This window comes from Triticum aestivum, chromosome 4D, assembly GCF_018294505.1.
Source record: "Triticum aestivum cultivar Chinese Spring chromosome 4D, IWGSC CS RefSeq v2.1, whole genome shotgun sequence".
Classification (NCBI taxonomy): domain Eukaryota; kingdom Viridiplantae; phylum Streptophyta; class Magnoliopsida; order Poales; family Poaceae; genus Triticum; species Triticum aestivum.
In genome coordinates, this window is record NC_057805.1 from 194,820,883 (window position 1) to 194,892,971 (window position 72,089).

The following is a 72,089-nucleotide window of genomic DNA, read 5'->3' on the forward strand; positions in this document are numbered from 1 at the left end:
TGGTGTCTCCCCGACGCCCGACTGCGGCATTATTTTTCCTGCAGTTTCCTCTCGAGGAGTCATTCAGACCCTCGTTTGGCACCAGTATTACTATTCCTGCAGTTTCCTCTCGAGGAGTCATTCAGACCCTCGTTTGGCACCAGTATTACTATTCTTGCAGTTTCCTCTCGAGGAGTCATTCAGACCCTCGTTTGGCACCCAGTATTTTTATTTTGGAATATTTTTAACCATATGTGTGCATCATGGTCTTTCGCATATTTCGTGACAGACGTGTGATCATCTAATTAACCCGGAGCATGTTTGATATATTGTACCCGTGTTCTTAATGTTTGCGAGTACATTCAAACGTACTCACTGGCTTGTCCCTGGCTATTGTCTTGGCTAGATTCCTTGCTTGGAGATAAGCATCGCGGTGACAACCTCGGAACCTACGTGTTGACTTTTGCAGCCTCGCGAAGATAGGAGTTATCCTGGTCAGCTGTTCTTGTGGGAAATGGAGTCCCATAGACGCAGATGTTTCCAACCGCTTCCGCCCTCAACCATTAGCAACCAAATGTTGTACTCCTAGGCCACAATGGTCTTGTACCACATATTTTTGTTCTTGCTTGGAATTCTTGTATCAAGTTGGTACCTCATTAGCTAACAGTAATCCTGGGGCTGGTGAGCACATAGGCCGTTTTTCTGGGAATTTATTATCCCAAAAATCCGGTCGTGACAGACTTGGTATCAGAGCCAGGCTGACCATTGGCTAATCCTATCTTAGCCAGGTCAATAAACCTAGGTTAACCCAAACCACCAGACCTTAGCCTAACCCCGGTCAAGCTTCCCGCGTAAGATAGCTCCACAGTGGCCCGACGCCGTTTCGGCGGACGGTGCCCAACCTATCAGCCTAGCCCGTCGATCACGCGCCAGTGACCGACACCCAACCCGTCTCTATCGCAAGCGTGCGGAGGAAGACTCCGTCCCCTTTCCCTATAAAAAGGGCACGCTAGCCTCAACACAGCACAGCACAGCCTCTTTTCCCCAAACCAAGCCACGATGCCTGGTCCCATTGTTCACAATGAGACCACAGCGACCAACCTTGGAGGTTTTGTGACCGTGCTCGCAAACCTCACCCGCCGTGCCTATGCATTAGAAGAGCCTCCTGAGTATGTTGTGTACCAAGGACCCATGTACGGTGAAAGCCGTCAGTACTGGGCCACTGTGCACATCTACGGTAGGGGTCTGTCGCCAGAACGCCCCTACAGGTTCACTGGAAGGACAACTTCCTTTGAGCCACAAGCCATCCAACTGGCAGCCCGCGAAGCTATAGTTCAACTCCGGCACTTGTCGCCCAGAGTTAACTGTCGCTCGTTCTACTACTACCCCAGTCGTGACGGGTATGGTAGGCCGCCCCAGGTTGCCAACGGAGACCACGAGACGGATCCAGCACTATTGCATCTGGTGCGCTATGTAAGCGCACTAGAGCAACTGTTCGATCAGGTCACCCTTGATCTGATCGCAGCTCGTGGAGAGCTGGTTCGCCGAGCCCCGGCGAGAAGAGAAGCGGAGCCCGACGCCGACAACCCAGTCGTGCTGTTCGGACACCCGATCGATCCTTGAGGTCTGCGCCAGCCCTCAACCAGAGTGCTTTGGTGACCCCAGAAGCGCTTCGTCGCCTTTTGGGAACCCATTCCAACGGGATTGTGGCCAACAACCCCCGCGATGGTCATCACCATTTCCCCGACCCTGCAGCCCTCAGCCTCAGCCAGCAAATCCCGACGGTGAGAACCGTGGAGAAGCATCGGCGTCCGCAAGGCCAGCCCACTTAGACATTAACGAAGTAGACTAAGTCGCTCGAGTTGTATCGAGCCTTAGTTTTCCTACGCTTTGTAATGATGTGGTCCTTGTATCGCTTTTATTGCATGCTGTCTGCTTGAGCGCCCTTATTTTGGAGTAGTAGCTATGCATGTGTACGTTAGCGTACAGTTGCATTTTTTAAATTTCGGGCGCAGCTACCAAGACCAACCCCGTCGGCACCCACAGTAATGCGTCACATTTATGTGATATGTATATCTGTGGCTTTGACCCGAGAACAGGATCGACAGCCAGTTACCCTTCACCCCGGTAGATAACCCAGCCCCGGTGCTATATAAAGGCCACCTCGTGACCTTGCCGAGCACCCCTCACCTTTGTGCGCAGCACTCACAGCCATTCCTTGCCATGTCGACCCCCAGTATTTATCTGAGAACCCCAGACGCAACCCCGGGCAGTTTTGTCAAATTATTGTGGGACTTTACCTGCAGTACTATGAGTGCCACCCGTCCACCCCAGTACGAATTGCTCAAATCGAGGATCACACCTTCCACCTCGAAATATTGGGCAGTGGTGCACATCCCTCCCGCCTACCCAAACCAAGACCCAACGGAAGTCTCCTTCGTGAGGAAATCCATGCCGACTCCGCATATGGCCATAGAAGCTGCTGCATACGAGGCGCTCACTCGTCTTCGATTCGCAGTAACCTATGCCAGCGAGCGAGGATACTATTATTTTCCGAGTCGTGCAGCACCCGGAGAAGTTGCATCTTTTCCCGGTGGGCGCATTGAGAGAGATCCAGTACTGTCCAACCTTGCCCAGTACGTTATTACCCAGGAGCGTTTAACTCAGCGAGTAATGGGCTACCTCCAGAGCCTCGCTGATTTAAATCCTCGGATCGCTATTGGCAGACCTCTGAGGCCTGACCAAGAAGGGCGCATTCATCGACTGGTCAACCCGCTTCCCCCGATAGAAGAGGAGTGTGCCCCAGTGCCAGAGGCATTTTCTCGGGACCCTGTCTTTTTGCCATTTTCCTTGTAAACGCCTCCGATGTATTTATTATCCCAGTACTTGTATTTATGTGTTGCAGCATGTTCGTAAAATTTTTGTGTGACGGATCCGACTTTCTTCAGTTCCTGTTATATGAGAAGTTTTACTGTTGTTAGTTTTGTTTTAATTATCCTTTTCTCTCGCAATATGTTTTGAGGAGATTTCTTTCCCCGAGTTATCGCTGCGTATATATATTTTCACGACATAGATTTTTATTCGCGCATCATCGTAACAGCTTTTAACAAATCTCGAGGACGAGATTTTTCTTAAGGGGGGTAGTGTTGTGACACCCAAAAATTTTGGCCTTGTTTTATTTATTAAAATGTTGCCAGGAAATAAAACTTTTCCATTTGTCAAGATTTACCCTTTTGTTATTGTGAATTTTTACTTCAGTGGAAAAAACTGTCCAAAATATTTTTGGACTTGTGTGCCCTCTTTGTAAAAACAATTCCTTTATCAGTGGATTTATTTGCATAATTATTTTTCATGAGCTTTATTCTTTTAAAATGAACTTTCATAAATTTGGAGCCCCTTTTTGCACTGCAACCATTTTGATAAATGCTTTTAAAAATTTCACCAAAATTTGGGGATGTCATGTGAGGTGTCCCCATCACTTTTATGCAAAAACATCTTTTGGTCATTAGAGATTTGGAGCTCCACATCAATTTTTCAAATCTGGTCCAGTAGGTATTTTGCACTACAACCTATTTAAATATTCTTCTAAAAATTCTTCCAAGTGTTTGGAGATGTCAGTGGATGCATACAATTCATCTTCATGCAAAAACCCAGTGTTGTTCTTTGAAAAATTTGAGTGAATCATCTTCATTTCCATTCTGGTCCAGTTTGGTGATTTGTACTGCAACCCCATTTTATTTTGCTCTAATACCTTTGAGCTTTTTCCTACCTATAGTCCTCCCTACCAAACTCTTAAGTCCAGGAGATTGGACCCATTGGCATATTTTTGGTGCATGCAATGATAGCCTTTAGTTTCTGCCCAAAACTGGTTTCCTCAAAAACTTGCACTATCAACTATCTGCTTTTGCCAAACTAATCTTACCACCATCTCCTGCATCTAAAGAGACACTGATCTGGAGATTTTGGCCACTCCAAGAGTTTCCTAAGTGCATCTGGCATTCTGTCGAACACCTGGTGTGCACAGTCGGTTTTGGCATGAGTTCTTTGTTTACACTGTGATTTTGTTCCACTAACCCAACAACCTTGTCCACTGAGCTCCTAGCCACCCCTACCCTTGTTCTGTTCTTTGCCAGCCTTGCCCAAGAGCTCTAGAGCACACTGGCATTGCGTCGAACACCTGCCGTGCGTGCTCTGGGCGTGCCCAGAGTGCACGTTTTGCACGCGCGCGCACTGAGCCGACACGCCGCTCTGCCGCCCTCGTTGCGTCCCATCTCTGGACCCTGCTCGCCTGCCGAACCACGCCAGGCACTCGCCCTCTCTCCAGTACCCTCCAAGCTCTCCCTGGCACCCTGCAGCGCTGCCTTGGCAGCACACCGGCGTCGGCAGCGGATTCCGCCGCGGACGGCGCCGCCCAAACCGCCAGCGCACGCCAGCTGCCCCAGAGCACAGGCCGTGCTTATCCTCCCGCTCGTCGGCACGCTTTCGTCGCCGCCACGATGCCCTGCAACTACAGAAAAGTGGTCGCCGGCGATCTTATCCTCGGCCACCACGGGAGCCTGCCTCGAGCGCCTATTTAAAGGGACCCCGAGCTCAACCGATCACTCAAGCAACCCCAGGTCACCCCCATAGCCCTCCCACAACCAGCAATCGACGGGAAAGTCCTTCCTTCCTCGTCTCCGGCCAGCTCGGTCGCCGTCGCAATCCCGTGCCATGCGTCGCAACCAAGCCTTCCCCCGCCAATCCAACGCCACCAAGAACTCCCCCGTAGTCGTGCGGAGCTGCCTAGCGCCTCAGCTTCGGCCAAGGATCACCGGAGCCCAGATGTCACTTCACCACCGTAGCCCCTCCGCCGCGGAGCTCGCCGCCGGTGACCTCCTCCGTCCCCACCTGCCTAACGCCCACCGAGAGGATCGCCTTGGTCTGGCCAACCCATCCCTGCCCTCAGATGCCCTCGAGGAGCCGCCGTTCGTCGCCGGCGATCGCCGGAGCCCCGCGCCGTTCGGGCAGAGAGAAGGGAGGGCGAGGGAAAACGGTCAAACCTGACCAGTGGGCCCTTGGACCCACTGTCAGTGACCCGCGCGGCCGTTCTCTCTGTTTAAGTGAAAGCGCAAAGCTCCGGAGTACGTCACCTCTTCTTTGAAAACGTATTCTTCCCCGCAGCGTTTTCCTTTTCTGATTTTATTAAAACAGAAGTTTGACTAATCTTTGACTGGCTATAACTTTTAAAATAGAACTCCAAATGAGTTGATTCTTTTTCCTACCTCTCTCAAATTTCATCTAGTTTATTTTAAGATTTATTTCAAAAATATTTGAGACAACTTTTGGTACTGTGTTTGAAATATTTGTTATTTGTGTATTTTGCAAAATAGGATTTTTGGAGAAAAGGAAAGCTTCCAATAAGTGCATCCTTTGCATACTCTTGAAGGCAAGCATTTCTGAACTCTGGCATAATATTTTGTTGTGGTGTTCTGGTGCGGTCACAACACCTTTTGACTTGGTATATGCGTTGGCTTTATGTATCGATATAGTCTCGTGCATGAGTGCACTTTGGAGTTGTGTTGTGGTCAGCAATGGATACATTAGTGATTTGGATCATCCTCGTGAGCTTCTCATGCATACCGGTAGGAAGCCGGGAAAGTCGTGGTCTTGGGTAGACACGAGCTTGTCCCTAGTCCCTCGTCGAGACGAGTATGTCCGGTATGGCATGGTGAGGCTCGAGGAGTGGTGATTTATTTCACTAGTGGTAATATTGTTGGAGGATTCTTGGACCACCTGAGTCGGTTGTAGATCGAGTCTTGATCAATAGCTTCCTTATTTGTTGGTACCACCACTTGTCCCTGCAGGGGACAGGGTATGGTTCAGTAAGTTGTCAACCCCTACCAAAGCACACACCGTACAGAGAGGCCATGGTGGAAGATACCGGAGGCCTCCGGTAGGCATGCCACTTGGTCAGGGGGCATGGGTGTTTCCGGTTGGAGCCGAGGGGGGTAGCTCCCCTAGTGTGCGCGCGTTATAAATTTTGTGATCCCATGTTACGTCGAGGTTGTAGCCTCCCCACTTAGAGTTTTGCTTGGCAGGTGTCGTGGGTGATTCCAGACACCGGTGAGTTAAGCTGGTGTGTGCAGGTCAGGCGTGTTTTCAATTAAAAGACCGTAGACGGAATTTGTCCCGATGGACTAAGTAAACCCGTTACTCATGGGAAAATGGTACTCCCTCTGCAGAGGATATATCCTGTTGGATAGCCACGTTCTTGAGTAAGAACCGCAGTCTGAGTTAAATCTAGTAATGGTATTCGGATGGAGAACGATTTAGCTGGATCGTAGTAACGGTATTCGGATGGAGAACGATTGAGCTGGATCTTAGTAATGGTATTCGGATGGAGAACGTTTTAACTGGATCATAGTAACGGTATTCGGATGGAGATACGGCTTATCGGTTTTCGGATGGAGAAACGACTGAGCTAAATATTGTTTATGATTATGGCACATATGAATTATTTCTGGACTAACCATTTATATTATGTATTCTTTCTGAGTATCCCTGGGATGGTTCTACCTCCTGGATACTCACTGTGATTATTCTCTTATAAGCCCTTTCTGTGGTGTCGCTCAGACGCCCGACTGCGGCATGCTTGTTGTTCATTTAACTCTTATAAGCCCTTTATGTGGTGTCGCCCCGACGCCCGACTGCGGCATTATTATTCCTGCAGTTTCCTCTCGAGGAGTCATTCAGACCCTCGTTTGGCACCAGTATTACTATTCCTGCAGTTTCCTCTCGAGGAGTCATTCAGACCCTCGTTTGGCACCAGTATTACTATTCTTGCAGTTTCCTCTCGAGGAGTCATTCAGACCCTCGTTTGGCACCCAGTATTTTATTTTGGTATATTTTTAACCATATGTGTGCATCATGGTCTTTCGTATATTTCGTGACAGACGTGTGATCATCTAATTAACCCGGAGCATGTTTGATATATTATACCCGTGTTCTTAATGTTTGCGAGTACATTCAAACGTACTCACTGGCTTGTCCCTGGCTATTGTCTTGGCCAGATTCCTTGCTTGGAGATAAGCATCGCGGTGACAACCTCGGAACCTACGTGTTGACTTTTGCAGCCTCGCGAAGATAGGAGTTATCCTGGTCAGCTGTTCTTGTGGGAAATGGAGTCCCATAGACGCAGATGTTTCCAACCGCTTCCGCCCTCAACCATCAGCAACCAAATGTTGTACTCCTAGGCCACAATGGTCTTGTACCACATATTTTTGTTCTTGCTTGGAATTCTTGTATCAAGTTGGTACCTCATCAGCTAACAGTAATCCTGGGGTGGTGAGCACACAGGCCGTTTTTCTGGGAATTTATTATCCCAAAAATCCGGTCGTGACAGATTGCCAGTGAATTCGAAATTAAGAAGTTGATCATTCGAGAAGATTCACAACTTGTGGTGAGACAAGTCAACAAGTATTACCAAAGTCCATTGATGGAGGCATACGTTGAGGAAGTAAGAAAACTAGAGGAGCACTTTGACGGATTGCAAACAGAGCCTGTACCCCATGTGGAAAACAACATTGCTGGTCATCTGTCTATGTGTGTTGCGCAGAAGCTTCCTGTGGAACCAGGAACTTTTGTTCTCCATCTTACTCAACCCTCCGTATCCCCAGCAACAATGGCCCGAAAGAGGAGGAAATTGGACTCCGGTAAGCCTCTCCCGGTAGAGCCTCTCGGGGCTCCTGGCAGGGACCCTGCCGGAAAGAACTCCCCTTCGACTGCCGGGCTGCACCCTCCTACCAGGCTATAGGTCCCCGCAGTCGAGGAACGCGCTGCCGTAGATGAGGAGGTGCCACTAGTCCTTGTTGTCGAGCCCAGGCTCCAACTTTGGCAAGGCACATTGTCCACTTCCTCCAAACCGGAGATCTTCTCGAAGAGCAAGAAGAAGCTGAAAGAGTAGCCCGGAGGGCCAGTATGTATCAGTTTGTTGATGACGCACTATACAAAAAGAGGCCCAACGGTGTGAAATTGAAGTGCATTTGCCGGAAAGAAGGAAAGGAACCGCTGGCAGAAATACACAACGACATGTGCGGCTCCCACATTGGATCAAGGGCATTAGTTGGGAAAGCATTCCGGCAAGGATTCTATTGGCCCTCGAAGATGCGGTCGAGCTAGTCACCAAATGTGAAGCATGCCAGTTCCATTCCAAGAACATCCATCTGCCTACCCAAGCTCTTCACACAATCCCTTCGCCATGGCTGTTTTCGGTCTGGGGCTCGATATCTTCGGCCTTTTCCCCCGAGCTGCTGGGGGCTTTGAATTCTTGTTCATTAGCATCGAGAAGTTTACAAAGTGGCAGGAAGTAGAAGCCGTGAGAAAGGTAACTACTCAGTCAGCTATCAAGTTCTTGAAAGGATTGGTGTGTCGCTTCGGGGTCCCTGCCCGGATCATCATCGACAACGGCACCCAGTTCACGAGCCGCGCCTTCATGCAATATGGTCATGCCCTCAGAAGAAAGGTCTCATTTTCCTCTGTTGCACATCCTAGAAGCAATGGACAAGCTGAGAGGGCGAACGCTGAAGTGTTGTGAGGTCTCAAGACAAGAACATTTGATAAGCTGCAGAAGCACGGCAGGCAATGGATCACGAGCTGCCGGTGGTTCTTTGGTCCCTCAGAACGACACCAAATCGAGCTATCGGGCAGACTCCCTTCTCCCTAGTCTATGGGGCAGAAGCAGTTATCCCCACGGAACTCATTTATGGGCCACCTTGAGTGCTTGCCTACTATGAAGTAGCGCAAGTTCAGCACTAGCGTGATGACGTTGTGCTTCTCGAGGAGAACCGTCTCCGGGCTGCTACGCATGTTGCATGCTACCAACAAGTCCTGCGTCACTATCACAGCCACAGGGTTCATGCATGGTGTTTTGAGGAAGGCGACCTTGTCCTTAGGCGCGTTCAGTCGGCCAAGGGTGCAAACAAGTTGACACCGAAGTGGGAAGGCCCTTACCGGGTAGTACGATTCACCAGACCTAGCGCAATCCGTCTGGAGATCAGAGATGGCATTCAATTGCAAAACTCATGGAATATTGAGCATCTCGACAAGTTCTACCTGTAAAGCGTGGCTGTCGGGTCCTGCCCGGCAGCCACCCTTTTTTACAGGCCTTGCCTCAGTTGGATGTAACGCCTTGTACAAAGCTAGGCGCAGACCCTGAGCAACAGAGAAATAAATGAAGCGTTGGGGGGCCTCGACAAATTGCATGCATGCATAAGCATGTCATGAGCATCGCATGTTCATATAGACAAGATCGAATGTGGCATCATTTCATCTACATAAAACTACAGGCTCCTGCCGCGGACTTGGCCTCCAAGGGGAGATGGAAAGATGAAGCCTACACTGCAATCTCCGGCATGCAAAAAAGATAAGTTCTTTCTCTTATCCATATGTGTTCTGTAAGTGAAGACATGTGCATAAGAAAACCTCGCCGCTTTTTGAAACTTAGGTGCTCCCATCCCTCGACTTGAACGTTTCTTCTGTCAGGAAGGTTGAAGTGGCCTTTGATGAAAAAAATTGGCGGGGGGCTGGTCTCTCTTCATGATTTGTGCCCGGTAGGTTTAACCCCCCGGTAGCAAACAGAGGGTAATGACAGGATAGCCTACCGGGGGAAACTCGTTTATTTAAAAATATAAAGGCATCCCACCTCTGCATGGACATATACACGCACGAGTCGCCGGCAAGGTTTATCTTTTTTTATGCTGATCAAACAAGTACATACCTTACAGAACACAAACATGGATTCAAGAGATTACATTATTTGAAGTAAAACTTGGCTAGTGCTTATAGATTTAAGATTGATAAAAATAGATAAAATGCAAGTGATACCTTCACATTTTCCTCTCCTCCGAAACTACAGGAATAGACGAAGAAGGTGGAGGGAAGGATCGGCTGGGATTCGGCGGCTCCCAGGATCAGGGCAGTCCCGTTTCCTGGCTAGGAGGAAGAAATCGGAGGGCAGGAGCGGATGGTGGCGCTACCGAAAGCTTAGACGGGGGCAGCGGAGTCACCGGAAAACATGACTCGTCGGAACGGTCTTCCCCATTCGTGACGCGTCGTGGGTTTCCGCCACCTTCCACACAACTGCCACCTGAAGCCTCCGCCACAATTGCCGAATCTGGCACCATGCTTTCCGGTTAATCCCCAAAAGAGCATGGTCATACCTGACGGCCCGAAGATCAGGAACCACCACACGTTAAGGAAGCGTATATAGGAGCGAGGAGCTCTCCCACACGCCAAGCAGACGGTGCCCAGGGAGATCAGGTCCGCCTTTACCAATGGTGAGTCCATTTTGCGACCCCCCTCCGGCGCCGCGAGAGGAGGGGGAATAGGCCACGGTCGACTACCGTACCTTGCGACCATTGTGAGCTTCGGTGTGGTGTCGCTTGCGTCGCCCCTCACTAAAATTGAAGCAACGAACGGCTCCACGGTGAGGGCACGGAAGTCACCACCTCCGGTGCTACCGCCGCGCCGCTCGCGTACCCTCCTGAAGCTTGCAGGAATATGAGGATGGGATTTCACCCCAACGGAGGCGTAACCGCGCCTCCTCCGGGCCTGTACCAGACTTACTCCCTGAGCATCAGCTCTAGCTTTCGACATTGCCAAATTCAAGCTATGGCCCAGGGCCTGGCCCCAGGCTCTCCCCTTCGGCATGGCCAGCAGAAAGCAGAGGATGGAGGAGAAGGGATGTGAGGATGAATGCCTCCGCTCCTCCCCTGCCCCTCCTTTTATAGGCGGGACAAGGAAGGGAGCCGATCCCACGAGGAGTAACCGCTGCCCTTCTCTGCCAATCCGAGAAGACCAGGCCCCTGCCTTGATGCTGTCCTGCACCATGCGGATCCATTACCTACCCCACTTGATGCATGCAGCATACGTGGCTAAGGATAAGGGTGTGGTGGGAAGAGTGAATTGGCACTTACTGGCCTGTGTGTTAAAGTCATTCACGGACCATTACAAAAGTGGCCCCACCACGATTGGCGTTACACGACGCGCGGGAAAACCGGAAACAGGCCCGGGGTCAAGTTAATGAGGAGACAAAGAAGATATCAAGGGGCCAGCTACTTCTACGCCCTTGCCTGTGCACTAGTTAGGTCCTACCCCGACGACACTCGGCAGCGCGTTCAGGCCAGGCCCGGGGGCTCCTGTCGGTGCAACAAACCTTGGATACGTTGCGCACACTGTGCAAGCCGATGAGCAAGATTACAACACCAAGGCCAGATCAAGACACGAAGGATTAGTTCTTTGAAGGACCAACATGCAGATCAAGAAGACCAAGACTAGCCAGAGAGACAACGTTCCACTACGAGAAGAACCTCCCTTGCCGGGCAGGTGAGCCTGGCGAGGTTGGGGTTGCCCCGGAAGCGAGCCGCCAAAGATCGCCCCGGCAGGCCTGCCGGGGCTCACATAGGCTAACTACTCCACCACACCACCCTGCAGCGACGCACATCGTCAATCAGTGCAGTGTCAAGGTCCTAAGTGACTATGTGGCTACTCTCTGTCACATGGCAGCCACTTCCTGCAGAAAATACCTCCAAGCGACACCCGTCCTGAGACGTGTCAAGCAAGCAGGCGCGATGCTGGCAAAACACCTCGGCAGGGCCTGCCGAGCGAGCTGTGATGTGACACTGAGCGGCCCATTTAATGCGCTCTGTCAGCCTATAGAGTTAGGTATGTTAGCACTGTTTGCTATCTAATCAGTACGTAAATACCGATTTGCCATTGTGGTGACCACTTGATCTATAAAAGGAGGCCCATGGCAACCATAGTAAGGATTCGGACCCCCTCATACTCATACGTGCGTAGACCCTCTCGCCTCGAGGAAACCTTGCCGGGCTAGAGCGCTGCGATTTTCCACCATCAATCCACCAAAGTAGGAGTAGGGTTTTACGCCTTGTGGCTGCCCGAACCTGGGTAAAACTGCCCGTGTGATCTCTGTCATGCCGTGTTACGCTTCTCCGCTCTTTGTGCAACGTGCCCATCCCCCCGCCGAACGAAAAGGGGCTCCTTGTCCCCATAGGTGGCCGTGGTTTCCAACGACAAAGCATCTTCCAATTCCTTCATTTGGTGAGTCAAATATGTCGTGGGAGTTGGATGATACAAGTGCAAGACCAGCAACACCTTCATCTTGCGTATATTCGGAGTAAGAGTGATAGCTTCTCTCGGAGTAGTTGTCGGAGTCGGAACCGTAAACCCATTGACCAATGTAAGCTTGATGTATTCGTTGTGTGTAGCTCTTTGATGACTTGTCATTCCTTTCTGAATCCTTGCTTCTTCGAGAGGGTCTTCGTTCATAACGATCATCTCTACTCCTTCCCTCTCTCTCGGGGGTGATTCATCTCTTCTACTCCTCCTTTTTGGTGAGTCTTCTCTTTTCTTGTAGGGAGTCGTACACTCATTGGCATAGTGTCCGGGTCTTCCACAGCTGTAGCAATTACGATCACGACTAGAAGATCTTTTGTCATTGTAGGACCTTGACTTGGAGCATCTCTCTTTGCTTCTACTCTTCAAGAATTTGTTGAAGTTTTTCACCATTAAGCTCAACTATTCATTGGAGACTAGCTTGTCACTTGATGTTGTAGGAGCATCACTTGAAGCTCTCTAAGCACCACTTGACTTGTTGTGGAGCTCTTCCTTATCCTTGAGTGACATCTCATGAGCAACAATTCTGCCAATTACTTCCGTGGGCTTGAGATCTTTGTATGTTGGCATCATTTGGATCAATGTGCACATGCACTACTGGAATCAGGGAATTTGCCATTAGCCAGTTCTTTGTTATCCTCTAGCTGACGGCAAAGAAGGTCTTTGCCCTCTGCTTATAAAAAACAGACGGCAAAGAATTGGTTGATGCCAAAGATAATATTTGCCATCAGCCAGCTCTTTGTCGTCTGCTAGCTGACGACAAAGATTCCTTGCCACAGCTAGCGCACGGCAAAGAGCTGGGTGGGGTCTAGTGCAAGACATTGCTGTAACGGCCCACCATCCCATCCTCTTTGTCGTCCGCTAGCAGACGGCAAATCATCTTTGCCATCTGTTAGCACACGGCAAAGAGGTCAATACCAAACGGCTAATAAAGGGGCACCCCCATGCCTCTCTTTCTTCTCTCTCTTCTCTGACCGCACCCCCGCCGCCCCGCCCCCGGCACCGACCGCGCCTCCGCCTCCCCTCCCCTCCAACCGCCCCAGAAACGTCACCCCGCCGTTTAGGCCACGTCACCCTGCCGCCCCAGCCACGACACCCCTCCCCTACGGCAGGCCGCCCGAGCCCCGCCGTCAGGACGGCCGCGCCGCCCCCCTCCCCTGCGGTGGACCTCCTCCACCGGGCTGCCCCTCCTCCTCCACCGGCCACCCCCCTCCCTTCAAGTGAGCTCCTCTTCCTCCTCCTCTTTTTTTTTCTGTTTTTTAGTTTTAGTTTTAGTTTTAGGTTTACGTTTAGTTTAGGTTTAGTTCTGAAAAAAAGAAGAACATAAGAATAATTATAAAAAGAGGAAGAAGAAGAAGAAGAAGAAGAAGAAGGAGATGATGATGATGAAGAAGAAGAAGATGATGAAGAAGAAGAAGAAGACGAAGAAGAAGAAGCGGAAGAAGAAGAAGAGGAAGAACAAGAAGGGGAAGAAGAAGAAGAAGAAGAAGAAGAAGAAGAAGAAGAAGAAGAAGAAGAAGAAGAAGAAGAAGAAGAAGAGGGGGAAGAAGAAGAAGAAGAAGAAGAAGAAGAAGAAGAAGAATAAGAAGAAGAAGAAGAAGAAGAGGAGGAGGAGGAGGAAGACGAGGAGGAGGAGGAGGAGGAGAACAAGAAGAAAATAAGAAGAAGAAGAAGAAGAAGAAGAAGAAGAAGAAGAAGAAGAAGAAGAAGAAGAAGAAGAAGAAGAAGAAGAAGGAGAAGAAGAAGAAGAAGAATGTCGGCGTTCTGGGAACGGGGGTCCCCAGACTTGCCTGCCTGCGGCTCACGGCGTGGCTAAGTCAGCAGGCCGTACGGCCCATCTTCATCAACAATGCATCCAAGACCCTCGCGAGGGGCCAAGCCTCGCGAGCCGGACGACGCAAGACCTCCTAAAGAGTGGCCTAGCTAGGCAGGCTCACGAGGAGCGAAGATATCAAGGCGGGGCAAACCTCACGAGGCTTTCGTGACGTGAGCCATGACGATCGAGACCAGGCGGGCGCCAGCACGCGTAGCGTCCGTGTTTCCTCTTTGGTGCTAAGGAGGCAAGCGCATGCGAGGAGTATCGAGGCATCAGGCAAAGGTTGCCATATCGGTGCAACGAGACCAAGACCAGAAGGACGGCAGGACGGAGGTCATCATGGAGCCCAAGACGGCGTCACCACCAGAGCCTTTCGCGGGCGAATACCAATTTTGTCAGGATACCTTGTACTAGCTGCCCCCTTCAAATTTTCCCGCCGTTGTTGGCTCCCTTCCCGCTCAATATTTGGGGAGAGGACCAGGGCCTATATAAGTAGAACTAGCCACCACAGTAGGGGCATCTCAGCTTGATCTGATCTGATCGAGAGCCGACCCAAGCCACAAGAACACCTCAACCTCAGGAGGCTGTTCTTCCCCTTGTACTGTTCATCATCAGCCCAAGAGGCAATCCACCACCGCCACACTGGAGTAGGGTATTACACCACAATGATGGCCTGAACTAGTATAAATCCCGTGTCTTTCTGTGTTGCGAGTTTGTCGAGTTCGTCCGCGAGATCTTAGTGAGCTAGGGCATGGATCGGTAGGAGGGAAAGACTTCACGCGCACCCCAGAGTTCGAACCTTAAGGGTTTTGCCGGAACCCCACATCCGACAAAGAAGAAGAAGAAGAAGAAGAAGAAGAAAAGGAGGAGGAGGAGGAGAACAAGAAGTAAATAAGAAGAAGAAGAAGAAGAAGAAGAAGAAGAAGAAGAAGAAGAAGAAGAAAACATGGTGCCTCTGTGTCCGGTGCGACAATTGGCACCAGAGGACAGAGGAAGAAATGGGCAAACACCTGCATAAGAGTGGTCTTATGCCCGGATATATGGTGTGGACATTTCGTGGTGAGTCTTCCCAACGTGTCAGTGCTGAGGTGGTTCATCGTCACACCAACAAGCATGGTACCGAGAGGGAAGACATGGTGAGATGGAGAAATCTGCAAAGGCCTTGAATTAAATATTGGAGTCTTCAAAACATCCTCTCCACGAGCACGCTGAGCTTTGTCAGCTAGATGCCATCTCACAAGTAATGGCTCTGAAGGCTCAATTCAACTTGGAAAGAGAATGCTACGACGCAACGATGACAGTATTTGGACGCTTTCTACCGAAAGGACATGTAATGCCTGCAAACCTATACCAGTTGGAAAAAATCCTCCGTGCACTTAAGATGCCCTATAAGAAGATACATGCCTATGAGAAAGGATGTGCCTTATTTAGGCTTGAGTATGCGGACTTGAACTATTGTCCCATTTGCTTGTCTTGTAGGTATGTTGTCGTAGACAACGGTCTGGGTGAGAAGACGCAGACCAAAATCCCCGTTAATGTTCTTCGGTATTTGCCAATCGTACCAAGACTTCAACGTATTTTAATGGTCGAAGAGAAGGCAAGACAGATGACATGGCACAAAATGGGCAAAAGAACAAAACTAGATGCAGATGGGAATCTGATGATGGTACACACATAGGATGGTTCTGCGTGGAAGCGCTTCGATGAATTACATGAGCAAAAAATGGATCCAAGGCATCCTTGAGTCGCCATTAGCATGGATGGGTTCAATGTGTTTGGTCTGATGGCAACCCAATTTAGTTGTTGGCCCGTATTAGTCATTCCACTCAATCTCCCCCCCGGACAGATTATGCAAAGAAAAAACATTTTCCCGACGTTGATAATTCGAGGGCCCAACTATCCGGGGAAGAATATGAATGTGTACATGCAGCCGCTCAAGTCTGAATTGCAAGAAGCTTGGGATGATGGGTTCAAGACATACGACGCCGCTAGCAAAAGGAAGTTCATAATGCGTGTCTGATACATGTACTCGATGTTGGACTTGCCAGCGGATGCGCTATTCGTTGGCTGGTGTGTGCATGGAAGGTTCCCGTGCTCCACATGAAAGGTAGCTCTTGAGTTTCGTTGGTTGCGGGTGAGTCACAAGTATTCTTGCTTCGACTTGCACAGACAGTTCCTGGATCCTCACCATAAGTTCAGGAAAGGCAAGAAGAACTTCGTCAAAGGTATAGTTGTCAAAAACTCTGCACCACTTGGTTGACAGGCCAAGAGACCCTGGATCAATTAAACACTCTCGAGCTAGATCCAGAGCTTCCAGGGTATTTCAAGGGGTATAATTCGAAACACGCCTGGACTCACAAGACATGCTTGTGGGATCTGCCTTACTTCAAAGACCTCATTTTCCCACACAACATCAATGTGATGCACGCTGAAAATAATATCACCGAGGCCCTTTTTGGTACATTGTTTGGTGTAGAGGGGAAGTCAAAGGATAATATGAAGGCTAGAGTCAATCAAGAGGCGCTATGTGATAGACCGTTACAAAACATGCGTGAACCGAAAGGAAAGCAAAACTATACGAAGCCAAAGGCATGGTTCAATCTTGGAAGGCCAACTATGAGGGAAATTATCTTGTGGGTGAAAATGCAGTTGATGTTCCCGGATGGGTATGCAGCGAATCTAAAGAGGTGAGCGAGTGTTGAAAAATTGAAAATAGTTGGTATCAAGAGTCATGATTGGCACATATGGATTGCGCGGGTAATGGCGGTGATGTTGCGTGGCTTTATCCCTGAGGATGAATGGCTATTACTGGCAGAGCTGAGCTATTTCTTCCATGTTCTTTGTGGGAAAGAACTATCACCTGGCATGCTAGAAGAAATGGAAGAGTTGGCGCCAGAGTTGATCTGCAAGTTAGAGAAGATCATTCCACCGGGCTTCTTTAATCGAATGAAACACTTGATTTTGCATCTCCCGACCGAGGCAAGATATGGGGGCCTTGTGCAAAATCATTGGTGCTACGCAATTGAGAGGATGCAGAAGACGCTCCAAGCAAAATGTAAAAAAACGTAGAATTGAAGCATCGATGGCCGAGGCATTTATTACTGAGGAGGCGGCAAACTTCGTGACAGCACACTACGAAGCCAAAAATCATCATTTGCATAATCCAAAGCCTAGATACAATGCTGGCGACCCTAAAAAGGTGGATACAACCTTAGCCTATTCAAAGAGAATCTCTCACCAGCCGGTGCTTCGAAACCAATATCGTTGAATGTCGAAGAATGGCGGACCATTTTGTTGTATATCTTCAACAACCTAAGAGAAGTGTGGCCGTACATCGAGTAAATTCTCGCGGTACATTGTTTTGCAACTTCTAATTCCTTTGAACTGCCCTTATTCCTGGATATTTTTTGATACAGTCGATACGTCGCCAAATTCTCGGATGGAGCGGAGATCAAAAAGGAATCCATCAAAAGTATGAGCTTCTAGCAAAGCATGGATGCGGCTTTCCCAGTTTCATCTCTTGGTTCAAACAAACGGTAATTTCCATTAGACCATTCTCATTTATTCATCTAATTTGCAGCTAATTAATGCAACAATCCTTTAATATTAAACTAGTAGGCTAATTCAGAGTCTATGGACACCGAATTGAGACAAGGCGCTAATGGTTTTGACTATAAGGTCCGTTCATTTGACAAATACGACATCAACGGGTATCGCTTTCGTAACTTTGGCAAAGAGCTATCTATGGTCGACCGAAAGTCTACAAATTGTTGTTTCTCTGCTATTGGCGAAGGAGGTACCGAGTATACGGGAAAGTTGAAGCAATTTATGAACTTCTATTCTATGGTGAGAACCCACCGAATGTTGTAGTCTTCAAATGTTATTGGTTCCAGTCGAAGGAGACTAGAAGGACTCGTGAACATATAGGGCTAGTCGAAATCAAACAAAACACCCATTTAGATGTTCTTAATGTCTATATTATGGCTCAATAGGCGACCCAAGTTTTCTATCTACCGTGGGCCTGCCAAACTGATCCAAATCTAAATGGTTGGGATGTCGTTTATGAAGTGCCGCCACATGTTAGACCACCTCCCCCAATGAAGAGGATTATGAATCTCACATTAACCCAGACACATATGAAGGTGAATTCTTCCAAGAAACACATCTTTCCAAAAAACGCTTCAAGAAATGCTCTACTTCACTCCAGAACATTGAAGTAGACAACGACAATGAATCCGACTTCACCCCTGAGCCAGAACAAGAAGAGCTGGAACAAGAAGAGGTTATTGATGCGGATGACCTCTCATTGCTTGACTGATTACATAAAGGTGGCCTTCCACATGTTGATGCCGCTGAACCCGATGATGACGTCATTGATGATAGTGATGATGATGATGCATTTATTGATCCCATAGCATTTATTGAACACAAAGATCAAGATTATTATTAGTTCATGTCAGGTATTCGATTTGTATTATATACATATATATATTGTTAGTTCATGTTAGGTATTCAATTTTTTTATGTTGTACTTGATTTATATAGTTACTTGTACGATTGAATGATTTATATAGTTACTTGTATAATTTTCTTACTTGTATGATTGTTTCTTATACATAGTGCCATGGTCTTGATATCCGTCCCAGTCAGCCCTTGTCCAGTTTATGATTCGGATGTGGTATATTCTCTTCTATAACTATTTTTGCATTTCACATTTATGACAATTATGCCCATCAAGTTGACATACGGATATTTTTATCTAGGAGGTATGTGAACCGGAAATTCCAACCGACCCTCTTGTCGAGAAGTTAAATTTAGTTGAAAAAGAAAACAAGTATTTGAAAGAAAAAATGAAAAGAATTGAAGAAGAGAATATGAAATTGGAGTTGTATGTTGCCGATGTCGTCGATGATCACAAGTCAAGATGGATGCAATGCGGTTGAAGATTAGTAAGATTAGAAAATATGCCATTGATAATAAGGCTTGGTGTCATTATGCCGTTGGATCAATTGTTACCTTAGTTGCGATCTTGATCGCATTTGTTGTGATGACGATAAGTTTTCTCTAGTGTTATGCTTAACAAATGCATACTTAGCTTCATACATGCTTGTTAGCTAATTATGCCCCATACTAAGCTTATTTCCCCCCAAAATTACGTACTTAGCTAACTATCCTCCAAAATGACATAATTAGCTTATTTAGTTCATTTTTTATGACATAATTAGCTTATTGATTTAAAAAATGGCATAATAACCTTGATTCTCTCATAAATTTCATATACTTAGTTTATTTTCCTCCAAAATGGCATATTAAGCTTAGTTAGCTCAAAAATGGCCTATACTTACCTTATTTTCCTCCAAATTGACATAATAAGCTTCGTTAGCTCAAAAATGGCATAATTACCTAAGTTAGCTCTAAAATGACACAAATAAGGAATAAGAAGAAAAAAACAAGGAAGAGGAGAAAAAGAAAGAAAAGAAGAAGAAAGAGAAGAACTAGAAAGAATAAAAGAAGAAGAATGAGAATTAGAACGAAAAGCAAAAGGATAAAAAGATAGAAGAGAAGAAGAATGATGAGAAAAGAAGAAGAAGAAGAAGAAGAAGAAGAAAATATCTTCTTATTCTTCCTTTTTCTCTTCTTTCTTTTTCTCCATCTTCTACTCCTTATTCTTCTTCTTTCTTATTCTTCTTCTTCTTCTTCTAGTCTTCTTCTTCTTCTTCTTCTAGTCTTCTTCTTCTTCTTCTTCTTCTTCTAGTCTTCTTCTTCTTCTAACTTTCTTAATCCCATTTTTGCAGGTTTCATTCAGTACATGCAAGTAGCATTGATGGACTGCTAGTGTTTAATTTTTGTTTTCATTTGTATTGATGAACAATATGAAACTATGTATATATATATGGATGAACCACGTGAAACGATGTATGTATTGGATCTTTTGCCACCCTATGTGTTATGTTGCATTGATGGACTGCTAGATGTTGGATACATGGGCTATGTTTGGGGTTGAATCTATATATATCATATAAGTCTTTTGAAAATGTAGGATATAACAGAAAACAGAAAAACAGAAAAAAATACAGGAACTTTGCCGTCTATAACCAACGGCAAATGGGTCTTTCCCGTCCGCCACAAACAACAAAGAGGCCACGTGGCAGCAACCTGGGAGCTGACCCATTTGGTCACTTTGCCGTCTGTGGCAGACATCAAAGGCTGGATATGTTTGCCGTCAGTGGCAGACGACAAAGAGCTGGGTGGGGTGACGCGTCTGCTGACGTCACAAGGCAGACGGCAAAGCCTCCAGTTAGCCACCTAACGTTGCTAACATCAGTTGTTTGCCATCCACCTTCTTTGCCGTCTTCGACAGATGGCAAAGGGGTCTTTGCAGCTCTTTGCCGGTGTTTACATCGCCGGGCAGGTTTGCCGTCCGCGGCTGATGGCAAAGACATTTGCAGTCCGCTTTTTGGTCCTTTGCCGTCCGCCATGGCAGACGGCAAAACAGCTGATTCCTATATTGACGGTATCATATTCTCCATCCATGGCTCTAATGATCTTCTTCATGATGAATTTGTCAGTCATCTCTTCACTTCCTAACCCGGCAATCTCTTTTGTGATGAGAGCAAGCCTAGAGTACATTTAGGTGACTCCTTCACCATCCTTCATCTTGAACTTGTCAAGTTGACTTTGAAGCACATCCAACTTGGATTCCTTGATGGACTCGGTACCTTCATGCATATCAACCAATGTATCCCAAATTTCTTTTGCATTCTCAAGGCGGCTGGTTTTGTTGAATTCTTTGGGGCATAATCCAATAAAGAGAATATCAAAAGCTTGAGCATTGTATTGCAACATCTTCAATTCTTCCGCGGTCGCTTCATGATTCAGTTATCTACCATCCTCGAAGAATTGACCTTGCAAGCCAAGACGAACCATAGCCCAAACTGCAAGATTATGACCAAGAATATGCATTTTCATCTTATGCTTCCAACTAGCAAAATTTGTACCATCAAAATAAGGACCTCTGTGGTGATAGTTACCCTCGCTAGACGCCATACTCTCCTAGGTTGTGAAACCAAGGCTATGACCACCAAAGCTATGTAAATCAAGGCTTATGAAGACCAAAGCTCTGATACCACTTGTAGGATCAAAATTATGTCTAGAGGGGTGATTAGGCTACTTGACCAAATAAAAATCTTTAGTTTTCCCAATTTTAGTTGTGGGCAGATTTTAGCAATTATGCCAAGTCAAGCAATGAACCTACACATGCAATTCTAAGAGTATAATAGCAAAATGTAAAACATTGAATATGAAGGTAAAGGGAAGGGTTTGGAGAAGGTAAACACACACGAAGATTTTTTGCGTTGTTCCGATAGGTGGTGCTATCGTACGACCACGTTGATGAAGACTTCAACCCAAGAAGGGTAATGGTTGTGCGAATCCACAGAGGGCTCCACCCACGAAGGGTCCACGAAGAAGCAACCTTGTCTATCCCACCATGGCCATCGCCCACGATGGACTTGCCTCACTCAGGTAGATCTTCACGAAGTAGGTGATCTCCTTGCCCTTACAAACTTCTTTGTTCAACTCCACATCACGACGGATGCTCCCAAGCGACACTGCTACTACTTGAGCTTGCATTGATTTTTCCCTTGAAGAGGAAAGGGTGATGCAGTAAAGTAGAGATAAGTATTTCCCTCAGCTAAGAACCAAGGTATCTATGCACCTGCACAAACTAACAAACACTTGCACTCAGCACGAAAAAGGGGTTGTCAATCCCTTCATGGTCACGAACAAGAGCGAGATCTAATAGAGATACGTATAAAAGATAAATAAAAGAGAAAACTAAAGTAAATCTAAATAAATTGCAATAAAGTATTTTTGTTTTTATGTTTATAGATCTGAAAATATATGATGGAAAATAGACTCGGGGGCCATAGGTTTCACTAGAGGCTTCTCTCTCGAAAGAAAACATATGGTGGGTAAACAAATTACTGTCGAGCAATTGATAGAAAAGCGCAAAGTCATCAATCCACAATTCATCGGATCTGGACAAACACACCGCAAAAGAATATTACATCAGATAGAACTCCAAGAACATCGAGGAGAACATGGTATTGAAGATCAAAGAGAGAGAATAAGCCATCTAGCTACTAGCTATGGACCCATAGGTTTGTGGTAAACTACTCACACTTCATAGGAAGGGCAATAAGGTTGATGTAGATGCCCTCCATGATCGAATCCCCCTCTGGCAATGTGCCGGAAAAGGCACAAGATGGGATCTCACGGGAACAGAGGCTTGCGGCGGCAGAAAATTATTTTGGTGGATGCTTCTATTGGTTTGGGAATATTTGGGAATTTATATTGCAAAGATTAGGGTTGGGGGACTCCCGAGGCATCCACAAGCCAGGGCTCCCCCCTAGGGCATGCCCTGAGGGCTTGTGGGCCCCTCGGGACTCCTCTGACCCCATATCCAAGTCCTACTGAAAGTGCGTTATATCGACTAGAGGGGGGTGAATAGGTGATTTTTCCAAATTCATCACTGAGGAAATTCAACTTGAGGAATTTGCTAGGCGAAGAAATACATGTAGTGGAATAAGTACTTGTGATTACGATCCACTTGTGATTACGATCGACCTTCTGATGAAGACTTAAGAGAAGCTCACGATCACTCATCACTCATGGAGCAGTGGCTTGAGGAATAGGCTCGAAAGCTTTCGCGACAAAATCTTGGGTTGCAGAGTCATCATTGGTGGAGTAAGATGCAGCTTTGCGAAACTGACCATCCAATGGACGAGTGCCTTCATCAATAAGAGCAGCTTTGTCTTTTTCATCAACTGAAGAAATGGTCCACTCTAGGACTTCAATGGGAGGCAAGACGCTAAGGTGATTCTAACAACCTTCCTTGTAGTGAATTGAAGGCCTTGTTCTGATGAATCTCATAAGCCATGGTGCATAAGGCGTCAACTCAAAAGGTGACAGTGCAAGATCCGCCAAAGTCCTCATGAAGAAATCATGGTACAAAGTCCTCATGAAGTAATCGTGGTAGTTAATCAGAATACCATGTATAATGTTGAACATCAGATTCTTCATGATGCCAACAACTTCCTCTTCTTCAGAGTTGTGTCCCTTGATCGGACTGAGGGTTTTTGTCAGAGTGCGGTAGACTGTTTTTTGGCACATAAAGCAAATCCTTCACTAGGAAGGTTGTTCTTGGATCTTGTCCATCCTTCAAAGGCTTTATCAGCACTTGCATCATATGATTTTGAAGCTTAGGTTCCTCATACATGAGCCTTGCGCCTTTAGATGGGGGACGGATTGGAATGGCATGAAGCAATTCAGAGGCCGGGGCTTTGTAGTGTGTGTTCTTAGTCATCCAGTCAAGCACCCATGAATTCACATCAGCCACATTTCCAGTGAGGTGTAGTGTAGCATGGAGTTGAAGAATTAGCTCTTCATTCCAGTCGCAGATGTCGGTGCAGAAATTCAGTAGCCCAGCTTCATGAAGAACATGCAAAACTGGCTGGAAGCAAGGAATGGACTCCATGTCAACATGAGGAATTTTACGGTGCTCGAATACCTTATCCTTGTCAAACAGGAGTGAACATTAGAAGTTCATCTGGCTTGTAGTCCAAAACCGCTTGCATCGAAGTCTTGCTGAGTCATATGGATTGAAATCTGTGAAGAAATGGTGCTCAACACAGAAATCATCAGCCTTGTATTTCGGCCTTTTTGTATGAGGATTTTGCTGCTTGGGCTCAAGATTAGTAGTTGAAGACTTTACAGCATCTTGCTTCAAGGTCTCTGGAGCTGTTGCCTGAGGAATTGAAGCTTCAGGTTCTTCAACAGTGGTTGGCTTCTCCATTTCTTCAGCTGTCGCAGCTGGAACTTCTTCAGTAATGGAAAGAAGTGATGTTTGACGTCCTTCAGATCCCGTTTGAATTTCTTCAATTTGCATAGGGGACAGAGGAATTTGATGCATAGGAGTGGTCAATGACAAATTGGGATGAAGTCTTTCCCAATAATCATCATTTAGCACGAGAGTTGTTGAACCAATGTCCACATCCTCTTCTTCTTCCATTTCCTCAACGCTTGCCTCTTCAGTTGTGAACTGAGGCATGGGCGATACCAGTGGAGTTGAACGGATATCTTCCACTTCAATTTCTTCATCCAACTGCTCTGAAGAAGCACCAGAAGGATTTTCCTCATCAATGTCATCTGGAATGACATAATCTTCGCCAAATGGGACAATTTCCTTTGATGGCACAACAGAGATTGGAACAACATCAATGGGGTTATTGAAGGAACTTATCAAAGTCTTCAATTTCTAGGGAGCTGAAGACTCTGCAGTCATTGTTGATTTCCTTTTCTTCACAGCTGCTTTCTCAGCAGCCTTGGCTTTCTTCGCTTCTAATGCATAGGGAAGGGTGATATTCTTCATATTTGATAACTTTGTAGTAGGAGCAGATGAAGTTGGTTCATTTTCTTCAGGCACAACCATTGTTCAGGAAATCGGTAACTGGTAGCTGCTCGGTTGGATGGGAGTAGTGATTAATCGGCGAATCGGCCTATTAACTAGATTAATGAGTCAACCATTAATCGGCAGATTAAATAGGAATTGCCAATGTATATCGAGTTTTTTTATGTATTATACCATACTCTCATGATTTCAGCTATGTAATATGCCACAATATGGAATTGTTTGGTAGAATCCTAGCTATTGAGGACCGAGAGGGGATGGGAGGGGTTACGGGGCATTTTTTGGGTTTTATTTGCATACAACTTAATGGGCCAGCGACGATTAATCGGTCTAAGAACTGTTTAATCAGTCTAATAGGCCAGTTAATCGGCCCGACAAGTTAACACGATGAATAGGTGCTATTCAATTCGGTCACCCCATGAGTAGAGATTAACTAGCTCATTAACTGATTAATCAGACGAATTCTTCAACAGTGGGCGCAACTGATGCAGTTGCCCTGGCTTGTTTAGTTTCTTCAGGCGCAGCAAAAGCTTCAGCTGGCCTGGATTGTTCTTCAGGCGCAACATTGGAGGTTGCCCTAGCAATTTCTTCAGTACCTAGAATTTCTTCAGCTTCCTTGGTATTCTCATTTTCTTCAGCATCCTGATTTTCATTAGCTGCGCTTTCAGTTTCTTCAGTAGGCTGAGCAGATGCTTCAGCCTGAGAAATTTCTTATTGCGATGAAGTTGCAACATTGAGCTTGAGGGAGTTGGAGAGTTTGATGAATCTGACTTTGGCACCTAGCCAGTCTGCATAATAAGTGTTAAATTCATCACTGACATCTTTAATCTCCTTTTGCAGAGCCACAAGTTCTTTAGGAGACATGTTCAGAAAATTTTTCTTCAGAAATCGCTCCTTCTTGTACCGAGCTTTCTTGACTAGTCTTCCCTTCTCAAATTTCCATTTTCTTCATTTATGAAGGCCGTCAACATGTGAGTTTGACCAGGAGTGAGGTTTAGGTCAGGAAGAGGAGTGTTAGGGTCCGTGTGCCAGAGATCAATGAAATCAAGGATCTTCTTCGGATCCAGCATGAGGGGCACATCACAGCCTTTGGCTCTAGCGGCCCTTTCTTGCCTATCCCTGATGATTTCAGCAAGTTCTTCATCATCAACTTGATCGTCATAAGAAGGAACTTGAAAAGCAACTTGCTTCTTATGAGGACTTGGCCTTGAGCCACGTCCAGCAGTGACCTTTTTCTTCAACAGAGTAGGACTTGTTGAGGACTGTGGTGTAGCTGATGAACTTGCAGATGCTCTTGAAGCAATAGAAAATCCTGCAGTCCGTTGGCTGTGAAAAGATGCATAGGTGTTGACGACTTTGCAGCAGTAGTTGAGGATTTGGAGGCAACAGAGAGAATTTGCAGAGCCCTTGAAGACATTGCCTGAGGAATTTGCTTTGAGGGCTTTGAGGAACTTGGCCGTGAGGGCATAGCTGTTGAGGAACTCGGCTTCGCAACTGTTTTCTTTGGCAGAGCCTTCTTACGCTCGCTGGCAGACGCCTCAGTAGCAGCAGAATCTTCATTGAATTTCTTCACTGCTTCTTTTGCAATTTTAGCCCATTTGCTTGGCGCTTGGCCCATTCTTTGGGAAATTCCTCACCGCGCCTGATGCTTGAGGGATCAGCCTTTTGGCCTGGAGCCAATGGAGCTCTTGGGCATGGAGGGTGTACACCGAATTTCTTCATGTACTTTGGAGTAACATATCAATATTCCCTCCATTCCCTTGCACATCTCCTCTCAATCCTCCGTATGCGCACTTTGCGCTGATTCTAGTTTTCTATTCCATGTGTGACTTCATTAGGTGTGCAATACTTAGCATAAATGTCTTCAGGGATTTCAAAAGCAGTATTTGTTTCTGGCCACTTTCCTCCCTTCTAAGGTATTTTCCCTGCCATTTTCCTCACCTGAGGATTTTGAACAATGGATGTTTCTGAGGATGTATGCAAGTTTGCTTTGAGGAAGGCTGCAAATGAATTAAGTTAATGAGAACCTAGTGATTCAGCAGCAGACATTTTGTATCTGTGAACAGAGTATAGATGCGATGAATTTGGAGAGTTCATATGCCTTCTCAGAATTTTTTCAAAAGTATCAAGTTGAGGAATTTGACCATGGGTGTCTTGAGGAATTTCACTAAGCGTTCTTCACTTTGGTTCCAGAGTTGTATAGATTTGACAATCCACACAATTGAGGAATCTTGAAGAAAAACATAGCTTTGAGAAACAAATTAAGGTACATAAACAATTGGGTGTTTAAGGATTGGGAAGTTGAAGAATAAACACCTTTTGAAGATTTTGTGAAAATCATGAGAATCATAGTAAGGCAGTAAAATCAGATTTTATTTACCTTGGACAAAGAACACAACGAACTGGGAGTGCAGTTGGAGAAGTTTGTCCGTTCAGATCTCCCACGCCCTAACTTGGCGGCGAGAGACAGCTACGGCGGCGGTGGAGTGAAGATTTCCACGGCCGGCACGAGTACGTCGACGACAAGGTCGAGGCAGTGAAGCTCTTCCTCACTGGCGAGGTCTGGGAGCTCGAGCGAGTAGAGGTCGAGTGGAGTAAATGAAACATGAGGAAGGGAGGGGGTATTTATAGCCACGGTGAAAAACTCCCTGTTCGAAGAATTTGGACGAACGTGCCCCTGACCCTTGCCACCTAGCGACATGTGTCACCCACATACAGAGAGGTGGAATTCGTGGTAGATCGTGGGTGAGTAGTTTAATCCATCGTGGGATGCGGAATGGTTTGAGCAGCAAAAGCCGAAAATTCAGATATGAAAATTTTAATCTTCAGCTGACAAGGACACGCTGAAGATTTCGAACAGGTTTCAAATAGAATGCACATGAAAAATTTGTGAACAGACTATGTTGAGTTTAGCATAGAGGGGGAATGGGTCCGCTCACATTCAGTTAGAAGAAAATCAACTTGAAGAATTAGCAATAAGTGAATGCTGTTGAGGACAATAAAACTCAAACATACATATATATATATATATATATATATATATATATATATATATAGTCAATGAAGAACGCCAGACGAAAAGATGAAGACTTTGCAAAGTTCAAGAATTTGAACATTGAGGAATTTGAAAAAATGAACAATTTGCAAAATGAAGAAAAACTCAAATTGAAGATTTTCAACTTTTGTTGGTCGCGTGACCCACCGTATAAGAATGATGATTTCAGACACCTTGTACAATTTTCGAAGGGCTTTGAGAATCAATTTCTTCATTAATTTATTCACACTTAGATGGTTAGTCTTCATCAATTGAAGAAAAAACGTTACTTCGTGTGCTGCACATCTAAGTCATCAATTTTGCATAAGTGTTAGGATGTGTGTCCTTTCAAAGAACATTCGAAGATTCTAGGATATTTAGCTCACACTGCAACTTGCTAAATCTCTTCTCATCAAAGGGCTTTGTGAAGATATCCGCTAGCTACTCTTCAGTCTTCACATGCTCGATGGAGATGTCGCCCTTCAACACATGATCACGAAGAAAATGATGATGAATCTGGATGTGCTTAGTCTTCGAGTGCTGAACTTTGTTATGAGCAATCTTGATGGCATTCTTGTTATCACAGTAGAGTTGTAGCGACTAGACCTCAAATGGCCTGTGCTGCTGTGCACCAGTGTCATCCCTGGATCAGTAATGCTGACACACCCAGTACAAATGGAGGATTTATAACAGAGTAGCAATCACACACTTATTACATCGGATATCTCCATAGAGACTAAGTATAATAAACATGGCTTAAGGCCATCTAATAACGATAACAGCGGAAGACTTGGAAGATAAGTGAGTCCATCAACTCCAGCGGCATCACTGAGTATAAGACCACGACCTAAGGCACCTTACTCGTCGTCTGAAAAGTCTGCAACATGAAACGTTGCAGCCCGAAAACGGGTCAGCACATGGAATATGCTGGCAATGTAGCACATAGAGAGCAATGAACAATAATAATGCTATACTACATGCATATGTGGCTGGTGGAAAGCTCTATGGTTACAGTTTTGCGAAAAGCCAATTTTATCCTACCTCAAAGGAATAAATTTTATTTAACTATCATGGTGGTTGTGAAACATTGAGATGGTTGACAGCATCTCAATCCCAATTAAAAAGTCATTAATAACCCAACAAAATTAATTAGAAGTAACATAGTGTTGAGATTCACATGATAATCCAAGTACTAGATACTCAAGTTGTCCATAACCGGGGACACGGCTAATCATGATCAGTTTGTACACTCTGCAGAGGTTTGTGCACTTTTCCCACAAGACTTGATCTCCTCCGTTGGATTACTCGCACTACATGGTGTTTGAGTAACGGATGACCAAGACACAGTCTTTCAGAAGTGTTTGCACCTTACGTATGGGTAGACCGTTACACCTACTTTCCCCTACATCTGCTAGTCTACCACTGTAAGAGTTCACACAACTTAGTCAACTATGCTAGAGCCCATAATAGCTTGCGGCTGCACACGGAAGTTTCTAGCATGAAAAATCTCATGATCCCTTTGAACCTGGGTGGCGGTCCAAAAGAAAAACAGGCAATCCTGGAATACCCAGGTACCTCAATCCACCCAGATGTGAGTTTAAGTTGCCACCTTAAGTAAACCATTAATTAACAATCTCACATCTGTCATGAATTTCACTCAAACCCAATCCACGTCTACGAGCATAGCATGGCAATAATAAAAGCAACGTAGAAGTAACTCCCAAGGGTTTGATAGAAAAACAGGTAATAGGTACTACCTCAACTACTTCCCAATACCCACAGTTTATTAGATCCTAATCATGCAATGTGTTTGAAGGAATAGATCTAATGCAATAAAACTGGGTATGAACGGGGTATGATCAAAGTGTTACTTGCCTTGCTGATGATCCGCAAAACCTAGCGATTCGAAGTAACAAGCGGCACACTCCGGGTACTCTATCGCAAACAAACAAGCATACAATCAGTACTCAACTAATGCACAGGTAAACTCGAATGAAGATCCAACCAGAAAGTTCAACTTAAGAACTCCGGTTTGCAAAAAGAATCAACTCGAAAGAAACAACGAAAGTCAAACGGCGGAAGAAAGAAACTTCGTTTGCTAATCTGGATCTAGGTCAAATTTTACTGTAGCAAAAACTTGTTTGAGTAGGTTAAACGGAAAGAGAATTTCGAGACGAAACTCTAGGCGCTTGAATCACCTGATTCGGATAAACGAGCGAGAAGTTAAACAGAAACGAAGATTCGATCAGAAATCGAATCTGAGAAAATAACGAGATAATCCGCCGAAAAAGAAAAACGGACGAACGGTTAAATAACGGACGTTCGTTAACAGAGAAAAACCGACGAACGCGTTCGTTAAAACGAACGGTTCGGTGAACGCTCGTAAAATAAGAAAACCGAAAAAAAAACCGATCTAGGTTTTTTTTTAAACGAAGGGTTTTTTAAAAAAAAATGGTCAACGGGGCGAGATCTACCTCGTCGGGGTAGAGCTCCGGCGGGGCTCCGGCTAGCTCCGGCGAGGCGGCGGGGCTCGGGCTCGGGGCAGCGGGGTGCGGCGGCGCAAGGCGGCGGCGGCGCGGGGCTCGGCGAGCGGCGGCGGCGGCGCAGGTGCGGGCGGCGGGGTGCGGCGGCCGGTGTGGCGGCGGTGGTGAGAGGGAAGAGGCGAGGGGGGGGTATATAAGAGGGAGGAGACGACGGGCGGCGCGGGCCGTCGGCTGGGCCTTTGGCCCAGTCGGCGCGGGCATTTTTTTTTAAAGTTCCGCTAAGAAAAATGCGTAGAAAAATAAGTAAACATCAGAAAAATATGAAATAAATTTTCCCCGTCTAGTTAGAAAATCTAGAATAGGGTGAACATTTTTAAAATCAAAAATAAACATTTTGAAAACATGCATAATTTTTTTAAATGCAATAAAAATTGCAAATAAAATCCAATAAATTCCAAATAATGATTTTAACATTTTTCCTCCAGTATTTCAATTGTTTTGGAGAAGTCATATTTTCTCCTCTCGTATATTTTAAGAATGAAATATTTTTCCGGAGAGAAAATAATTAAAATCAAAATCCTCGTCTGAAAAATCAAATGATAATTCGAGAAAATCCCCAACTCTCTCCGAGGGTCCTTGAGTTGCTTAGGATTTATCGAGGATTTGTCAAAATGTAATAAAACATGATATGCAATGATGCTCTATGTATAACATTCCAAATTGAAAATTTGGGATGTTACAAACCTACCCCCCTTAAGATGAATCTCGCCCTCGAGATTCGGGTTGGCTAGAAAACAGGTGGGAGTGGTTTTTCCGTAGATCTTCCTCTCGCTCCCAGGTGGCCTTATCCTCTGTGTGGTGACTCCACTGAACTTTGCAAAACTTGATAACCTTGCTGCGGGTAACTCGGCTGGCATACTCGAGAATCTTAACTAGTTTCTCCTCATAAGTCAAATCACTTTCCAACTGAATCGCTTCCAGTGGCACAGTATCTCTCAGTGGTATCTCAGCCATCTCTGCGTGGCACTTCTTCAACTGCGAAACATGAAATACATCATGTACTTCAGACAATCCTTCGGGCAATTCCAGCTTGTAAGCAACTTCTCCCATACGTTCCAACACTCTGTATGGTCCGATAAAACGGGGTGCTAACTTTCCCTTAACTCCAAAGCGCTTCACTCCTCAAAGGGGTGATACTCGAAGATACACTCTGTCTCCGACTTCGTGAACTGTCTCCTTTCGTTTAGAATCAGCATAACTCTTCTGCCTGGACTGGGCTACCTTGAGCCTATCGCGAATCAACCTTACTTTCTGTTCAGACTCCTTAATCAAATCTGGTCCAAACAACTGACGGTCTCCAACTTCGTCCCATAGCAACGGTGTTCTACACCTCCTTCCGTACAAAGTTTCGAAAGGGGCCATCTTCAAACAGGTTTGATAACTGTTGTTATATGAAAACTCCGCATATGGCAAATTGTCGTCCCAACTAGATCCATAATCTAGTGCACATGCTCTCAACATGTCCTCCAAAATCTGGTTGACTCTCTCGGTCTGTCCATCTGTCTGTGGGTGAAATGTTGTACTAAATTCCAACCTGGTTCCCAATGTTTCATGTAACTGCTTCCAAAACTTCGAGGTAAATTGGGTTCCTCTGTCTGATACAATGGTCCTCGGAACTCCATGCAAACATACGATCCTGGTCATGTATATCTTTGCCAACTTAGCACTGGTGTAAGTGGTCTTTACTGGAATGAAATGAGCCACTTTCGTCAAACGGTCGACTACAACCCATATCTAGTCATAGCCTGAACGAGTCCTTGGTAATCCTGTGATAAAATCCATGCCTATTTTATCCCACTTCCATTCGGGTATCGGCAATGGTTGCAGCAATCCTGCTGGCTTCTGATGCTCTGCCTTCACTCTCTGACATACATCACAAACTGCTACATACTCCGCAATATCCTTCTTCATTCCGGTCCACTAGAAAGTGTTCTTCAAATCCAAATACACTTGGTATTCCCTGGGTGAATCGAGTACGGTGAATCATGGGCTTCCTGCAAAATCAACTTCCTGATCTCCGGATCATTTGGCACATATATGCGGTCTTCGAACCATAAGGTATCGTGCTCATCCTCACGAAATCCCTTGGCTTTTCCTTTGCTCATCTTCTCCTTTATCTCTTTAATCTTCTTGTCTGACTTCTGAGCTTCTCTGATCCTTTCCATCAAGGTAGACTGAATCTCCAATGTCGCTAAATAGCCTCTAGGGACTATCTCCAAACATAGCTCGCGTAGGTCCTCGGCTAACTCCTGAGGTAACTCTCCTGTCATGAGGGTGCTGATATGACTCTTGCGGCTCAACGCGTCTGCTACTACGTTAGCCTTTCCGGGGTGATAATGCAATCTCATATCATAATCCTTGATGAGCTCCAACCATCTCCTCTGTCTGAGGTTTAACTCCTTCTGCGTGAAAATGTACTTCAAACTCTTGTGATCCGTGTACACCTCACAATGGTTTCCGATGAGAAAATGTCTCCATGTCTTCAATGCATGCACCACGGCTGCTAATTCCAAATCATGCGTAGCATAATTCTTCTCATGGGGTTTAAGTTGTCGTGAAGCATACGAAACAACTCTTCCTTCCTGCATAAGCACTGCTCCAAGTCCTCGACGAGAAGCGTCGCAATAAACTTCATAGTCCTTGCGTTGATCTGGCAGAATCAACACTGGTGATGTAACCAATCGTTTCTTCAACTCTTGGAAACTAGCTTCACATTCCTCAGTCCAATTGAATTTGGTGTCCTTCTTCAATAGCTCAGTCATGGGCTTAGCAATCTTCGAGAAATTCTCGATGAATCTCCGGTAGTATCCTGCAAGTCCAAGAAAACTCCGGATTTCTCCAACTGTCGTGGGTGATTCCCAACTTGTCACTGTGTCAACCTTGGCAGGGTCTACTGCTATTCCTTCTCCAGAAATAACATGTCCAAGGAATCCAACTTCCTTCAACCAAAACTCACATTTGCTGAACTTGGCATATAACTGATGTTCTCTGAGCTTCTCAAGTACCAATCGCAAATGCTCCTCATGCTCTTCCTCATCCTTGGAAAAGATTAAAATATCATCAATGAATACCACGACGAACTTATCCAAAAACTCCATAAATACTTTGTTCATCAGGTTCATGAAATAGGCAGGTGCGTTAGTCAGTCCAAATGACATAACGGTATACTCATACAATCCATATCTGGTGGTAAATGCCGTCTTGGGTATATCCTGCTCTCGAATCTTTAACTGATGGTATCCTGATCGTAGTTCGATCTTGGAAAATACTTTAGCTCCTTTCAGGCGGTCAAACAAATCATTTATCATTGGCAGTGGGTACTTGTTTTTGATGGTCACTTCATTCAATCCTCGGTAATCAACAACCATCCTTAGTGATCCATCTTTCTTCTCCACTAGAAGTACTGGTGATCCCCAAGGTGACGAACTTGGGCGAATATAGCCTTTATCCAGTAACTCCTTGATCTGCTTCTTAATTTCCTCCAAATCCTTAGCGGGCATCCTGTACGGTCTCTTAGATATTGGCCCGGTGCCTGGCAAAAGTTCAATCAAGAACTCAATGTCTCTATCCGGTGGCATGCCTGGCAACTCTTCTGGAAATACATCCGGATAATCCTTCACCACTGGTACTTCCTCCTGTACAACTCCTGATAAGGAATTCACTTGAGTCCTCTTCGGCATATGCCTGGATACATACTTGATCCGTTTCCTTCTGGGGTGGTAAGCAAAATCGTCTTGCTGGCACAATCGATGTTTCCTCCATACAACGATAGCCAATCCATTCCCAGAATCACATCCAAACCTTGCGATTCCAAAACAATGAGATCTGAGGGGAAAACATGCCTACCAATGGCCAATGGTATCTGAAAACATCCTTGGGTGGCCATATACTTTGCTCCTGGCGAGGTTACTAACATAGGGTTTCTGAGAACTTTGGTGGACATCTTAAACTTATTCACGAATCCCCTTGATATGTATGAATGCGATGCACCAGTATAAGAAAGAACAGTTGCAGTAAATGACTTAACCAAAAACTTACCTATTACTGCATCAGGCTGAGCTTCAATCTCCTCCACGCTCACGTGGTTCACATGTCCTTTGTTGAACGGGTTCGGCTTCTTCCCAGAGCTTCCATTGCCATTTCCATTTTGGGCTTCGGGACATTCGTTGGCATAATGTCCATTCTTCTGGCACTTAAAACAAGTGACTTGGCTCAGGTCCCTCTTGGCTGGGGTAGATGGGTTGGTGCGGTTCTGTCCGTTGCTTCCTCCATTCCCACTACCATTCTTGGAGCCATTATGGTTGTGCGAACTACCTCCTCCATGGGTATGCTGAAACTGTCCTCCCGGCTTCGGGGTAAAACGTGGCTTCTGCTGGGCTCCAGAGTTATACTTCCCTTGTCCATACTTCCTCTTACGGTTTTCAATCTGCTGTTGCTTCCCTTCAATCATGAGAGCTCTATCTACCAGCTCCTGGTAGTTGTTGAAGGTTGCTATCATCAACTGCATACTCAGCTCGTCATTCAGTCCTTCCAGAAACTTTTCCTGCTTGGCTGCATCTGTAGCAACGTCATCTGCTGCATAACGTGCTAGCTTACTGAATTCCTCCACATACTGGCCTACGGTGCGTCCTCCTTGGCGTAGGTTACGAAACTCACGCTTCTTCATAGCCATAGCTCCTGCTGAAACATGAGCTGTACGGAAAGCTTGCTGAAACTGGTCCCATGTGACAGTGTCAATAGGGTGCGTGGCTGTATAATTCTCCCACCATGATGCTGCGGGTCCATCAAGCTGATGTGCGGCAAAACGCACTCTTTCCGCATCTGTGCATCCTGCAGTGGTCAACTCCCTTCCAACTTTGCGGAGCCAATCATCTGCAACAATCGGCTCGGTGCTACTGGAAAACACTGGCGGGTTTAGCCTTAAGAAACGGGCTAGGTGATCAACAGGTGGTGGTGGCGGTGGGTTGTTGTTGTTGTTGCCTTGGTTCTGAACTAACACTTGCATCAGGGCATTCTGTTGCTAAATCAACTGGGTGATCTCTGGCGGGAAAACAAATCCGGTGTCGCGTCTCGGAGGCATCTGATGGGTTTAGAAAAGATGAGAATTAAGAATAGAATGAGGTCTAGAGAGAAAACACTACCCATATGCTCATGAGGCAAATTCAATCAATATCACTCAATCAATCCAAACAAGACAGAACAATCGATCTAACTAGCGTTACAAAGTGCTTGAACTATAGTACTGAATGGTGGTAAAACTACTACTGGTATGGTGGTCTACTAAAAATAATCTGATCCGTTGAAGACTCCATGATGTCTGCTCCAGCTTCATCAATCCATTCGTCTTCACTTGGTTCCGAGTCGGTGTCGTCGATGATGATGTAGTTATCCGGACAAGTGCATTCGTCGACTTCTGCTTCTGGTACTGGATTTCCCACGGATGCTCCAATCTTCTTCTCCAAATCGTCAATCTTCCCGACAAGTGCGTTGATTTCCTCCAAATAATCTTCGCGTGTAGTCTTGAGTTCCTCTTGGAGTTCCTTGATCTTCGTGAATGCCTTCTTTAGTTCTTCCTTGTTTGTGCACATCTGGTTCTCCTGGCGACGAATATGTTGGTTCTGCTCCTGGATGAAAGCTACAATTGATCCATCCTTCTTGGTCTTGATCATCTCCCATTGCGCGTCTCGACGTCCACAAATTTGATAAATCGTATCCTTAAGCTCCTGGTGGTAGACTTCTCCAATGCGTCCCATGGCGATGTGTGCGGCCATGCTCTTCCCTAAACTCCAAGTTGGTGCTTCGAAAACCAATCTTATGGGTTCCGTAATTGGCGCAAACGTCCTTCCTGGAATGATAACTTGAATCTTCCAGCTCTCCTCTTCTGGTAAGGTAGCGTTGCAGGTTCCGGTGACGCTTGGTATTCCTATGTTCAAGTACTTGGTGACTTCCTTCAGGTGTCATCCAAATGGCGTGTCTTCGTCGGGTTGCATGAACTTGCTCCTTGCATTCGCCATTCCTAAGAGAGTGGAAAGTGGAGAGGAGTCAGAAATGAGAAGAGAGAAGTTTTTCTAGGGCTTAAGCTTAGTGGTCGTGTCCTATAGTCAGCGTGTGCTCTGATACCAACTTTGTAGCGACCAGACCTCAAATGGCCTGTGCTGCTGTGCACCAGTGTCATCCCTGGATCAGTAATGCTGACACACACAGTACAAATGGAGGATTTATAACAGAGTAGCAATCACACGCTTATTACATCGGATATCTCCATAGAGACTAAGTATAATAAACATGGCTTAAGGCCATCTAATAATGATAACAGCGGAAGACTTGGAAGATAAGTGAGTCCATCAACTCCAGCGGCATCACTGAGTATAAGACCACGACCTAAGGCACCTTACTCGTCGTCTGAAAAGTCTGCAACATGAAACGTTGCAGCCCGAAAACGGGTCAGCACATGGAATATGCTGGCAATGTAGCACATAGAGAGCAATGAACAATAATAATGCTATACTACATGCATATGTGGCTGGTGGAAAGCTCTATGGTTACAGTTTTGCGAAAAGCCAATTTTATCCTACCTCAAAGGAATAAATTTTATTTAACTATCATGGTGGTTGTGAAACATTGAGATGGTTGACAGCATCTCAATCCCAATTAAAAAGTCATTAATAACCCAACAAAATTAATTAGAAGTAACATAGTGTTGAGATTCACATGATAATCCAAGTACTAGATACTCAAGTTGTCCATAACCGGGGACACGGCTAATCATGATCAGTTTGTACACTCTGCAGAGGTTTGTGCACTTTTCCCACAAGACTTGATCTCCTCCGTTGGATTACTCGCACTACATGGTGTTTGAGTAACGGATGACCAAGACACAGTCTTTCAGAAGTGTTTGCACCTTACGTATGGGTAGACCGTTACACCTACTTTCCCCTACATCTGCTAGTCTACCACTGTAAGAGTTCACACAACTTAGTCAACTATGCTAGAGCCCATAATAGCTTGCGGCTGCACACGGAAGTTTCTAGCATGAAAAATCTCATGATCCCTTTGAACCTGGGTGGCGGTCCAAAAGAAAAACAGGCAATCCTGGAATACCCAGGTACCTCAATCCACCCAGATGTGAGTTTAAGTTGCCACCTTAAGTAAACCATTAATTAACAATCTCACATCTGTCATGAATTTCACTCAAACCCAATCCACGTCTACGAGCATAGCATGGCAATAATAAAAGCAACGTAGAAGTAACTCCCAAGGGTTTGATAGAGAAACAGGTAATAGGTACTACCTCAACTACTTCCCAATACCCACAGTTTATTAGATCCTAATCATGCAATGTGTTTGAAGGAATAGATCTAATGCAATAAAACTGGGTATGAACGGGGTATGATCAAAGTGTTACTTGCCTTGCTGATGATCCGCAAAACCTAGCGATTCGAAGTAACAAGCGGCACACTCCGGGTACTCTATCGCAAACAAACAAGCATACAATCAGTACTCAACTAATGCACAGGTAAAACTCGAATGAAAGATCCAACCAGAAAGTTCAACTTAAGAACTCCGGTTTGCAAAAAGAATCAACTCGAAAGAAACAACGAAAGTCAAACGGCGGAAGAAAGAAACTTCGTTTGCTAATCTGGATCTAGGTCAAATTTTACTGTAGCAAAAACTTGTTTGAGTAGGTTAAACGGAAAGAGAATTTCGAGACGAAACTCTAGGCGCTTGAATCACCTGATTCCGATAAACGAGCGAGAAGTTAAACAGAAACGAAGATTCGATAAGAAATCGAATCTGAGAAAATAATGAGATAATCCGCCGAAAAAGAAAAACGGACGAACGGTTAAATAACGGACGTTCGTTAACGGAGAAAAACCGACGAATGCGTTCGTTAAAACGAACAGTTCGGTGAACGCTCGTAAAATAAGAAAACCGAAAAAAACCGATCTATGGTTTTTTTTTAAAACGAAGGGTTTTTTTTTAAAAAAACCGGTCAACGGGGCGAGATCTACCTCGTCGGGGTAGAGCTCCGGCGGGGCTCCGGCTAGCTCCGGCGAGGCGGCGGGGCTCGGGCTCGGGGCAGCGGGGTGCGGCGGCGCAAGGCGGCGGCGGCGCGGGGCTCGGCGAGCGGCGGCGGCGGCGGCGCAGGTGCGGGCGGCGGGGTGCGGCGGCGGGTGCGACGGCGGCGGTGAGAGGGAAGAGGCGAGGGGGGGTATATAAGAGGGGGAGGGGGGTGCTTGGAGGAGGGGCAAAGGCGGCGGCGGGCGGCGTGTCCGAGCCGGACTCCGGCGGCGGCGGGCGGCGTGCTGCGCGAGGAGACGACGGGCGGCGCGGGCCGTCGACTGGGCCTTTGGCCCAGTCGGTGCGGGCGTTTTTTTTTAAGTTCCGCGAAGAAAAATGCGTAGAAAAATATGAAATAAATTTTCCCCGTCTAGTTAGAAAATCTAGAATAGGGTGAACATTTTTAAAATCAAAAATAAACATTTTGCAAACATGCATAATTTTTTTAAATACAATAAAAATTGCAAATAAAATCCAATAAATTCCAAATAATGATTTTAACATTTTTCCTCCAGTATTTCAATTGTTTTGGAGAAGTCATATTTTCTCCTCTCGTATATTTTAAGAATGAAATATTTTTCCGGAGAGAAAATAATTAAAATCAAAATCCTCGTCTGAAAAATCAAAAGAAAATTCGAGAAAATCCCCAACTCTCTCCGAGGGTCCTTGAGTTGCTTAGGATTTATCGAGGAATTGTCAAAATGCAATAAAACATGATATGCAATGATGCTCTATGTATAACATTCCAAATTGAAAATTTGGGATGTTACAAGAGTGGAACATTCTTCATATTGATGCCATATTTCTTTAGGGTTTGCTTCATCCACAACAGTTGAGCACAACAAGAACCAGCATCAATGTACTCAGCTTTAGAAGTAGAGAGTGATACGAAGTTCTGCTTCTTCGAGGACCAACAAACCAAGGATCGTCCGAGGAAATGGCATGTGCCTGATGTTGACTTATGATCCACTCGATCACTAGCATAGTCAGAGTCAGAATATCCAATGAGATCAAAAGACGAGCCCTTGGGATACCATAAATATTGGAGTGTGAGCTAGATATCGAAGAATATGTTTCACACCCTTATGGTGTGATTCCTTCGGTGTAGCTTTAAAACGGGCACACATGCAAGCACTAAGCATAATATCTGGCCTAGATGCACATAGATACAATAAAGAGCCAATCAAGGAGTAGTATACCTTTTGATCGAAGTCTTTACCATTTTTATCAGTGCATAGGTGGCCATTTGTGGTCATAGGGATTTTGATGCCTTTGCAATCTTGCATGCCGCATTTCCTCAACACATCCTTGAGGTATTTCTCTTGTGATATGAAGATGCCATTGTGTTGTTGATGAATTTGAAGACCTAAGAAGAATTCAATTCTCCCATCATAGACATTTGATATTCCTCACTCATCATATAGTCAAATTCGTCACTGTAACGTTGGTTAGTACAGCCAAAGATAATATCACCAACATATGTTTGGCACACAAATAATTAATCAAGCATAGTGCAAGCCATCTCAAGGAGAGTCCTACACTTGCGCTCCACGACGTCATTCTGCTGAGGAGTGTATGGGGCCGATAACTCATGAGTAATAGCAAGTTCATCAAGATAGTCATCAAAACCAGTATTCTTGAACTCGGTCCCATTGTCACTCCGTATGTGCTTGATATCCACACCGAAATTTGTCGAGGCCTGAGAGGAAAATCATTTTAAGACTTCCTGCACATCAGTTTTGTAAGTGATGATATGCACCCACGTGTAACGAGAATAGTCATCAACAATAACAAAGCCATATAGATATGCTGCATTTGTTAGTGTGGCATAATGAGTAGGGCCAAAGATATCCATGTGAAGCAATTCAAAAGGATGAGTGGTAGTCATGATAGTCTTCGAGGGATGCTTGGACTTGGTCATCTTTCCAGCCTCACAAGCCCCGCACAGATGGTCATTGAGGAATTTGACACCCTCGATGCCAATGATGTGCTTCTTCTTCGTGAATGTATGTAAGTTCCTCATGCCAGCACGACCTAGTCATCAATGCCATAGCCAGCCTTCTGAAGCTTTTGCAAGTAGACATGTGGCAGGTTGTGGTCCTGCAGAGAAATCAACAATATACACGTCTCCTCTCCTAAAGCCATCGAAGACTTCGGAATTGTCAGATTGAATATGCTTGAAATCGGTTCTTCATGATTAGCTTGCGTCCTTTCAACCATATTCAGGTCTCCAGCAAATTCTTCATATGTTCAAGGTCGTATGGAGACCTGACCCTGCATAAGAGATTAGTTCTTTTTCTTCACCACCCACATCTGGAGGGGTGGCAAAGAGTTCATCATTCTGCGAGCTCCATAAGAGAATGGTGGCATTGAAGCCAGTGTACTTCGTTTCACAAAAGAGTGGTTAGAGTATGCATATGAATAAGCCGAGAATTTCTTCGAGGACTTATGAACATAATGATTTGAAGAATAATGCACATAGTCGTAGCTCTTAGATTTTCCCTGCGAAACAGATGCGTTAGCACGATGATGTTCATCTGAGGATCCGGATCCACGTGAGGAATTTGATCGATATGAGGATTTGGATCCATATGAGGAATTTGGTCCATATGAAGACTTTGGTCCATATGAAGAATTTGATCCGGAGTTCCTATTCTTCACAGGTGGTGTCATGAGGACATTCACCTGACGACTTTCAAGGCACCTTTTGGGAACCCTGATTTTCCTCATAGGGGGTCGTTCTTGCAGTTAGTTCCAACATGTCTAGCAAATACTTCACCTTTTTAACAGTTTATAGTTGGAGTCAAATAACTCATCAGATGAATATGAAGATTCACAAGTAAAGCTAGATAAAGTGGATGGATCTAAGGGAGGTCCTTTTGCAGCAACCCATGAGGTTTTGGGATACTGCTCAAGTTTCTAGTAGGTCCCATCAGCATTGAGTTTCTCTCAAAGGAAATACCCTCTTTCCTAGGGTTTTTGTTGAGGATCTGCTTTTTAAGAACATACAATTCTAGTAGGTCACATACAATTCCTTCAACCCTGGATTATTGCCAGTGATACTTGTGGTATCCCCAGATAAGGAATTTGTGACCACAGAAAAAGTTGAAGAATTTGCAGCAATAGAAGCATTTGAACTTTCAGGTGAGGAATTAGAAAATTCATGTTCAATTCATTTCAAACATGGTGGAATGAATTCATCCTGAGCGGAACTGATCTGTTGAGCAAACAATGAATGGTTTTCCTTCTGAAGATCTACATAACTCACCCTTAGCTTCTCAAGATCTAGCTTTCTTTGAAGAAATTCATAAGAAAGCTTCTCATGGTTGGCTAAGAGATTGTTATGATGACTTTGAAGGCTATCAAACTTAGACTATAGTTACTGAATATTATCAGTTTGAATTTGATCCATTTCCTCACCCAACAGGTCATCGCTTTTGTCTAACATATTTTGAACCTTTTCCAAAGCTTTTTGTTGTTTCATGGAAATCATAGCATGTTTGGAATAGCTAGGTTTGAGATTTTCATTAGATTCATCCTCACTTGATTCAGAGGAGGGATGTTTGAGTACCATGGCACATTTTTCCATGAAGCAATAGGTGGGAGCATAGTCATCGTCGCCATCGTCAGTAGTTTTGGTGTTCCCATGTTCCTCAGTGTTGAAGATGGAATTGGGGACGAAAGCAGTAGCGAGAGCTAGGCTCGCCACACCCGAGTCTAACTCCTCAGATTCCTCCTCTTCCTCATTTTCCTCAGATTCAGCCTCAGAGTCCATTTCCTTGCCAATGAATGTCCAAGGCTTTTTGGAACTGCTCTTCTTGTGAGATGAAGACTTTGAAGATTTTGACAATGAGGACTTTGAAGATTTCTTCTTTTTCTTCGAGTCATCAGAACTGTCATCCTTGTATTTCTTCTTCTTAGATTGCTTTGCCCACTAAGGACAATCAGTTATAAAGTGTCCAAGTTTCTTGCATTTGTGGCAAGTCCTCTTCTTATAGTCACGGGATGAGGAATATGATCTCGTGTCATCACCTCTTGAAGATTTTCCAAAGCGACCATGCCTTGAGAACTTCTTGAATTTCCTCACGAGAACTGCAAGCTCCTAGCTTAGTTCTTCAGGATCACCAGGGCTGCTATCAGAATCTTTTCCTTCACATGAGGAAACTGCCCTGGCCTTCAGAGCGCGTGATCTTCCATAGCTTGGCTCGTAGAGGTCTCTCTTCTCAACTTGTTGGAACTCGTGATTATTTAGCCTCTCGAGGATATCAGCAGGATCTAGTGACTTATAGTCTCCACGTTCTTGAATCATCTGTGCAAGTGTATCGAATGAGGAATCAAGTGATCTCAGCAATTTCTTCACCACCTCATGGTCGGTGATGTCAGTGGCACCATGTGCATGAAGCTCATTTGAGATGTCAGTGAGGTGATCAAAGGTTTGCTGAACATTTTCGTTGTCAAGTCTTCTGAAGCACCTGAAGAGATTGCGAAGAACGTCAACTCCAGAGTACCGTTGAGTTGAGATTCCTTCGTTGACCTTGGACGGCCTGTCCCAGATAAGCTTTATTTTGTCCAACGCACTCACTCTGCCATACTGTCCTTTGCTCAGATGGCCACAAAGGATATTCTTCGCTTGAGGGTCGAGTTGCTTGAATCTCTTCACATCAGCAGCGTTCACGGAAGAGTGATGGAGGGAACGCCATTTTCCACAATGTACCAAAGATCGTTGTCAATTGCCTGAAGATGCATGTGCATCTTATTCTTCCAGTAGGGGTAGTCCGTCCCATCAAAAGTAGGACACCCAGCCGAGACCATGATTATGCCTGCAGTCAACATAACTAAAACTCCAGGTGGTTAAACCAAAATCACACAGAACAAGGAAGTACCTTGCTCCAAAACCAATTGAAAGTACATTATATCGACTAGAGGGGGGTGAATAGGCGATTTTTACAAATTCGACACTAAGGAAATTCAACTTGAGGAATTTGCAAGGCGACGAAATACATGCAGCGGAATAAGTACTCTAGTGCAAGCATAACATGGTAGTAACACAGTCATCATGATGATATGAAACAAGCATAGAGTATAGGTAGCGTGTAAACAGGGTAACCAGGCTGAAGATAAGATGACTGAAGAATTAGGATTGAGGAAATTGATAAAGTCTTCAGTCAAAGTCTTCAAACAGTAACGATAAAGTTCATCAACACATGAATGAGGAAATGAAAGGGTTGAGGAAATAGAACAAGTAGCTTGGTGAAGCTGATGATTTGGTAGACCAGTTCCAACTGTTGTGACAATTGTATGTCTAGTTGGAGCGGCTTGGTATTTAAACCTGAGGACACATAGTGCTCACCGTATTCTCCTTGATCTAAAGTCACATAGACCTCGCCCAATCACTCGTGGTAAGTCTTTAGTTGACTTCCAAACCATCAGACACACTCGGTCACTCGGCCATCCACAATTCATCTTGGATGCTCTAGACCATGATGCCTAACCGTCTGGAGGATGCACAGTTCTAAAAAGAAAAAATCGTCGGTTCCACACAGGAACAATCTATTCAGTGATGCTCAATCACTTTGGGTTGTAGGTATTTGGGTTTGGGTTTTTCCTCACTTATGATTTTCGCTCAAAGTCCTTGGAGGATGGGATGCTCTAAATGACAAGTGGCAGTTTCTCTTGGAACAGCCTACCCACTAGTGGTTGTAGGGGGCGGCTATTTATAGACTAGGGAGCAGCCCGAAATGATAAGACATAAATGCCCTTCAATGATATGACCGTTAGGCTGATAAGGTATTTTGGGATAGCTGGCGCATAGCACAGCAACGGTTGGAAATTTGATCTCTCAAATTCCTCAGGGCTATCATGTTCCTCACTTGTAGGCAATCCAAACCGGCGTATTCCTAACTCCTCAATCAGACCAAATTCCTCAGAGAACTCAAGATCTTCCTCTCTGTCAGTGAAGAAATTGACTGAATTCTATGAGATTTCCAATGGCTTCACTTAAAAGGATTAGGTAGGTGTAGGAGATGAGCATCACTTGGAAAGTGTTTCCTTAGTTTTACCTCGACCCCCTTTAACAGTACGGTGTTTCCTATGACTCAAGAAAGAGAAAATGAAACTACGAAAACAAAAGTCTTCACGCTTCATAATCCTCGCATGAATATCAAAGACTTCAAAGTCAGAACAATTTCCTCACTTTCAAATTCTTCAAGAAAACTAAAGTCTTCAACTGAAGACATTCATTTTTAGGGGTCGACTTTCATCATAAATATCAAACTCCTCATAGACTTATAGAACTTGTTTACACTCACAAACACATTAATCCCTTAATCTATAAGTCTTCAATACACCAAAATCACTAAGGGGCACCAGATGCACTTACACCTACGGGTGTCTTCTGGTGCAAGAAAAATCATCACGAAAGTTTTATTCCGTTTGGACTATGTTTGGTATTCCTTTTTTGTAAAACTCAAAAACAAGGAAAACGAAACTGGCACTCGGCTCTAGGTTAATAGGTTTGTCCCAAAAACAATATAAAATAGCATATTAATGCATATAAAACATCCAAAACATATAATATAATAGCATGGAACAATCAAAAATTATGGATACGCTGGAGATGTATCAAGCATCCCCAAGCTAAATTCCTGCTCGTCCCCGAGTAGGTAAATGATAAAAACAGAATTTTTGATGTGGAATGCTACCTAACATATTTATCCATGCAATCTTCTTTATTGTGGCATGAATATTCAGATCCATAAGATTCAAAACAAAAGTTTAATATTGACATAAAAACAATAATACTTCAAGCATACTAATAAAGCAATCGTGTCTTCTCAAAATAACAAGGCAAAAGAAAGTTATCTCTACAAATCATATAGTCTAGCTATACTCCATCTTCATCACACAATGTATTTTATCATGCACACCCCTAATGACAAGCCAAGCAATTGTTTCATACTTTTGCTGGTCACAAACTTTTTCAACTTTCACGCAATACATGAGCATGAGCCATGGACATAGCACTATAGGTGGAATCACTACTTCAGGATGCTGCTAACGTGACACTATGATTAGAGACCCTTTGATGAAACTATGTGTGATGCATTAATCGCAAACAATGGTGTAAAAAACACATCAGAAAGGTGCAAAACGTTTGCGATCGCGGAGTCATCAAACACGGTTCATATTTTAGTTGTGTGTGCGATGCAGGGCACACGGTTAATCCATTCGAACTGTTTGCGATGAGGGAGAACAATAGAAACGGGCAGCCATATCAATGTGTGTACGATATACGGCATATAGTTCGCTGCGTGAACTGTTTGTTATTAGGGAATGCAACAAAAACAGCTAGCCGGATCAAGGTGTGTGTGATATATGGCATATGGTTTACTCGGACGAACTATTTTCGATTAGAGAACACAACATAAACGGTTCAACTTAACAAGATGTGTGTGATATGCGGCATACAGTTCACATGGATGAACTGTTTGCGATGTGCCAAAAGAACAGAAATGAGTCGTGTAAACAAGATGTGTGTGATACGTGGCAAACAGCCAATTCGGATGAACTGTTTGCGATGAGAAATTACAACACAGACGGTTAATACAGTTAGTTCGTGTGCGATTCTGTGTGTACAAAAGACTTTGAAAAATGCAAACTAGTTGCTTGCGCTGGCTAGCAGTATCGCACACGATGCATCTGCGAGTACTCGTGTGCGATGATTAGTAAGTTACACATACGTTTCCTTATGTTAACATGTGTGTGAATTTGCAATATCGACAGTTAATATGCAAATGCCTTCTGGACATCAGGTACACACTTAAACTCAATGAACTGTGTACGATACTAATACATTACATCAAAAATTAAGAACTTGGGTAACAACATTTGAGTAACATATATATAATGCTTACACTATTCGACAAAAGGACGATCTTCGTAACACAAGTTTGACAACCATATGGTCCATATCTACATACTTAACATAATAACAACTATCACATTTTAAGAGGCTAAGGGCCCACAACCATATGGTCCTTATCTACATACTTAACATAATAACGGCTAGCACATTGTAAGAGGCTGAGGGCCAACAACAACAACTATCCGCTGGAAGTAGCTTGATCACGGTGGCTCGGCATCTCGTCAATGAAAAGGAAGAGCCCTCTTGTGCCTTGGTAGAGCATGAGTAGAACAGTGTTCCAATTTTCCAATATGGATGCATTGCCATGACAAGCAAGAACTTGTTAATTTGAATGGTTCCATATCTGTGGGAAATGCAGTACATTGTAATCACTTTGGCGTTATTAGCAGGCACAAGTGTAATCGACCACGCCGGGAAATCGATCCAGGAACTGCTACAGCGGCCAATTTCTGTTGAAATGTAGAATAAAAACCAATTGTAACATATCATTGAAGATATATATAGTTTATGAGCATCAACATTAAAATAAGACTTTTTACAGGCGTTTTGTGCACACAATGGTGTTGTTCAATGTGTGCACCATAGGTATAATTAATCCCATCCAAAATCCAGCATTCATACGTTGTGCTATCTCTGTCAGATTATCAACAAAGTTTATGACATGCTTCAAGTCCTTCTAGTGAAATTTGATACGCTTAGTAACGTACAGATCGTTCATTATGCATCCAACATATCCTTCTTTGAAGGTGGAAAGGTATTGTTTATTCAGAACGTGGAAGAAGAATATATAGTGTGCATAAATTGGTAAATATAATTTTTTTACTGCCTAGGAACAGAGTCAGAAAATGAAATCACAATTGGTTGCTTAAATAGTGATCAATTAGTCATAACAAATACACCAATTTTGCTAAGTAATATAACAGCATGGAGAGTGTTGAAATGACACTAACCTCGATAAGACTTTGATCGGCTGATGACGTTGGGGAAGTAATCATCCATGTTAATTAGACCAGGCTGTGGTGCATGCACTAGAATTTTATTGCCAGCTTTCAGTTCATAACACTTCCACATTTTTTCTCCAAATGTCCGCATTAAAATAGGAGTGACCATCTTTATCATCTTTTATGCTAACCGTCATTGTAAATCCATGCTGCGTTGTCAATATGACATCCTGGGAGTCATCAAAAAAGTAAAGCCCAAGATTTCCTTCTAGTCCTGTTCTTGCAAAGCAAGGGATGTACTACTTGAAATAATAGAGCAACATGCAAATATGGGAGTAACTGATAGAACAGATCAATATATAGATGAAAGCAAAGTACAAAAATATATAATTAAAAATAGATAAGGTAACAATGATTTGATGCAAATATATAGATAATGTAGCAACAGACGGTATATGTTCGTAAATTTAGGCCATGCCGACCGTGGTAGGTTGAGATTAAACATACCGAGCGCTCCCAGAAGTCATCCGGAATGGTGAGATAGAACTTCGTTTCCGACTGGCAGCGACCACACTTGCCCGATTTGTGCTCGCACTGTGGACACATCAATGAACACCCACGAATAAGCTAGAACAAAAATGATTGCACGGTGATTTCCGCTGGTTGATTAACAATGACGGACGGACTGCGATATGAGGTGATTGAATATTTCTCTAAGTTGATTACCTTCTCCATGAGAAAAATCCCTGGCCCAGTCCCGCAGAAAACCCCAGTTGACCAGAGTCTAGAATGTTGGTGCCGATAGGCGGCGGAAAGCGGTATTGGCGAAATCCCGTGCCGTTTGGAGCGCGACCTCCGCCCATTGACAACATCCATCGAGCTTAGGGTGGCCGCCACGATAGAAGTTGACGAGGTGCAGAGTTGCGGAGGAGTCGGCGGCGAGTGGGTGGGGACGAAGTGGGCGAGGGTTTTCTTTTTTCCTTTTGCATGTGTGAGTGAACACACACTGTTCGCAGAGGCGACGAAGATGAATCGTGTGCGATAGTAAATCACCGAGATTGAATGGGAATCCAAATTTCCTTTGTTCTTTGTCCATGAGTTTTCTTTGACGATGAACATAAACCCTGCTAATCACCATGTTCAAATTTGGCACTTTTGCGGGTTCATTTACAGTATTTTGGGGATTATGTGCATTTTCCGGGCAGTAATGGACATAATTCAAATTCAAACAATCGGTGCTTGAAAAGGTGCACGAGAACGGTCTGGAAAACCCTGATCGTGCTATTTAGTAAATTATCATGCCTTTTACAAGGAATGGGCAGATATTTCAAGGAAATGTGTTTACTGGGTTATATACAAAAATTAAATACATGCTTGGAAAACATGATGCCTGGCGTGGTGCCATGGTATGGCCTCACCATGCCCTGGTAAAAATTTGAGAATGTTTGTCTTATGTTGTCATTCACGCCATTCATAAATCGAACCATCACTGAGGAAATTTCATGGTTTCGAGGGGAAAATCAGCAAGATTGAAGGGGCTGGGAATCCAAATTTCCTTCCTAGCTTGTCATTCAGTTTTTTCTACAATCAATATACCCCCTCGAATGCAACGTGTTCAAATTTGGCATTTTTCCGGGATCATTTACCATATTAGGGGACTATGTGCATTTTCTAGGCACTAATCCACATAATTCAAATTCGAACAATCGGTGCATGAAAAGGTGCACAAGAATGGTCTGGAAAACCATACTTGTGGTATTTAGTAAATTCTCAAAACTTTTACAAGGAATGGGCAGAGATTTCAAGGGAATGCATGGCAATAGTCAACCACAAACGCGTCATTTACTGGGTTATCAACTATAGAAAAATGAAATACGTGCTTGAAAAACATGATGCCTGGAATGGTGCCATGGTATGGCCTCACTGTGCCCTGGTTAAAAGCTGAGAAGGTTTGATTTATGTCGTCATGCACGCCCTTCATAAATCGAACCATCACTAAGGAAGTTCCATGCTTTCGAGAGGGCAATCACCAAGATTGAAGGGGAATTCAAATTTCTATCCTAGTTTCTCATTTAGTTTTCTTCCAACGATCAACATACCGCCTCAAATGCAACGTGTTCAAATTTGACATTTTTCCGGGCTCATTTACCATATTTAGGGGATTGTTTGCATTTCCTAGGCATTAATGCACATAATTTAAATTGGAACAACCGGTGCATGAAAAGGTGGACAAGAACGGTCTGGAAAACCATGATCGTCCTATTTAGTACATTCTCATGCCTTTTACAAGGAATGGGCAGATATTTCAAGGAAATGTGTGGTGATAGTCAACCATAAACGCATCGTTTACTGGGTTAACAACTATAATAAATGAAATACATGCTTGGAAAACATGACGCCTGGCGTGGTGCCATGGTATGGCCTCACCGTGCCCTGGTAAAAAATTTAGAATGTTTTCCTTATGTTTTCATGCACGCCTTTCATAAATTGAACCATCACCGAGGAAGTTTCATGGTTTCAATGGGGAAATCACCAAGACTGAAAGCGGACCCAAATTTCCTTTGTCCTTTGTCCATTAGTTTTTTTCTACGATGAACAAACACCCTGCAAATCACCGTGTTTAAATTTGGCACCTTTCCGGGTTCATTTACCATATTTAGGGGATTATGTGCATTTTCTAGGCATTAATCGGTGCATGAAAGGGTGCACAAGAATGGCCTGGAAAACCATGCTCATAACAGTTAGTAAGTTCTCATGTCTTTTACAAGGAATCGACAGATATTTCCATGAAATGTGTGGCAATAGTCAACCACAAGCGTTTGTTTATTGGGTTTTCAACTATAGAAAAATGAAATAAATGTTTGAAAAAGATGATGCTTGGCATGGTGCCATGGTATGACCTCACCATGCCCTGGTAAACATTTGAGAAGGTTTGGCATATGTCGTCATGCACGCCCTTCATAAATTGAACCATCACAGGGGAATCCAAATTTTCTTCGTTCTTTGCCCTGGATTTTTTTTCTATGACGATCGTACACCCTGCAAATCACCATGTTGAAATTTGGCATTTTTCCGGTCTCATTTACCGAATTTAGGGGATTATGTGCATTTTCTAGGTATTTAGCGCATATAAATCGAATCCAGCTACAGTTGGACGGGTGTGCTGTGAGGGACATGGATTGCCGTTCGATCGCGGCGCATCCTACGGTGCACACGCGCGATCCACATGGCTAGGGCTCTGGCCAATCATAACGCAACACACAACAGGCTCAGCGCACACTGTTTCTGGAAGCGACGGAGATGAACCATGTGTGATAATGAACGGGCAAAATTGTAAGGGAAGCCAAATTTCCTTTATCATTTGTTGTTGAGCTCTTAAATACCACCGCACTATACAGCTGTCCGGCCCCTCCGTCCCAGAGCTCTTTCCAAACATCATTCATGGCACCGCGGCGCACTGTAACTGGCAAGGAAGCGATGGCATCCCGCCGCGCCGCGTTCCTTGTCGCTTGCGCCCGCACACATGGTAAGGAAGTGATGGCATCTCGTCGCGCCGAGCTCATCGCCGCCAGCGGCCACATGGTTACGTGGGCGGACTTTGAGGCTGCCATGGCCAAATGGGCGGTGGATCTAGAGGTGGCCAAATCCGCACAGAAGGAGCAGAAAAGGCCGAAAGAAGTCAAGAAAAGAGAGTCCCACCACCCCAAGAAAGAAGAGGCCGCACGCCGTGGTGACGAGAGCTTGGCGGACATCGAAGCACGGTGGGCTGCCGCCTACAAGACCGGGAAGGAGAACGCCGGTGTCTGGCCAGCATGCCTCGATGGCAGCATGTGAGAAGTAGTTTATGTTTGTAGTATTAGTGCAAATTACCAGTAGTACTTTAAGATTGTAGTATTAATGTACAATGTCGGTAAGAGCATCCTTTGAGGGCTTTGAGCATTGATTACCATGTGTTCCCACGTGCATTTTTTTTGTTAATCATTAGAAGATCACAAAACACATGGTTTCCATGCTGTACCCGTGTGCTTTTTTTGTGTTAATGATCCATAAGTCAGTTACCTATGCGATGTTTCCTAATAAACCAAGCGTACCATTGACCAAAAAAATCAACTACATCTGTACATTTTTTTGGCGACGGGATCTGCCAATTTTCTGTTTTCTCGCACATGAGTATTTTACGCGCTTCGTCTGTGTTGTGTGTTTCCCCTGCCTAAGTTTCAAGTTTCGCTTCGAAATTTTCATTAGGCGCGCGATTTCATAATTTATTCCTCCAACCACATCCCCACCCATCAAATTTCCTCACTATCCCCCCCGCGCCTCCCCTACCGGCCGCTCAAACCGCCTCCGCCGTAACCACAGCTTCAACCACATCTACGTTCCGCTCGGATCCAGTTAGGTAACCCACCGATCTCTATCATGGCCTCGGCCTGATTGCTTAAATGGCGCCTACGAAACATCCTCATGCCTCCAAATCCTCATCGCCCCAAACTCCAGAGCATCGCCGTGCAAGCCCAACCACATATCACGTGGAGTTCAAGGAGCTGATGGCGGTCCATGGCCCGATGGCCGCTGTGCTTGTTGACCCGGAGGAACACCTCGCCTCCGCCGCCGCTGACATGGTTCAGGCCCTGGTCCAGATGAAGTGCCCCAGCGACTAGCCCCCATGACTTAACAAGTATGATCTGACCAGCTAAATCTTACCAATACCACTTGCAATGGTTATTTTTATATGGTTGATGTATTAAGCATGTTCGTGCCTTGTTTATTTCAGTACTGCACACTGTGTTATGTTCAAGTGTTAACTGTCCAGTTCAATTTCACCAATACCAACAACAAACTTACAACACATGACCAAGGATATCACTAGAGATGCTGCCCATTTGCTAACCCTGTTGTACTTAACATGCATGTCCATGTACTTACGTAGGGTCATAAAGGCCGATGTTGTTGTTTGCCGTCGAGGGTAGCTGCATCCCTTGCCTTACAGTATTTCACATCATTTGTGCAATTGTAGTTTAACTACTACCATTTACTGGTTGCGTGTAGGTACACATGTCAGTGGCATTGATCCATGCTTTGACCTGGAGGAACAGCTCGTCTCCGCCGCCGCTCACTTTGGGCGGGCTCTGACCAAGATGAAGTGCCCCAGCAACTAACTCTCAGGACTTACCAAGTATGTACTCACCAGTTCAGTCTTACCAATACCAGTTGCAATTAATGGCTATGTTCTGTACGGTCAATGTATTAAGCATGTTCTATTAAACATGCCTAACATGTTTTACCTACTTTCCCTACCTTTTTATAGACAACTGGGCCATTCTCTGCTCTGGAAGCACCTTCCTTGTGATGTTTAACTCTGTCAATTGCATTTTTATCAGTACCGGTTTCAATGGCTATTAAGCCTGTTGCAATTAACAGTTGAATCCATCTTTAAACAGTTGTATTCTGATGGCTACAAACTTACAAAACATGACTTAGGATGCTGTTAAGCCTATTGCAATTAAGAGTTGTATCCATTTTTTAATCTATCCCTTTGCTACCATGCTACTCTCCACAATGAAGATATACTAGAGATGCTACCCATTTGCTATTTTTGGTGGATAGATGCTAACGCTATTGTACTTAACATGCATGTCCATGTACTTACGCAGGGTCATAACGGCTGATGTTGTTGTTTGCCGTCGAGGTTAGCTGCATCCCATGTTTTCCAGTATTTCACATCATTCGTGTAATTGCAGTTTAACTTCTACCATTTACTGGTTGCGTGTAGGTACACATGTCAGTGGCACTGATCCACTCTTCGACCCTGAGGAAGAGTTCGTGTCACGCCCAATATGCGATCCTATCCGAGAGGAAGTCTAAGGTCCCACCAAGGATAGAGCCGCATATTGAAACACTTTTGTAGGGTGGATATCATTCATCGGACAATTACATAATAGTTGGGGGTACATACCAAGGCATACAAATGCCACATGAATACATCAACCATCATACATGAGAATAACATCCGACTACGGATGAAACACAAATAGAAACTCAAACGACATCCACCCTGCTAGCCCAGGCTTCCGACCAGGAACCTATCCCATGATCGACGACGAAGAAGAAGAACTCCAAAATAGGTAAACATTGCTCTCATGTCATGATCATCGCATTACCTGTACCTGCAACTGTTGTTGTAGTAACTTGTGAGCCACGAGGACTCAGCAATCCCATTACCATGGGTATCAAGACTAGCAAAGCTTAATGGGAGTGGAAAGGATAAGTGGTGAGGTTGCAGCAAGCGGCTAAGCATTCTATGGTGGCTAACTTACGATTACAAGAGTAAGATGAGAATCTAAGCAAACGTTCGCAAACTAGTAATGATTAAGAAGTGATCCTGAACTACTTACGTTCAGACATAACCCAACCGTTTTCTCTTCTCGAACGCACCCGAAAGAGAGACAGTCACGGTTACACACATGGTTGGTGTATTTCAATTGAGTTTAGTTCAAGTCCACTACAACCGGATATTAACAAATTCCCATCTGCCACATAACCGCGGGCACGGCTCTCGAATGTTTAAATCCTGCAGGGGTGTCCCAACTTAGCCCATGACAAGCTCACGATCTACGGAGACAATCCTTCATCTCGGGACCCTCCGATCAGACTCGGAATCCCAGTGCAGGACATTTTGACAATGGTAAAACTAATCCAGCAAGACCTCCCGGCGTGGCGACACCCTGATAGTGTGTGTATCTCGTCTGAGGCCACGTCTAGATGAGCAGTACGTACGGCAACCGAAAACCCCGGGTGAAGGGGAGGCACTGCAAGTGGCTCTGTTTGGGACCAACACCATCAGCACTGGCCCCCCTGTTTATGTGGAAGAAAGAATCCTCAGGTTCATGACGCCCTATGAGTTAATTAATTAATTCAGTATTATTTTTTTGGCAAATGTTAAAACCAATGTTGGGCCTTGCTGGAAGAGTTTTATTCAAAGCGAACTGTCAAGAGGGGCCCATAAACCCTCACCGTGTTAGGGATGCAAAATCAAGGAACATAACACCGGTATGATGGAAACTAGGGTGGCAAGAGTGAACAAAACACCAGGCATAAGGCCGAGCCTTCCACCCTTCACCAAGTATATATGTGCATTAATTAAATAAGAGATATTGTGATATCCCAAGATATCCATGTCCCAACATGGAACAACCTGCACTGCACCTGCAACTAGCAACGTTATAAGAGGGGCTGTGCAAAGTGGTAACATAGCCATTCAACGGTTTGCTAGGATGGTGGAAAATGTTAGAGGCTATCATGGCAGTTTGGGAGGCTTGATAAACAAGTGGTAAGTAGCGCGACATAGCGATAGCATCGAGACAACTAGCATAGCAATGATAGTAGTGAGATCCAAGGTGATGGTCATCTTGCCTGAAATTCCGCTAGGAAGCAGAACGAGTCCATGAAGAAGATGAACGGGTGTAGTCGAACGAATCCTCACGATCGCAACGAAAGAGGAACTATCGGGAAGAAGCACAACTGGAAAGAAGCAAACAACATAGTAAACACACAACACATAACATGGCATGATGCTCATCCAAGTATAATGCATGACAAGGCTACATGATCCTACTCATGGCAAGAGATGATGCATACAAGAACACCACATTAAGCAAGTTCAAATGAGGCCGGAAACAACACATAGCAATTCCAGTAAGTCCTCATATGCAAGTTTAAAAATTGGTCCGGATCTGAATAACACATTATGTTGAAGTTGTTAAACAGAAAGTTAAAGTGCACCATGATGATCTACGCGTCTTTCTAGTCAAGTTACATATAAGGTTCATTTAATTCAGAGCTACGTCCTAGAAGATATGAGCAAAACAAGTTAAACATGGCATTGGTGAAAATGCAAGCAAAACACAATCACAAGCACTCCAAAACATGGATGCAACATGGCATGATGAAACTACATGCAATACCAAGCAAGTTTTATGTAGAGCATGCTCTAAACGGAGCCACGGTTCAACACATACACTCAATACAAGTTTCAAACACAATCTGCCCAAAACAGCAAGTAAGCACATTGCAATCAAGGAAACAACATGCTACAGGAAACATATGGACACAAACTTGATATGTGCTCAACATAAAGATCACGTGCTTCAAATAACATCAAGATTCAGGTTCATAGGCATCCGGATTAATCCAATATGATCAATGCAAAAAGGAACTTTATAACACAGATTAAGACGGTGAAAAACAGGGCATACATGTGAGCAGAAATAACATGTTGACATGTTGGAGGCATGAAACAATCAAGCTATAGTGAAAGATCATGGCAAACAAAAGCATGGCATTGAAGTACAGGTTATACATGGAAAAACATGATTACTAAGCATCTCCATATAATATCTTGATCAATGGCATTCATCCAACAAGATTGCAAGTCATAATAGATTCTCAGACTTAGTGAAAAACAGAGTAAGGCTGAAAGCAGATTCATGATGCATACTTTGAGACAATAAAAGTACATGCTACAGGATCATGGCATCAAAGAGCACGGCAAGCAGATACTAAACACCCTTAACAAAACATCATTACTGAGCATGATCATTGGAGCAACAGATTTGATGATAACTTCAAGTGAACATGGCAAAATGATGTAACAGACTTGGAGAAAACTGGGCACGCTGACAGTTATAATTTTAAGCAATTTGAGAGCATGAAAAGAACAAGCTACAGTAGAGTATAATTGAAAACAAGGGCATGAATGGATAGAGCATAACATGGACATCAAATCATGCTCACTGAACATCTCCAGATTCTACATAGATTGCACGGTAGCATCAAGCAAACACTGCATCACAACATAACAGTTCAGACTTGGCAGAATAGTACCAGCAAGTGCCCTACTTCACAAGCTTGTGCTAGTCACCACAGGGCATGAGATAATTATCACAACCAAGAGGACATAAAAATGATCCTATTCATGCATACCACTACCCCATAGCATGTTTGGAATTAAATACACAAAAATGACAAAAAAGCACATGTTGCATATATGACATGTTGAATAAACTTGCTCAAATGATGAAATGGATGCCATAGATGGATGTGGGATTTTTCTACCCCAAAAACATATATAATATGTGGGGGTCACTATAGAAAAATCCCCACAAATGCACAAGATAAAATCATGCCCTAAATAGAAAAAGACAGAATAGGAAAATTCCATAAATGGAATGTCCAGAATTGGGCTTGCCCTAAATGGAATATGGCATCTTTCGAGAAATGGAAATCGCTGGGTTAAAAATAAAATTACAAGAATAAAAATAAAAGGAGGGAGGGGTTGCTCGCGGATGACAGGTGGGGTCCTGTGAATGCGTGTGTATGACAGTGGCCCCAGGGACACTGCGTGGCTGGTGTGTGTGTGCGTCAAGGCAACAGGGAAAAAATAAATAGGGGCCATGTGGGATTCGAACCCCAGAACTCCTGGTGAGTGCATGCGTGCCTAACCAATAGGTTGCTCGTGTGATTGTGAACAAATAGGAGTGCAACCTCTTTTGAACAGCTGCAAAGGCGAGACCTTGTTCTGGCATGAATGCACAATAACAGCAGGTCCTCGGCGAGCTCTAAGGGCCGGATGCAGTGGCGGCTTGCGAGGAAGAGCAGCGGTGGCTTACGAGGAAGAGCAGCGGCTGGCGTGCGGAACCAGGAGGCGGGTGCATTGCAAGATGGCGCATGCCTGCGGAGCTCTTGCGGGGTCAGCTAGAGCAGGCAAGCTCGAGCTTTCGCGTGCGGCGAGCGAGCTACGGGAATGCTGGCTACGCAACGGGAGCGATGTAGAAATAGGTGGGAAGGAGCGGAGGCTCACAGTGGGATGCTCGGCATAGTCGATCGGTGTCGGGGACGAGCGGAAGCGACAAGGGAAGGAGCTGTCCGTGAAACAGGGGAGGAAGAGGACGACGGGGAGGTAGCCAGACTTGGCGATCCTTGGGCGCGACTCGTTGTCGGAATGGGTCCGGGGCGGCGTTCTCGACTGAGTAGATGACGGATGGGAGGCCACGGCAGAGGTTTAGGCCAGCGGCAAGGTCGTGCCCGAGCAGGCCATGGCTCCTGGAGGCGGGGAAGCAGGTGCGTGGGTGCCCCTTACCTGTGGCGGCGGCGCGGAGGGGAAAAGAGGGAGGAGGAGGAACCCTAGGGCGAGGGCCGGGGCTATATAGGGGCGTGGGCACCGTGGTGCCCCTGTGTCCATGGCATGTGTGGGAAGAGAGGGAGCGAGGTAGAAGAAAAAGGTGGGTGTGGTTTGGGCTTGGCCACTGACGCGGGGGACCCGCATGTCCACGTGGGTCAAGTGGGGAGAGGGGTGTGTGGCGTTTCGGTGAGAAAAGGAGGGAGGAGGGTGCAGGGCAGGCCTATCGGGTTGCGGCTGGATCTACTGCTGGGTCCACTGTTGGGCCGGCCTGAAGGTCGAGGCCCAGGTATGCTGCTGCTTTTCCATTTCTTCAAACAAAAACAAAGTGTGAAATGCACACTGGTAAAGGGGAGGACTTAGGAGGAAATAGATGTACCCCTAGACTTCTGGAATTATGCGCCAATTTATAAAATTGCTTCATACTTTTTTAGAGGTACAAAAAAGAATACTAGTTCGGATAAAATTCAAACTTGGGCCATTTTTGAACCCAACCAAGACAACTCCAAATAGAATGAAATTTGACAGGGAGGGTGTAGGCATGGTCTAATATTTATAGAGGAAAGATGAACATTAATGGAGGAGGGAAAAGAAATGCCACTTGCAAAAATAAAGAAAAGAGGAGGGAGGTGATGAGGCATGATCATGGATTGAGAGAGATGGCAAGGGAGTGATGCACACACAACATGAAAGTAACATGTAACATAAGGATGAGTGCAATGCACATGATGCTCATGGCAACAACATGAATGACCAGAAGCAATAAGGTAAGGGATAGGCTGGGCAAAACAAACAAGGATGGCGTAATGCGATATAATAAAAGGTGGACGTGATGCAAGAAGCAAAATATGACCATGGCACTAATCAATAATGGAAACAAACAGTTGAAACACATAACGACAATGAGATAAATGGAAGGCACCTGGAGCATCGGCCTCGGGGCGTCACAGCTCGCCTCCGCCGCCGCTGATTTTGGGCGGGCTCTTTCCAAGATGAAGCGCCCCAGCAACTACCTCTCAGGACTTACCAAGTATGTACTCACCGGTTCAATCTTACCAATACCAATTGCAATTAATGGCTATGTTTTGTACGGTCGATGTATTAAGCATGTTGTAGTAAACATGCCTAACACGTTTTAGCTATTTTCCCTACTTTTTTATAGACAATTGGGCCATTATCTGCTCTAGTAGCACCTGCCTTGTGATGTTTAACTCTGCTAATAGCATTTTTATACCGTTTTCAATGCCCATTAAGCCTGTTGCAATTAATAGTTGTATCCATTTTTAAACAGTTGTATTTCAATGGCTACAAACTTACAAAACATGAATTAGGATTCTGTTAAGCATGTTGCAATTAATATTTGTATCCATTTTTTAATCCGTCCGTTTGCTACCGTGCTACTCTTTCGCAATTAAGATATCACTACAGATGATAGCATTTTATTACCATTTGCAATTTTTTGTGGATGTTAACCCTGTTGTAGTTAACATTGGCTTTCCATGAACTTACACAGGGATACAATGGGCGATGCTTTTGTTTGCCGTCGAGGTTAGCTGCATCCCATGTCTTATACACCATCTATTCCTAAATATAAGTATTTTTAGAGATTCCAATATAGACTACATAAGGAGCAAAATGAGTGAATCTAGATCCTAATCTAAACTATATCTTTATCTATAATTCTATATACATCCGTATGTAGTTCATATTGATATCTGTAAAAATAATTGTACTTAGGAGCGTAGGTAGTTGTATTTTACATCATTTGTGCAATCTCAGTTTAGCTTCTAACATTTACTGGTTGCTTGTAGGTACATATATGAGACACACTGATCCACGCTTCGATCATTTTTGCGTATGGGGCAACGAGATATTCATGAACAAGTGTCATGTGAGGAAACTAGGAGATGCAACATTGAAGTGGTTCGATTGTGCCCAAGTGGCCTTTTGTTGTTTCCAGGGAATTAAGCCGAGTGGCCTATGTTTTCCCGGAATGTTTATTCATTTCCGTTCCGGCAAATTTTAGGTGCTCGATTTGTCCACTTTTTAGCAAAGGTCATGCCGAAATTTTCCATGAATTTCGGCATGACTTGTGCTACAAACAAGGACATATCGAGTGCCCGAGATTTGCCGCACCGAGAAGGAATCGACGTTCCTGCAAAACATAGGCCTTTTTTATGTCATTATTCATTTGATTAGATCTAGAATTAATTTAGTAGATTTAATCATAGGAAAAATGGCTAGCAACGATGAAGGACAGAGTTCTGGTTATTGCGATGACGTCTACCGGGCGGCAGACGAATTTTTGAACCTTGCCCACGATCAACAGGTAGTTCTTGCTGGGCCGACCTATTGCATCGAAGACTGAGACTGACATCAAGACCGGTGCCGAGACCGGCGTCGAGACCGGCGCCGAGACTAGCGGAGCCGGTATAGAACCGAAAGCAAAGAGGCAACGACGCCCAAACCAGCTCATAACTACTAGAGTGGTGGTCACGGAGGTGGACGGCGGCAATTTTGAGCCAAAAGAGCTCGCGGAAGCGCGCGGGTGCTACGATAATCAAATAGGTCGCATCGTACGGACAACCGCCACCATCAATGATGAGAAACTAAAGAAGATAGAAAATATGAGGCCCTCCCACCTAAAGAAGCTGCACCAGGTATTCTTGTTCCCGGGCCGGGATGAAAAGAAATATACTGATCCAGATAAAGACCTGGCAATGAAGAAGATAAACAAATGCGCCATGACCAAGTTTAGCGACGCGTTGGCCGCCTGGAAAGCAAGGGTGAAACATCGGATCATCAACAAAAAGGAACACTACTCCAAGATTGTAAAGGATAAACCGACAATCACGGAAGAGCAGTTTGAAATATTCAAGGCGGCTTGCGCTGCCGAAGCTGCCAAAGAAAAGTCAAAGTACATGAAGGGGCTTCAACCGAGGAACATGGGGTGCCACCACCTCGGAAGCTGTGTTACGGCGGGAAGAGGTCCATATGGGTCAAGGAGGACGCGGAACGCAAAATTCTAGGCATCCCAGACCGCTTGGCAGAGTTCACCGTCCCGCAGGAGCGTGACGTCCTCAGGGGCCGATACGATTGGGACCAGTCAAGAAGGTTTTCGAGACGGACCCGATCATGACGGAGTTCACGAGACTGCTGGTAATTTTAGTTTCTGATCAGTTCGACTGCACATTTAGTCATATTTGTAAACGATCCTTGTTCCTTTTGTAGAGAGAGCAGCACAGGATTGTGGCGGAAAGCGACTTGTCGTCTGCCCACTCCTTGCCATCTGCTAGCGGACAACAAAGGTAGGTTTTTCCATAAGCCAGCAGAAAGCAGACAGCAAAGAGTGGGCAAACGGCAAATCTGCTGATTCCAGTAGCCATCCTTTGCCGTCCGCTGCCTCTTTGCCGTCCGCTTTCTACTGGCTTATGGCAAAGCCTACCTTTGCCATCTGCTAGCGGACTGCAACGAGTGGGCAGACGATAAATATACTAACTCCAGTAGTGTATGGGCCAAGGAGGACGCGGAAAGCGAAAGTCTGGGCATCCCAGACCCCTTGGCAGAGTTCACCGTCCCGCAGGAGCGTGACGTCCTTAGGGCCCGGTACCATTGGGACCTAGTCAAGAAGGTTTTCGCGACGGACCCGGTCACGACGGAGTTCATGAGACTACTGGTAATTTTAGTTTCAATTTGACTACACGTTTAGTCATATTTGTAAACGATCCTTGTTCCTTTTGCAGAGAGAGCGGCACACGATTGCGGCCGAAAGCGACTCACCGTCTGAGGCGTTGGCGAGGCCCAAGTTGGACACCCCATTCAACCGGGTGTTGAACATATTGAAAGGACTCCCGGTGGACACTCGACCGTCATATGGACGCGTCCACGGTGTCGGAGACGGCGCCACGTGGAAGAAGTACAACCGTGAGACCACGGAGGAGAGAAAGGAAAGACGGAGGTTAAGTGAAGAAAACATCGACAAGAATGTTGAGATTGCAGTTGAGAAGAAATCAGCTGAGACAGTCACAACAGCGGTAGCTGCCGCAGAACGGGTGATTGTAGATTTGTCTGGTATCTTGGTTCCGGCCGTTGTTAGTTGGAGCAGGCAAAATCCAAAAAAATTGCAGCGGACTTTACCCTTGCCAACTTCTTCGGGAGCAGCTCGACTTGCATTGCACCAGCACCTGCACCTACTCCTGCACCGGCTCCCCTACCAACTCATAGCAGCCCGTCCTCCATCTCGGACGTGCTCGGCGGTGCTTCGTCTTTGGCTGAGCTCACTGAGGGAGTCCTGGACTAAGGGGTCCTCGGGCGTCCGGCCTGTTAGCCATGGGCCGGACTGATGGGTTGTGAAGATACAAATACCGAAGACTTTACCCGTGTCCGTATGGGACTATCCTTGTCATGGAAGGCAAGCTTGGCGATCAAATACGTAGATTCCTTTCTTTGTAACCGACCTTGTGTAACCCTAGATCCTCCCGATGTCTATATAAACCGGAGGACTTAGTCCGGAGGGGGGAGATACTCATTGCCATAGTCATACAGGCTAGACTTCTAGGGTTCAGCCATTACGATCTCATGGTAGATCAACTCTTGTAATACTCATATTCATCAAGATCAATTAAGCAGGAAGTAGGGTATTACCTCCATAGAGAGGGCCTGAATCTGGGTAAACATCATGTCCTCTGTCTCCTGTTACCATCGACCTTAGACGCACAGTCTGGGACCCCCTACCTGAGATCCTCCAGTTTTGACACCAACATTGGTGCTTTCATTGAGAGTTCCATTGTGCCGTCCCCTAAAAGGTCTGATGGCCCCTTCAATCATCAACGATGCTGTCCAAGGAGAACCTTCCTCCCTGGACAGATCTTCGTGTTCGGCGGCTTTACACTGCGTGCCAACTCGCTTGGCCATCTGGAGCAGATCGATAGCTACGCCCCTGGCTACCAGGTCAGATTCGGAAGCTTGAACTACGTCGCGGACATCCGTGGAGACTTGATCTTCGCTGGATTCGAAATCGCGGTGACTGCTCCCAGTCGACCCGATGAACATGACCTAAATCTATCGTCGGACCACACTCAGGAGATTGCTCCCATAACTGCTCTGGCCTTAGATCCCGAGCAGATCGCGCCATCTGAGGACGGGAAGCTCAACCCTGCTACAGAGGCCACTGATTCCGCGGCTATGGAGCTGCACATAGACTTGACTGCGCACGATATATGTCACCGAAACTCCGGGCTCGTCTCCGGCCATAAGTTCTGAACCATGTGCATCCGCGGATGCCGAGTTTGATCTGTTATCGATCTTCGAATTCAGCGCCGCAGACATCTTCCGACACCCGCCCCTCGGCGATGTGCTAAACTCATTAAAGAACCTGTCCTTGGCGGGGGACTCATAGCCAAATTATGTCCGGTTTGAACTGGAGGCTGATGTTGGGGGAGAATTTTGCTTCCCACCCGCCACCCACTCCATAGCCACTGTCGAGGACTTAACCGACACGCCTGATTACGGCTCCAAAGACATCGACGGTATGGACGATGATGCCGATCAGGAGCAAAACCAAAACCCGCCATTTACTGGACGCTGGACGGCCACCCCGTCGTACGATGTGTACATGGTGGATAGACCCAAAGCAACCAACGACGATGACAAAGAAAATCCAGTTGAGAATAAACCTCCTGAGACACAGCACAAACGCCGGCGTCCTCGGCGCCGCTCTAAGTCACGTCGTTCCAAAGACAGCAATACTGGCAAAGGAGAAAATAATACTCCAGACGATGCCGAAAACAATGAAGACCCTGCTGAGGTAACATCCGAACAGGAGTAACAAGAAAACGGGCAAGCTAGCCCCGACGAACAGGCCAGGCCCAACGACTCGGAGGACGGTAGTTATCGTCCGCTCTCCGATGATGAGGAATGCCTCGGCAATGAAGATTTCATCATGCCTGAGGAACCTCTCAAGTAGGAGCGCTTCAAGCGCCAGCTAATAGCCACCGCAAGGAGCCTGAAAAAGAAGCAACATCAGCTTCAATCTGACAAAGATCTTCTCGTCAACAGGTGGACTGATGTCCTGGCAGCCGAGGAATATGGCCTCATACGCCCAGCCAAGAGTTACGCGAAGCGAAGATTGTTACCTCAGTTCGATGAAGAGGCGCTGAAGCCCATACCTCCATCGCGTAATACGGCCGATCGACCACTACGCGGTTTGGAAAGTGCGGCGGACTGACCACTACGCGGTCGGAGATAGAGCGGCAACTCAGGCCGGACAGCAGCCCGCCCCACCGCCACGTAAAAACAGAGACAAAACAGTTCGGGGTCATACATACGACCTTAGGCAGGACCTGGATAGCAGAGCAGGATATACCAGAGTGATTTACGGATCACGAGGATGTTCCTCGACACGCGAGGATGGCTACCTATTCGGACGTGACAAACCTAGTCATGGCCGGGCCGACAACCGCAGACGGACTCCGTCAGAGCTACGTCGCGATGCGGCCAGATATAGAGGCGCCGCACACCCTCTTTGCTTCACTGATGAAGTAATGGATCATGAATTCCCCGAAGGGTTCAAACCCGTGAATATTGAGTCATACGACGGGACAACTGATCCTGCGGTATGGATCGAGGACTTTATCCTCCACATCCACATGGCCCGCGGAGATGATCTCCACGCTATCTAATATCTCCCACTAAAGCTTAAAGAACCAGCTCGGCACTGGTTAAACAGCCTGCCTAAAAATTCTATCGGCAGCTGGGAGGACTTGGAAGAAGCCTTCCTCGACAACTTCCAACGTACATATGTCCGGCCACCAGACGCCAATGACTTAAGCCACATAGTTCAACAGCCTGGAGAGTCAGCCAGGAAATTCTGGACTAGGTTCCTAACCAAAAAGAACCAGATCGTCGACTGTCCGGACGCCGAAGCCCTAGTGGCCTTTAAACATTGCACCGCGATGAATGGCTCGCCCGCCACCTTGGCCAAGAAAAGCCAAAATCTATGGCAGCCCTTACGGCACTCATGACCCGCTTTTGCGCGGGTGAGGATAGTTCGCTGGCTCGTAGTAAAAACACAGGAAGCGAGGCAAGCCCCTTCGAGGTCAAAAACATAAGTGGCAAGCTCCGACATAATAGACACAAACGCCGAAGCAATGGTGATAATACCGATGACACTACAGTCAACGCCGGATTCAGCGACTCCAAGTCCAGCCACCGGAAGAAACTGTACGAAAGAAACAATCAAGGACCATCCAGCCTGGACCACATACTCGATCGTCCGTGCCAAATACATGGCACCCAAGACAAACCAGCCAATCATACCAACAGAGATTGTTTGGTTTTCAAACAGGCCGGCAAATTAAACGTCGAGAACAAGGAAAAGGGATCGCAAAGCAAGGACGATGACGAGGAGCCCCGGCAACCGAACACAGGGGGACAGAAGAAGTTTCCCCCTCAAGTCAAAACAGTGAACATGATATATGCTACACACATCCCCAAAAGGGAGCGCAAGCGCGCACTCAGGGACGTCTACGCGATAGAGCCATTCGCCCAAAATTTAATCCATGGTCGTCATTCCCGATCACCTTTGATCATCGGGATCATCCAACTAGTATCCATCATGGCGGTTCAGCCGCACTAGTCCTCGACCCAATCATTGATGGATTTCACCTGACGCGCATCCTTATGGACGGGGGTAGGAGCCTCAATCTGCTCTACCAGGATACAGCGCGCAAAGTGGGCATTAATCCATCACGGATCAAACCCACAAAGACTACCTTCAAAGGAGTCATACCAGGTGTAGAGGCCTGCTGTACGGGCTCAATCACACTAGAGGTTGTCTTCGGATCTCCGAACAACTTCCGAAGCGAGGAGTTAATATTTGACATCGTCCCCTTTCGCAGCGGCTATCACGCGCTGCTCGGACGGACCGCATTCACTCGATTCAATGCAGTGCCACACTATGCTTACATCAAGCTCAAGATGCCCGGTCCACGCGGCGTCATAACGGTCAATGGAAATACGGAGCGGCCTTCTCAAGCAGAACCTTAATTAAGCTGCCGAGCCCACGGACACCGGCAAGAAGGTCCGAACTACCCTGCAGCAGGACAGCTCGGCTCGTCAGGAGCTCGACTAGCAATTCGGCCCCTGTCTTAGTCTAGATCAAGTGACAGCATTCGTACCGCGCGTACATAATTACGCACTCAAAATTCCATGGGCATCGACGGAGGCATAGCTAGCTTGTGATCCACAGTACGGCTCAACCGGCACCCGATACACACATACTTTCACTTTTCTTCGTCTCCTTTTCAGGTTTCAATCCCGGAGGCCCCATCTGACGGCCTGATCACCGGTCCTCTTGAAGGACAAACACACCAAGACGGCAAGAAACACAGACATATGGGGTACTTTCTAGGTGGTTTAGTTAACAATCACTCTACCTGTTTTTCAGGACCCACATTGTAACACCCCGGATGTAACTTTCCATATTTGTAACTCCAACTCTTGCCATTTTCGGCTATGTGTTATGATATTCCCTCCGTGGTTGGGTTTCATTTTTGTTTTGCATTTTGTTCATGTCATGCATTTCATATCATATCATCAAGTGCATCTCATTTGCATACGTGTTCGTCTCATGCATCCGAGCATTTTCCCCGTTGTCCGTTTTGCAATCCGACACTCCCACCTCCTCCGGCCCACCCCTCTTGTTTTCCTTTCGTGAGCGGTTGTTAAACGTTCTTGAAATGGACCGAGGCTTGCCAAGTGGCCTCGGTATACCACCGGTAGACCACCTGTCAAGTTTCGTGCCATTTGGAGGTCGTTTGATACTCCAACGGTTAACCGGGTAACCGCAAAGTCCTTTTGTGTGTTGCAGTAAACCCCACCTCCAAACAGCCCAGAACCCATCTAAGTCACTTCCATGCTCTCGGTCGTTCGATCACGATCGTGTGGGCGAAAACCGCACTCCATTTGGAGTCTCCTAGCTCCCTCTACCTATAAAACTCCTCCCCCCTCCGAAATTTATTCACAGATCAAACCCTAGCAAACCACCCCGCCGCGGCCGGACACGTCCCTCTACGGCCGGACGAATTCCGCCGCCGGCCGCAGCCACTCACGGCGCGCCACGTCGCCCGGGCTGAGCCCCACTTCGCCGCCGACCGCGCGAGCCCGCGAGGCCCGCGTCGGGCCCTCCCTGCCCGCTCCTCCCGCGCCGCCGCTCGGGCCCCCGTCGCCCGCGCCTCCTGCCGCCTCGCCGCGCCTCCCGTCGCCTCCTCCGGCCGCCCGCGCCGCCGCGCCGGAGAACCGCCGCTGCTGCATCGCCCCGGCGCCACGCCGCCGCCCTCGGTGCCCGCGCCGCACCCCGCCGCCTCGCCGACCCCCGCCGCCGTCGTCCGGTCGCCCGCGCCGCCGACCCCTTCTTCCTCCTCTCCACGCCGGCGACCTCGAGCAGCACTCCAGCGACCTCGAGCGCCCCGAACCCTAGATCTTACTGGGAGGTTGACTTCTTCTCCCCCGAAAATATTCCAAGTCCCGTAATATTTGCATTATATGCCCATGTTCATCGCATCATAACTCTCTTCATATAGCTCCGTTTCGTGCGTGTAATATATCAAAATGTTCCTCTCGAGATGCTCTTCATTTTGTTCCATTGCACCATGTTCATTTGAGTCCATCTGGATGCCCAAATCTCTGGTGCAAGAGTGCTAGTTGCTGTGATCTGCTGTTACTTATCAGATCTTGGTGATTTGTTATTTTTGTTGCTATTGATGTATGCATCTTATGGGCATGAGTTCTACTTGTGTTTTGATGTATGCCATGCCATCTTTACATAGGTGTATTCCATGTATTTTTGTGATCTCTGTGGTGACTAGCACAAGCATGCAAACTAGGCTTCGTGATGTTTCTGATCTCTGTGGTGACTAGCACAAGTCTGTGCCTGCTGTTATTTTATTGCTATGTATCCATGTGGCTACAGAGAGATCCATGCTCCTTTTGGAGATGTTCAGTAAGGATGTTTCGTAAATATGGTTATGCGCTATCTATTCATGCCTCTGTTTGCAATTATGAAGTACCCTAGCATGACTCAATCTTGCTCTACTTTTGCTATAAAATGTTCCTGGCAGATTGTTTACGTGTTATTCAATTTTTCCAAGGTTGTTGTAGTTGTTTCATACATGCTATGAACTTGTTCTTTCCATGGATAGCTTCATAAACATGCCATCTTGCCGTATGTATGCTTGTTTTGTCATGCATTGCTTTGTGGTGAGTGCATCAAGCTCACAAAGATGCCCTCATAAGGTTGTTGTAGTCTGGAACCTGTTAACAAAACTTGCTATGTTTACATGGTTGCCATCATATCTTCTGATCCATTTTGGCTTATGGTCAGTAAGGAACTTTTGTCATATGCGTTTAGTAGATTATTGCCATACCTTGTTTTGCCATGTTAAGTTCCTGTAGCATGTTTATTGCTTGCTCTGAACACTGCTACCTGATGCTGTTTCAGCCATGTCCAGTAATTCAGTCTGTGAACCTGACATCTTTTGCACTTTTGCCATGCTTGTTTGAACCTGCTGTGGTGTGATCTAGCCATATCTCATTGTTCATCTTTTGTCAAGCATCTCCTGTAGATTACTTCCATATGCTTTGTTGCTATGTTGGAGTGCTGTAGCATAGTTTCTTGATGTATTCTAAGTGTTATCATGCTGTTAATCGCAGATTCGTGGCATTCTTGTTTTGCTTGCCATTTGCAAACCGTGCATCCGTTTCCGGTGATCTTTATATCGATCTCGACTGAAATCATCTCACCTTTCCAGTGGCATACTTGGTTTGACAAGTTACTGCCTTGTTCATCATTTTTCTTCCGGAGCACGCATACGCATCGCATACCACATCTCGCAAATCATACATGTTTTGCATCATGTTGCTTGTGCTTTTCCCGTGATTGATTGTGGTTCCGTTGCTTGTGTTCTTGTTTGGGTAGTGCCGGGAGACGAGTTCGTGAATGAGGAACCTGTTGAGTACGCTTACGAGGATCAAGCTTTCGACAACTCTGAGAACCTTGCAGGCAAGATGACCATACCCTCGAAATCACTTCTATCTTTGCTTTGCTAGTTGTTCGCTCTATTGCCATGCTGCGCTACCTACCACTTGCTATATCATGCCTCCCATATTGCCATGCCAGCCTCTAACCATCCTTTCCTAGCAAACCGTTGTTTGGCTAAGTTACCGCTTTTGCTCAGCCCTTCTTATACCGTTGCTAGTTGCAGGTGAAGTTGAAGTTTGTTCCATGTTGGAACATGGATATCTTGGAATATCACAATATCTCTTATTTAATTAATGCATCTATATATTTGGTAAAGGGTGGAAGGCTCGGCCTTATGCCTGGTGTTTTGTTCCACTCTTGCCGCCCTAGTTTCCGTCATACCGGGATTATGTTCCTTGAGTTTACGTTCCTTACGCGGTTGGGTGATTTATGGGACCCCCTTGACATTTCGCCTTGAATAAAACTCCTCGAGCAAGGCCCAACTTTGGTTTTATCATTTGCCACCTAAGCCTTTTCCCTTGGGTTTTCGCGAGCCTGAGGGTCATCTTTATTTAAACCCCCGGGCCAGTGTTCCTCTGAGTGCTGGTCCAAACTAGAGCCCTTTGCAGCGCCGCCTCGGGGAAACTTGAGGCCTGGTTTTAGTTGTACTGACTGCTCATCCAGTGTGCCCTGAGAACGAGATATGTGCAGCTCCTATCGGGATTTGTCGGCACATTCGTGCGGCTTTGCTGGTCTTGTTTTACCATTGTCGAGATGTCTTGTAAACCAGGATTTCGAGACTGATCGGGTCTTTCCGGGAGAAGGTTTATCCTTCGTTGACCGTGAGAGCTTATAATGGGCTAAGTTGGGACACCCCTGCAGGGTATTATCTTTCGAAAGCCGTGCCCACGATTATGAGGCAGATTGTAGAGAACTTGTCACTTGACTTAATTAAAATACATCAACCGTGTGTGTAGCCGTGATGGTCTCTTCTCGGCGGAGTCCGGGAAGTGAACACGGTTTGAGTTATGCATGAACGTAAGTAGTTTCAGGATCACTTCTTGATCTTTTCTAGCTTCTCGACCGTTGCGTTGCTTCTCTTCTCGCTCTCATTTGCGTATGTTAGCCACCATATATGCTTAGTGCTTGCTGCAGCTCCACCTCATTACACCATCCTTTCCTATAAGCTTAAATAGTCTTGATCTCGTGGGTGTGAGATTGCTGAGTCCTCGTGACTCATAGATTCTACCAAACAGTTGCAGGTGCCGATGATGCTAGTGCAAATGACGCAACCGAGCTCAAGTGGGAGTTCGACGAGGAACGTGGACGTTACTATGTGTCTTTTTCTGATGATCAGTAGTGGAGCCCAGTTGGGACGATCGGGGATCTAGCATTTGGGGTTATCTTATTTTCATTTGGATTTGACCGTAGTCGGTCTATGTGTGGATTTTGGATGATGTATGAATTATATTTATGTATTGTGTGAAGTGGCGATTGTAAGCCAACTCTCATTATCCCATTCTTGTTCATTACATGGGATTGTGTGAAGATGACCATTCTTGCGACAAAACCAAAATGTGGTTATGCCTCTAAGTCGTGCCTCGACACGTGGGAGATATAGCCGCATCGTGGGCGTTACACACATGCAGCTCTCCCTTGGTTTTGGCATGTTAAATAGCCTGTTGCTTATCCCACTACTTGTACCAAATGCGCTTTGACGTATTAATCAAATTACAATGGAAACAGTTTGCGGCCCGAGCTTTAGGGCCCTAGCTTATTATCTTTGCACCCTCTCTATTTTCCTTTCTTTTTTTCTCTCTTTCCCTCATGTGGGTAACGTTACCATATAGCACCCGTACACTTTGGTACGTTCCATATTTTCCAGGGGCTTCATAGCACCCCGCACTACGGCAACAAAAGTCCGAACACTTTTTATAGTACAGTTCGGCACACCGAATTTAGCACTATATGCATTGGCTCGGAATCATGTCTTTGGTCAATAGTTGGGTTGCCCGGCTCCTGTGCTTGCTACCTTACGTTCCGCTATATCTGCTAAGGTAGTAAAGGGAGAACTATTGTGATTGTGCCTTTGTTTATCCAAATGAGCACCTCAGTAGAGAAAGCCAAAAACTGACTGTCATGATGGGGCGAGAGCCGGTCAGCTCTTCGGAGGTTGCAAATCGTTGGAGATTTCTTCTGCATTACGCGAAGGATTGGTACTCCCGGTCAGGCGCTTATAGCACTCTAGTTAGGATACTAGGGGCTGCGCCAACATTTTTATTCTCAAACTCCTACGGCTAAGTGAGAGCGTTAAAGCCGCATCGTCTGATTGCCTGGTTCGCTGCGCTAAAAACTCCTTCAAGGACCATATAATTGGATCAAGAGTGTTTAGATTCCATCCCGAACACATCCGTACTACCTACTTGGGGGCAGAAGCCGATGACTGGCCAACCCTCAGATTTCATACAACACGGCCGCACAGGTGGTAAATTTTTAACATAACAAACATTATATTACAAACTCACTTTATTTTATCATACAAGGTAGAGGCAACTTGAATGCATTCGTTCAAATGCAAACACTGCGTCGCTACAATACGAGACCCCTCCAGGACGTCTCCAAAATACCGCTCGGGTGTGCGGTGCTCCTTGCCCTCGGGTGGCCCCTCGGTCACAAGATTGATGGCCTTCGCCCACCAGACCTTGACGTGGGCGAAGGCCATACGCGCGCCCTCGATGCAGACGAACCGCTTGACGGCATCCAGCCGAGGAAAGGCATCCACCAGCCGCTTCACGAGGCCGAAGTAACTGCTGGGTATAGCTTCGGCTAGCCACAGCCGGATTATTAAATCCTTCATGGCCAGTTCGGCCACCCTGTGCAGCTCGACGCTGTTTTAGCTAGTCACTGAAGGGCACCGGGTGTTCTGGCGCAAGATATTGCAACCAGAATAGCTTCTCCGTGGAACTCCCTTCTTCGGCTTAGAAGAACTCCGTGGCGTCGGACACACTGCATGGCAGATCAGCAAAAGCCCCAGGAGAACTCCGAATCCGGGTTAGTAAAAGATACTTCCACTTCACATACTTGCTCTGCATACTAAATGCCTCACCCGCCGCGATCTTCCTGGCCTCCTGGGTCTCCCGGAGGGCGCCCTGGGCCTCATTCCGGGCCATCTCCGTGCTCTGTCGAGCCTTGGCGAGTTCGGTCTCTCGAGCCGACGCATCGCGCTCCAAGGTCTCGCACTTCCTCACTGCGTCCTAGAGCTCTTGTTGGACCTCGTTGACCCGGGCCTTGAGCTTCTTGCGGGCGGCCTGCTCCTTGACAGCCTTCCCTCGGCTTCGGCCAGGGCCTTTTTTAGGACCTCGACCTCGGTCGTCACTTCAATACATATCATGACACTTCGGTCAATATACATCATTTTACTCTTTTCGGATATATAACGGGTTATTACATACCTTATTTTTCTTGGAGCTGCCTCCTCACCTGGCCGAGCTCCTCCTCGGCCTGCTCCAGTCTCTGCTTCAGTCCGGACACTTCGACAGTATGCGCGGCTGCGGCTAACAGCGACGCCTGCGTATTCATTTCAGACATATTTAGTTAGTTTCCCACAATAAGGGATTGATCCTCTGTCCGACTTTTTCTTTCCGAACACCGGACAGTGTCTGAGGGGCTACTGTCTGTATTGGGATCTTCTCTTTTTTCATCGCTTACCTCAAAACCTGTGAGCATGCTGCTGGAGGCTTCGGTTAGTCCGCTCTTGGCAGACTGAACCCTTTCAATTACCGTGCCCATAAGATCACGCTGCTCATCCACAATGGAAGCACCTCGCAACGCTTCTAGCAGATTATCTGGTGCCCCTGGTTGGATAGGGGTCAACGGCGGAATAGGCATACCCTCTTTTTTCTAAGGAGGTTGCGTGCCGGATTCCGGAGCCTTATCGGTTTCCGGAACCGAGTCCAGC